Source organism: Puntigrus tetrazona, chromosome 19 (assembly GCF_018831695.1).
Source record: "Puntigrus tetrazona isolate hp1 chromosome 19, ASM1883169v1, whole genome shotgun sequence".
NCBI classification, from domain to species: domain Eukaryota; kingdom Metazoa; phylum Chordata; class Actinopteri; order Cypriniformes; family Cyprinidae; genus Puntigrus; species Puntigrus tetrazona.
This window is the reverse complement of record NC_056717.1, coordinates 3,838,826-3,910,914: the sequence shown is the minus strand read 5'-3', so window position 1 is coordinate 3,910,914 and position 72,089 is coordinate 3,838,826. Positions and strand designations below refer to the sequence as shown.

General features: G+C 38.3%; 3 protein-coding genes and 3 pseudogenes across 4 annotated transcripts; all 6 read right to left on the bottom strand.

Moving 5' to 3' along the window:
- Nucleotides 1-2,633: 2,633 nt before the first annotated feature.
- On the bottom strand, nt 2,634-4,835 carry LOC122323816 (annotated as a pseudogene).
- A 4,277-nt stretch (nt 4,836-9,112) lies between these two features.
- Nucleotides 9,113-11,820, bottom strand: LOC122323481 (annotated as a pseudogene).
- Nucleotides 11,821-18,949: 7,129 nt separating this feature from the next.
- On the bottom strand, nt 18,950-47,687 carry LOC122323815 (serine/threonine-protein kinase pim-1-like). Its single transcript, XM_043217926.1, has 8 exons — nt 47,676-47,687; nt 34,278-34,417; nt 34,163-34,233; nt 33,842-33,985; nt 33,387-33,532; nt 32,845-33,223; nt 19,256-19,432; nt 18,950-19,132 (listed from the first exon to the last, which is right to left on the bottom strand). Exons 1-8 carry the CDS (start codon nt 47,685-47,687, stop codon nt 19,017-19,019), a joined length of 1,185 nt encoding a protein of 394 aa, XP_043073861.1. The 3' UTR covers nt 18,950-19,016.
- Nucleotides 47,688-48,304: 617 nt separating this feature from the next.
- On the bottom strand, nt 48,305-51,451 carry LOC122323814 (serine/threonine-protein kinase pim-1-like). The gene is given in 9 exon segments (XM_043217925.1): nt 48,305-48,420; nt 48,544-48,626; nt 48,628-48,718; nt 48,893-49,271; nt 49,435-49,576; nt 49,797-49,989; nt 50,167-50,349; nt 51,100-51,293; nt 51,429-51,451. Coding segments are annotated over 9 exon segments (1,404 nt in total).
- Nucleotides 51,452-55,330: 3,879 nt separating this feature from the next.
- Nucleotides 55,331-57,655, bottom strand: LOC122323813 (annotated as a pseudogene).
- A 1,250-nt stretch (nt 57,656-58,905) lies between these two features.
- lrp12 (low density lipoprotein receptor-related protein 12) lies at nt 58,906-70,674 on the bottom strand. Of its 2 annotated transcripts, XM_043217736.1 has the most exons (7): nt 69,715-70,674; nt 67,185-67,241; nt 65,458-65,593; nt 64,415-64,617; nt 62,332-63,433; nt 61,738-61,870; nt 58,906-61,336 (listed from the first exon to the last, which is right to left on the bottom strand). In XM_043217736.1, exons 1-7 carry the CDS (start codon nt 69,779-69,781, stop codon nt 60,407-60,409), a joined length of 2,628 nt encoding a protein of 875 aa, XP_043073671.1. In that variant the 5' UTR covers nt 69,782-70,674; the 3' UTR covers nt 58,906-60,406. The 2 variants fall into 2 exon arrangements, with proteins under 2 accessions (XP_043073671.1, XP_043073672.1); XM_043217737.1 differs by lacking the exon at nt 69,715-70,674 and having other exon boundaries at nt 67,181-67,238.
- Between the last annotated feature and the right edge of the window lie 1,415 nt (nt 70,675-72,089).

Here is a 72,089-nt window from a genome sequence, read left to right as displayed (position 1 = left end):
AATTGATTAAAGAGATCGTCTCTGCATTTAATAACAAATTGTTCAATCTCGTCATTATACATCCCTATCATTGTGTTCTCCAACTTTATACTGTACAGTGCCTTGATTCAACCTATGTTGTTAAAAGCGCTATATAAATAAAAATGATTGATTCATTTATTGATTGATGTACTAACGGGGAAATCTCTATATAAAATGTTAAGTGGTAATTAAGTGTAACAAATCATTTAAAAATCAAACACATCACCTCCATATTTTAAACTGAGAAGAAAATCACCTGTCAATTTTGAGCAAATGAAGAATAAATTCATACTAGCATACACATGTAGCACATCTTTTTATTCTTTTTGGAATGTTTTCCTGGACCTCTGCAGGCTTCTTGTAAATTAAACTGTATATTGTTTGTTATGTTGACAGACAAAAAGTTACATTCAGGTGCAAAGAAGATATGTATTTTTTAATAACGTAACTTAAAAATATAAATAAAAATTGTTGCTTACGTTCATATTAACCAGAACTTAACAGTTGGTTCTGAAGACATTATTATTTGTTCAATATTTTTAAAAAAAAAAAAAAAAAAATCATAAAACAATAAGAATATTTTACTTTAATTTGCTTTTGTGTTTATAAACAACAAAGAAGCAATATGAAGTTTTAAAAGATCATTGCTGTCTTCATTGGTTGTACTAAAATAAATTAACATGATTTAATGAATTAACTGAACTGGATTACTTACCAAGCAATCAACAGGCCATTATGCATTTTTCTTTATTATTATTATATTACTCGTGGGTTAATCCACAAGAGCATGTTTAAACTTAATTATTATACAATCAAATGAATAAAAAGTACAAATCCTTAAGATGTCCTTTGTTTCACATCTTTCAATGATTGCTTCATCCTCATTCACAATCTAACGGATGTTAAACTGATATACTTTAATACAGCATTGTTCAGAAATACATATAACATAATCTTTAAGGCAGATATGAGCCAGCTTGTTTTAAGTTGTTTTTCAGATGTTACTTACCTGTTATTACTTACCTGGTGAGATTATTTTTTTATTATTTTAATTAACATTCAGTGTGATGAATATACAGTAGTAAATCGAGAGGGTTAATTGGGGCTTAATAATGGTTTAAAAAAAGGTTTGCCCCCTTCACAGCTGTCATGGAGGCCAAAATTAGTTATAGACAACCAACATCACTTTTTGTGCTAAACAAGAGGTAAAGTATTCTAACATGGGGGTCTATGGGATTGACTACCATTTGGAGCCTGTGTCTAGTGGCCAGTCAGTGAATTTTAGTTTAGTGCTGGGTACTGTCACATTCTCTGGAATTTGTTATTGTTTTTGTCGTGTGCCATGTGTTCCGTCTGACCTAATTTAGTTTATTGTCTTTAGCTGTGTGTGTGATTAATTTAGTGATTTACCTGGTGTATTTAAGTCCTGTGGTTTCAGTTCTGTTTGTCCGATCTCGTCTTTATTTGCGTGTGATTTTGTCCGATCTGCCTGCCTGTCTGTATTTATATTGTTTTTCATCTCTGAGTACATTAAAACGCTTTATTTTCATTTACACTCGTTGTGTGCTCTCCTGCTTATCACACACCTGACAGGTACACACCACAAGATTATCAGGCTGATTTTAAACGATTTCCCCTCTCCGACAATCCTAGGTAATGTCTCAATTATCTTTGTGGATCTAAAGATTATCTCATCAGATTTTCCTGTGGTGTGATATGTGTTAAGAGTGACTGAATCTGCTCGGAAAAACAATGTGTCCTGGAAAACACATTTATTCTCAAGTCTCGAGAGATTTTGTGAGGACTCTGTCTTCATCACATTGCTGCACCCCACACACTATATAGTGAAAATAGTGAAATCTAGGACATTTTTCTCCTCATGTTTGCGGTCTCTCACATTTTGAAAGTCTTATAAGATTAAAAAAATCTTTTAGTATGTAACTTTAGTCACCTGTTTGAATTAAGAGAGAGAGACTGGAAGGCTGCCTCCTGGTTATATAAACTGAGAAACATACAATCTGAAAACTATAAACCATTCCTATTTTGCTTCAGTTAAAGGCAAGGCGACTTGAGTCACAGGTGGATTGTATGTTTGTCATGGTAGGTGGGCACAGTTTCAACGACCAGGCACCTCAACTCCATTCTACCTCTTTGTCCATTTTCTATTATCTGATAATGATGAACGGTGATACGTTGCCAAAATGGTCACAGACACTATGTACATGTTTTATACAGTCTATGATAACACATTTTTGTATATTGTGTGTATGTTGGATTCAGTGGTTGCAGTGTCAGAATCTTGAAGCCCGAGGCAAGAAGCTGTAGGACCAGGGTATCTTTGAAAGGGTCCCTGTCTCCTAACCTCTGTGGTACTTATGACTCTGATGTCAGGAAACTTTAGTGGACAATCTCTCATTGATAAGATCTTTGGGACCCAGTTACCCATGGCAGAAAAAATTGAGAGGCAATGTAAGCAGCAATAACAGGAACTTTTATTATTTCTGGAGTGACCCTGAAAGGATTCATCCCTGACGAGTAGTTCAGCAAGGCGCTTAAACTACTGTCTCGGCCAAGGCGCCAGGACGCAACCATGGCCTGCCAGCCGCAAGGCGCTAGGACTGGAGGGATGAAGGGGCTAACTTAAACCATTCGTGTAAGTGCATCTCATCCAGGTGAAGCCTCTGCTCTGGGTCACTCTTTAGGCAACCTCGAATAAAACGACAGCATTCTGTGAAGAAAGATGGAGAGAATTTTACACTTGCTCTCCAAGTTGCAAAACTTGGAGATACTTTTTTTAAAAGCCACTGTTTTCTCAGTTTTGCATTTGTTCTTTTGTACTGAAGCTCTCACCGTCGGAGATGCCTGGCTCTTCCCACGCATCGGCATCCATCAAACCGATGTCGCTGCTGTCTGGGAAAAGTCTGGTCATCATCCGAAACAGCAGCACCCCAGCGACCACACTGTGGCCTGCTTCCCGTCAGACTCGCCCTTCTCGATGTACTCCGGAGGGCAGTACCTTGCTGTCCCTGCAGGAAAACGTTTGTCACATGTGAAAGTCTGCTCTACCAACGGAACTTAATTTTAATGACAAATTACACTATGACTGGGTTTTCTTCTTCTGAGAAAGCTGTTAGTTGTGAGTCCCATCTAAACAGAGTGCTCATTAAAATCCCAAACTACGTTCAAGAAATAATACATACCACTATAGGTGGTGTAGGAGGTCTTTTAAGGAGGTCTCCACAGCCAAAATCGATAAGTTTGACCTCTAGGGTCTCTACGTTGACCAGGATGTTTGGCATTTTGATGTCCCGATGGAAGACACTCTTGGAACAGCAAGCAGCAGCAGCATCGGTCACCTGCCGCATGAAATGACGTGCCATCTCCCTCGCTGAAGTGGCCATCGTAATGCGCCCAAAAACTCAGCATGTCCATGCAATGCGAGGGCCGCTCTAGGACCATAATGTACTGGTCCGGTTGGTCCTCCCAGTCCAGTAGCTTTATGATGTGGGGACAGCTGGGGCCTTGATTGGCCATGAGAGTTAGGGCCACCTCCAGAGGAACTGGTCTGGGATGCTCAGGCTAGAAAAAGAATGTTTTTTTTATAACTGTACACTGATACCCTGATACAGCATCTGTCGTCTCATTGAGGACATGAATATATAAACAACAAAAACTTAATAAAAAACTTAATAAAATATTTTTATTGCTGTGAAAAACTTCTGAAAGTTCTGATGTCTACTTACAAGGCTTAAGTACGGCTCGTTCTCTGTCTTCACCGTGAACTTCACAGCCACTGGAAGGCCGTCTTCACGGCGGGTCCCTTCAAAAACGGAGCCGCATCCTCCTTCTCCCAACTTCTTGCCAATACAATATTTCCAGCAAATGCGGTCTATTAAAACATAATAATTATTCATTTTTAAAGATGAATACAGTGTACCTCAAGGTGGCATACCATACTTATTCATACTAAATTCTATATTTATTTCAATGACTTCAAATTGTTTGAGAAATATATGGAATATATGTGGTGTTTGAACAATGAAATATGAGAAAGGTATGAGAAGAAATGTTACAGCTGCAAAATGTAAAACACGCTGTCCTATAATAAACCCGTGAGAAGAACGCTTGTGTTTGAACACAACCGTAAAGTCAGACTCGGTTCTCGTTATCTTATCACAGTCCAGCTGTCTCTGCACACCTGGACTGTCCTGATCTTGAAGCTGGACGTCCTCCACTTGCTGGTCCTCAGCAGTGACAGCAGGGACAACAGCAGCACTGGAAGGAAGCTCCTGATGATCGCCGTCCTCTACAGTAGTTACAACGTCCTGTAGAGAAGTCTGATCTAAAGCGAGGAACATCAACCAGAGCTTGTTTTAATAAACACAGATGAAATATTGCAGACTTGTATAAGCAATAGCAGGGTGAATACTTTTGACATCTTCAAAATATGGTTAATATGTTTTTTTGTGCGTGTAAAAGACATTCTTGATGTACAAAGCTTCTGGAGCATGTCAGTTACCATCAGTGCACCTCCTGGATGGGACCGTGTCCTGCTCCACCTCTCCCTGCTCCACCTGCTCATCCTGAGCACTGGTGGATTTCGGGTGGGGGAAACAAGAGAAGAAAGCAGCAAACTTCCGAAACCACTTCTGTTTCTGCCTCTTCTTCTTGCTTTTCTCTCCCTTTCTCTCTTTCCCGCCTCCCTCGCCGTCAGGACGAGGATGGAGCTCCACCGAGCGGTCGGTGGGTGTCCTCTCACGTCCTCCATCCGCTTTCTTTTTACGGGATACTCGCAACAAACGAAAAAACTCCATCACAACTGTAAAAACTGTGCCAACAACGTTAACTACACTGAACTCCTTACTCGCTACAAGCGGAGCAGGTGAGTTTCGCGCTTTATATAGAAGCACGTGACGTTCTAAATTATTTTATTACGCCATAAGGATTCATGATCCGAGAATTCTGTAAGATTCCAAAAAAAAAAAAAAAAAAAAAAAAAAAAAACTGTAAGATACCCACAAACATTAAACAGTGGTGTCTAATGATGAATGATGTAAAATTATATATATTAAATGCGCGCGCGCGCGTGTGTGTCTGTGTGTATAAATGTAACGTTTTTATTAATATGTTTTCCTTTAGAATATTCTTCTGTATTTTTACAGATCTCGGTTACAGGTGTGGCCTGATGAGACTTTGTATCTCATGTTATTAACAGAAAAAAGCAAGGGATTGTCAAGGAAAACAATAAATGTACAATATTGATTTCGATATAATAAAAAAAACCGAACATGACAATTGTACATTTCTCTCTTCAAATGCAGCCATAATTCTGTGTTCATGTGGAGACGGAGCTGTAGATTTTGGGTCTGTGGAGACTCCGCTGTTCTGTTACAATAGAATGGCTCATTCATTCAAAGCAAGCATGTCGAAAAGGGTCTGCAACATGGATTGAGCACACCGTCTGAGTAATACAGCATGTTTTGATAGAGACATCTGGGAATTTTTCGCAGTTTTGTGTACAGTGCATGTGGACCAGAGGCTCGGCCGTCCCCCAGATCTAGCGTCGTCCACGGATTCAGGTCGGGGTCCAGGTTTTGTGGCCAACGGTTCAGACATTCAACGCAACATTCCACCTCTTGGCACTCATCTTTTCTTGAAAAAAAAAAAGGAAAAGAAATCCAAAAAAATAAATGAATACAAGAGGGAAAAAGTTGCAAGTATATTTGATTTTCTTCTCGTTCTAAAGAAAATGTTCTAAAAACGGATCCCGTTGGATGGTGCTGTACGAAGTGGACTGGACCGTGTTCATTCTCGTTGTGTTGTTCAATGCAGCAGACACTGGTTGAATGAGGAGCGAGGTCACAGTTTGTGGAGATGGGAAAATTGCCACACAATATGAATTTTTAATTGTTCCTTGTTTTGAGAGAATAAAATTCATTTACTAATCCCTGTGTTTGTCTGCCATCGTTCTCCAGCATAACATGCTACCAAAAAAAATTACTAAAACACCACTTAACATGCTGCAGAGCATCTAGACACCAGTGCTAAAACATACTAAAGACTTCAGTGGGACAAAAGAATCAAATCAAATCTAGAGGTAATTCAAAAGATTAAATATATAACGTTAAGCCACAGATGTACTAATGGGGGAAATCTCAATATTTTAAACTGAGAAGAAAATCACCTGTCAATTTTGAGCAAATATAGAATTATTACAATTTAAAAATATTACTATTATAAAAATTTTATTTAAAGTTATTTATTTTTTAATAATGTAAATGTTGCCTAGTTCATATTAATCAGAACTTAAATACCAGTTGGTTCTGAAGACATTATTATTTGTTCAGTATTTTTGTTTAAAAAAAAAAAAAAAAAAAAGAAAAATCATAAAATATTTTTGTCACATTCTGGTAAATGAGACAGAGACGTAGTTCAAACAAAAAGTTGAGAATTTTAATGATTCACATTCTGTGTAGGTAACAGGGTCTCGGTAAAGCGAAGTTCAAATCAGAAAGTCAAAAGTTCATTCCTTATCTGACCATATCCTACACGAGTTGTAACTCACACAGGCAGGTGAATCAGGAAGCAGAACATCAAGTGAGTAAGCTCGAGAACAGCCATAGACTGAATGGTGAGTGTCTGTTTTATGCCAGTGACAGCAGGTGCGGGTGATCAGTATTCTCATGATTGTGAACGTGTCCAGGTGACGGGATCGGTAGGCGTGGGAAGTTAGGCGTGACAATTTTACTTTAATTCGCTTGTGTGTTTAAAAACAACAAAGAAGCAATATGAAGTTTTAAAAGATCATTACTGTCTTCATTGGTTGTACTAAAATAAATGAACATGATTTAATGTTGGTGAACTGGATTACTTACCAAACAATAGACAGGCCATTATGCATTTTTCTTTATTATTATTATATTACTCGTGGGTTAATTCACAAGAGCATGTTTAAACTTAATTATTATACAATCAAATGAATAAAAAATACAGATCCTTAAGATTGCTTCATCACTCATTCACAATCTAAAGGATGTTAAACTGATATACTTTAATACAGCATTGTTCAGAAATACATATAACATAATCTTTAGGGCAGATATGAGCCAGCTTGTTATTACTTACCTGGTGAGATTATTTGTATTTTTTTATTTATTTATTTTTAACAACAACACAAAAAAGGAATACACTTATACAAATAATCTCTTCCCAGCCCAACTTATTATAAAGAAAATAGAGGGGAAAAAAGAAAGAAAGGAAAAAGGAAAGAAAGAAGAAAAAAGGAAATAATTTATAATAAAGTAAGAAAAGTCAATTTATTACAGTAAAAATTCTGTATCTATAACGCAGTTATGGTCTCAATGAAAGAAAGGAGAGGATTCCAAATTTGATTTTTGATTTTTTTGCAAATGTAAGAAAGACATCAAATCTTTCAACCAAGAGAGGTTGGGAGGGGGGCATGTGTAACAGTATACGTCTTTTGGCTATCAATGAGGCAAAGGCAATAATATCGGCATGGTGCTTCTTATATAAGCCAACAACAGGAGATATTCCAAAAATTGTTGTTATTGGACAAGGTATCACAGAAACACTAAGAGCTTTTGACATTGTATCAAAAAAAGAGGACCATTAAGAATTCAGACTAGGACAGGTGTAAAATGAATGAGTATGGTCTGCTGGAGACAACACGCATCTATTGCACCTATCATCTTCTGATAAACAGAGTTTTTAAAATTTTGCTTTAGTGAAATGGATTCTGTGAACAACTTTAAACTGAATGAGATTCGAGCGAGCACAGACAGAGTTAATTTTGGCAAAAACAGTGTCCCACAGCTCCTCATCAATTTCCTGTTCTAGCTCCATCTCCCAGGTTTGTTTGAGTGTAGAAAGAGGAGGAAGCTGTGAGAGGACCGAAGCAGGTCATAAATGGAGGAAATGCGGTTCAGAAATTTTGGTAGCAAGAATATTTCTTCAATTAAAGGATTCTTTGGCTGCTGGGGAAAGTATCCAAATATTTTTGGCAAAATCACGCGTTTGAAAATAACAAAGTAAGTTTGATTTAGAGATTTTATAATTACTCAACAAATCGTTAAATGACCCAAATGTGTGATCAAAGAACAGATCCCGAACTGTATTAAACCCTTTTCACTTAACTGTGTGAAAGTAGAATCCAAACTAGAAGGGACAAAAAGATGATTACCACAGATAGGCGCCAAGAGATTATTTTTAAATTATTTTAATTAACATTCAGTGTGATGAATATACAGTAGTAAATCGAGAGGATTAATTGGGGCTTAATAATGGTTAAAATAAAAAGTTTTACAGCTTCACAGCTGTCATGGAGGCCAAAATTAGTTATAGACAACCAACATCACTTTTTGTGCTACACAAGAGGTAAAGTATTCTAACATGGGGGTCTATGGGATTGACTACCATTTGGAGCCTGTGTCTAGTGGCCAGTCAGTGAATTTTAGTTTAGTGCTGGGTACACACTACAAGATTATCAGGCTGATTTTAAACGATTTCCCCTCTTCCGACAATCCTAGGTAATGTCTCAATTATCTTTGTGGATCTAAAGATTATCTCATCAGATTTTCCTGTGGTGTGATATGTGTTAAGAGTGACTGAATCTGCTCGGAAAAACAACGTGTCCTGGAAAACACATTTATTCTCAAGTCTCGAGAGATTTTGTGAGGACTCTGTCTTCGTCACATTGCTGCACCCCACACACTATAGTGAAAATAGTGAAATCTAGGACATTTTTCTCTCATGTTTGCGGTCTCTCACATTTTGAAAGTCTTATAAGATTAAAAAAATCACCTTTGTCACCTGTTGGAATTAAAGAGAGTGGAAGGGCACCTGTTTATATAAACTGAGAAACATATAATCAGGCACCTAAACCATTCCTATTTTGCTTCACAAAGGCAAGGCGACTTCCTCACCTCTTTTTCATGGATGATCACAGTTTAATGAACAGTGATACTTTGCCAAGATGGTCTGTGACAGACACTATGTACATGATTTGCCAAGATGGTACAGTTTAGTCTATGATAACACATTTTTGTATATTGTATGTATGTTGGATTCAGTGGTTGCAGCGTCAGAAACTTGAAGCCCGAGGCAAGAAGCTGTAGGACCAGGGTATCTGTGAAAGGGTCCCTGTCTCCTAACTTCTGTGGTACTTATGAATCTGATGTCAGGAAACTTTAGTGCACAATTTCTCATTGATAAGTTCTCAGTTACCCATGGCAGAAAAAATTGGAGAGGCAATGTAAGCAGCAATAACAGGAACTTTTATTATTTCTTGAGTGACCCTGAGAGGATTCCTTGACCCCAAGAATCTTTGTGTCCATGGCTGAGACCTCTGATGTTTCCGTGACATAGATCTGTGGGATCCGGGCACCAGTAGCAGAGACCTCTAGGGACCTTTGGGTTCCTCGATTATTAATAATATGCCTGGACGGTGCATTACTTAACTAACCTAAATAAACTCTTAACTATTTACTACACTCATCCCTGACGAGTAGTTCAGCAAGGCGCTTAAACTACTGTCTCGGGCCAAGGCGCCAGACGCAACCATGGCCTGCCAGCCCCGCAAGGCGCTAGGACTGGAGGGATGAAGGGGCTAACTTAAACCATTCGTGTAAGTGCATCTCATCCAGGTGAAGCCTCTGCTCTGGGTCACTCTTTAGGCAACCTCGAATAAAACGACAGCATTCTGTAAAGAAAGATGGAGAGAATTTTACACTTGCTCTCTAAGTTGCAAAACTTGGAGAGACTTTTTTTTAAAAGCCACTGTTTTCTCAGTTTTGCATTTGTTCTTTTGTACTAAAGTTCTCACCGTCGGAGATGCCTGGCTCTTCCCACGCATCGGCATCCATCAAACCGATGTCGCTGCTGTCTGGGAAAAGTCTGGTCATCATCCGAAACAGCAGCACCCCCAGCGACCACACTGTGGCCTGCTTCCCGTCGTACTCGCCCTTCTCGATGTACTCCGGAGGGCAGTACCTTGCTGTCCCTGCAGGAAAACGTTTGTCACATGTGAAAGTCTGCTCTACCAATGGAACTTAATTTTATTGAAAAATTACACTATGACTGGGTTTTCTTCTTCTGAGAAAGCTGTTAGTTGTGAGTCCCATCTAAACAGAGTGCTCATTAAAATCCCAAACTACGTTCAAGAAATAATACATACCACTATAGGTGGTGTAGGAGGTCTTTTTAAGGAGGTCTCCACAGCCAAAATCGATAAGTTTGACCTCTAGGGTCTCTACGTTGACCAGGATGTTTGGCATTTTGATGTCCCGATGGAAGACACTCTTGGAACAGCAAGCAGCAGCAGCATCGGTCACCTGCCGCATGAAATGACGTGCCATCTCCTCGCTGAAGTGGCCATCGTAATGCATCCAAAAACTGAGCATGTCCATGCAATGCGAGGGCCGCTCTAGGACCATAATGTACTGGTCCGGTTGGTCCTCCCAGTCCAGTAGCTTTATGATGTGGGGACAGCTGGGGCCTTGATTGGCCATGAGAGTTAGGGCCACCTCCAGAGGAACTGGTCTGGGATGCTCAGGCTAGAAAAATATATATTTTTTTATAACTGTACACTGATACCCTGATACAGCATCTGTCGTCTCATTGAGGACATAAATATATAAACAACAAAAACTTAATAAAAACTTAATAAAATATTTTTATTACTGTGAAAAACTTCTGAAAGTTCTGATGTCTACTTACAAGGCTTAAGTACGGCTCGTTCTCTGTCTTCACCGTGAACTTCACAGCCACTGGAAGGCCGTCTTCACGGCGGGTCCTTCAAAAACGGAGCCGCATCCTCCTTCTCCCAACTTCTTGCCCATAGAATATTTCCAGCAAATGCGGTCTATTAAAACATAATAATTATTCATTATTAAAGATGAATACAGTGTACCTGAAGGTGGCATACCATACTTATTCATACTAAATTCTATATTTATTTCAATGACTTCAAATTGTTTGATAAATATATGAAATATTTTGAACACAACCGTAAAGTCAGACTCTGTTCTCATTATCTTATCACAGTCCAGCTGTCTCTGCACACCTGGACTGTCCTGATCTTGAAGCTGGATGTCCTCCACTTGCTGGTCCTCAGCAGTGACAGCAGGGACAACAGCAGCACTGGAAGGAAGCTCCTGATGATCGCCGTCCTCTACAGTAGTTACGACGTCCTGTAGAGAAGTCTGATCTAAAGCGAGGAACATCAACCAGAGCTTGTTTTAATAAACACAGATGAAATATTGCAGACTTGTATTAGTAATAGCAGGGTGAATACTTTTGACATCTTCAAAATATGGTTAATATGTTTTTTTGTGTGTAAAAGACATTCTTGATGTACAAAGCTTCTGGAGCATGTCAGTTACCATCAGTGCACCTCCTGGATGGGACCGTGTCCTGCTCCACCTCTCCCTGCTCCACCTGCTCATCCTGAGCACTGGTGGATTTCGGGTGGGGGAAACAAGAGAAGAAAGCAGCAAACTTCCGAAACCACTTCTGTTTCTGCCTCTTCTTCTTGCTTTTCTCTCCCTTTCTCTCTTTCCCGCCTCCCTCGCCGTCAGGACGAGGATGGAGCTCCACCGAGCGGTCGGTGGGTGTCCTCTCACGTCCTCCATCCGCTTTCTTTTTACGGGATACTCGCAACAAACGAAAAAACTCCATCACAACTGTAAAAACTGCTCCAACAACGTTAACTACACTGAACTCCTTACTCGCTACAAGCGGAGCAGGTGAGTTTCGCGCTTTATATAGAAGCACGTGACGTTCTAAATTATTTTATTACGCCATAAGGATTCATGATCCGAGAATTCTGTAAGATTCCAAAAAAAAAAAAAAAAAAACAACTGTAAGATACCCACAAACATTAAAACAGTGGTGTCTAATGATGAATGAAAAAAAATATATACATATTATATGCGCGCGAGCGCGTGTGTGTGTATAAATGTAGCGTTTTTATTAATATGTTTTCCTTTAGAATATTCTTCTGTATTTTTACAGATCTCGGTTACAGGTGTGGCCTGATGAGACTTTGTATCTCATGTTATTAACAGAAAAAAGCAAGGGATTGTCAAGGAAAACAATAAATGTACAATATTGACGGAGCTGACAATTGACATTTCTCTTTCAAATGCAGCCATAATTCTGTGTTCATGTGGAGACGGAGCTGTAGATTTTGGGTCTGTGGAGACTCCGCTGTTCTGTTACAATAGAATGGCTCATTCATTCAAAGCAAGCATGTCGAAAAGGGTCTGCAACATGGATTGAGCACACCGTCTGAGTAATACAGCATGTTTTGATAGAGACATCTGGGAATTTTTCGCAGTTTTGTGTACAGTGCATGTGGACCAGAGGCTCGGCCGTCCCCCAGATCTAGCGTCGTCCACGGATTCAGGTCGGGGTCCAGGTTTTGTGGCCAACGGTTCAGACATTCAACGCAACATTCCACCTCTTGGCACTCATCTTTTCTTGAAAAGAAAAAAAGGAAAAGAAAAAATCAAAACAGGCAAAAAATCCAAAAAATTAATAAATACAAGAGGGAAAAAGTTAAGAAAATTTATATTTATTCAAGTTTGACTTGAAAAAAGGTTGCAAGTATATTTGATTTTCTTCTCGTTCTAAAGAAAATGTTCTAAAAACGGATCCCGTTGGATGGTGCTGTACTGAAGTGGACTGGACCGTGTTCATTCTCGTTGTGTTGTTCAATGCAGCAGACACTGGTTGAATGAGGAGCGAGGTCACAGTTTGTGGAGATGGGAAAATTGCCACACAATATGAATTTTTAATTGTTTCTTGTTTTGAGAAAATAAAATTCATTTACTAATCCCTGTGTTTGTCTGCCATCGTTCTCCAGCATAACATGCTACCAAAAAAACCACTAAAACACCACTTAACATGCAGCAGAGCATCTAGACACCAGTGCTAAAACATACTAAAGACTTCAGTGGGACAAAAGAATCAAATCAAATCTAGAGGTAATTCAAAAGATTAAATATATAACGTTAAGCCACAGATGTACTAATTGGGGAAATCTCTATATAAAATATGTTAAGTGGTAATTAAGTGTAACAAATCATGTAAAAATCAAACACATCACCTCCATATTTTTAATTTATTCTTCAGGCTTCTTGTAAATTAAACTGTATTTTTGTACGTTATGTTGACAGACAAAAAGTTACATTCAGGTGTATAAAGAAAGTAACTGAGATATGTTATTTTTAACTTAAAAATATAAAAAAAAATTGTTGCTTACATTTATATTAATCAGAACTTCAGTAGCAGTTGGTTCTGAAGACATTATTATTTATTCAGTATTTTTGCACGCAGAGAACGTCCAAATCAAATTAAAAACAATAATTTAATTAATGTTCAACTAATAAAAACTACCTATAATACAAATAAGCAAACGATAAAACTTGGCTCGCTGAATATTAGATCACTTTCCACAAAAGCACTTTATATATATGATTTGATCAAAGATCAGAACCTAGATTCACTCTGTTTGACAGAAACCTGACTAAAACCAGATGAATACATTACTCTAAATGAATCTACCCCCCAAGATTATTACTATTAAATGAGCCACGTTTAAAAGGTAAGGGGGGTGTTGCTACAATTTATAACAATATTCTTAGTACTTCTCAGAGGGCAGGCTTTAAGTATAACTCATTTGAAGATTTGGTGCTGCATATCATATTATCTATAGAATCATGTGCTAGTGATAAATCCTCTGTCATGTTTGTACTGGCTACTGTATACAGGCCACCAGGACACAGCACAGATTTCATTAAAGAATTTGCTGATTTTCTAACTGGACGTTAGTACTGGCCGCAGATAAAGTCTTAATATCCATGTTGATAATGAAAAATCTACTTTGATAATCAGATTTCTTAGACATTCTGAAGTCTGTTGGGGTTAGACAACACGTCTCTGGACCAACTCATTGTCGAAATCATACTCTAGATCTAATACTGTCACATGGAATGGATGTTAAAATGGTGGAAGTTCTGCAGCAAAGTGATGACATTTCAGATCACTATCTAGTCTTGTGTGAACTCTGTATAGTTAAACCTGTAAACTCTGCACCTTATTACAAGTATGGTAGAACCATCACTTATACCACAAAAGAAAGCTTTCTAAGTAATCTTCCTGACTTATCTCAATGCACTCTCTTTTTTCTAGCACTCTAGATACAGTTGCTGTTTTGCACTTAAAAAAGATGAAAGAAAACAATCTGACTCCATGGTGTAATGAAAACACACGCACCTAAAGAGAGCAGCCCGGAAGATGGAGCGCAGGTGTAAATTAGAAGTATTTCATATTGCCTGGCGGGAGAGTATCCTGTCATACAGAAAAGCATTAAAAACTGATTATTTTTCATCTCTTTTAGAAGAAAACAAACACAACCCCCGGTATTTATTCAATACAGTGACTAAATTAACAAAAAATAAAACGTCAACAGGTGCTAACATTCCCCATGAGTGTAGTAGTAATGACTTCATGAATTTCTTTACTTCTAAGATTGGTACCATCAGAGATAAAATTGTAACTATGCAGCTGTCAGCTACAGTTTCACATCAGTTAGTGAACTATAGATCCCCTGAGGAAAAATGACAGTCATTCTCTATTATAGGAGTAAATCATCTAAACCAACAACATGTATGTTAGACCCTATTCCATCTAAACTATTAAAAGATTTGCTTCCAGAAGTCATAGATCCTATTTTGAACATTATTAATTCATCATTGTCGTTAGGATATGTTCCCAAAACCTTCAAACTGGCTGTAATTAAGCCTCTTATTAAGAAACCACATCTTGATCCCAAAGACTTAATAAATTACAGACCAATCTCTAATCTCCCTTTTCTGTCAAAGATACTAGAAAAGGTAGTATCCTCACAACTGTATTCCCTTTTAGAAAAAAATGGTATCTGCGAGGATTTCCAATCATCTTATCATCTTATCTTCAATCAATTTATCTTAGGATGGTTTAAATCATATCTATCTGACCGCCATCAGTTTGTGGCACTAAATGAGGAGGTATCATATCTCTCACAAGTGAAACATGGAGTTCCTCAAGGTTCAGTGCTAGGACCGTTACTTTTCAACCTATACATGTTACCTCTGGGAGACATTATCAGGAGACATGGTGTTAGCTTTCACTGCTATGCTGATGATACTCAGCTCTATATTTCAGCGCAGCCTGGTGATACACAACAAATTTAACAGAATGCATAGTCGATATAAAAACTGGATGATGAGTAACTTCCTAATGCTAAAATCTAAAAACAGAGGTGCTAATAATTAGACCTAAAAACCCCACATATAATAATCTAGAACACAGGCTAACACTTGATGGCTGCTCTGTTAATTCTTCATCATCAGTTAGGAACCTAGGTGTGCTGCTTGACAGCAATCTTTCCTTCGAAAACCATGTTTCCAGCATCTATAAAACTGCGTTTTTACATCTTAAAATTATATCTAAATTACGACCTATGCTTTCAACCTCTAATGCAGAAATAATAATTCATGCGTTTATAACCTCGAGGTTAAATTATTGTAATGCTTTATTGGGTGGTTGTTCTGCACGCTTGATAAACAAACTTCAGCTAGTTCAAAACGCAGCAGCTAGAGTCCTTACTAGAACTAGGAAGTATGATCATATTAGACCGGTTCTGTCAACACTGCACTGGCTCCCTATCAAACATTGGATAGATTTTAAAATCTTATTAATTACCTATAAAGCCCTGAATGGTTTAGCTCCTCAATACTTGAGTGAGCTCTTATCACATTATAGTCCTGCCCGTCCGCTGCGTTCTCAAAACTCTGGCCTTTTGATAATACCTAGAATATCAAAATCGATCTACTGGCGGCAGATCCTTTTCCTATCTAGCACCTAAACTCTGGAACAATCTCCCTAACTCTGTTCGGGAAGCAGACACACTCTGCCAGTTTAAATCTAGATTAAAGACACATCTTTTTAACTTAGCCTACACATAACACACCAACACACTTTTTATTATTAAATCCGTTAAAGGATTTTTAGACTGCATTAATTATATCAGCTGGAACTGGGAACATTAAAATACGATGTACTTGTGACATCGTAAAAAGAATGGCATCTACGCTAATATTAATCCCGTTTCTTTCTTAATCTGTTTCACAGTTTGTATCCAGACTAGATGGTGGATCAGCACCCAGAGATTATGTTCATCAGAGACCAGAACACCTAGATGCGCACCGTGGACAGATTTTCTCCATTCATGGATGGGGTTTTGGTTCTTTCCTCTGGCTTGCTTTGTTGGGGACACGTAACTTCTAGTGATTATCGTCGAATTGATTAAAGAGATCGTCTCTGCATTTAATAACAAATTGTTCAATCTCGTCATTATACATCCCTATCATTGTGTTCTCCAACTTTATACTGTACAGTGCCTTGATTCAACCTATGTTGTTAAAAGCGCTATATAAATAAAAATGATTGATTCATTTATTGATTGATGTACTAACGGGGAAATCTCTATATAAAATGTTAAGTGGTAATTAAGTGTAACAAATCATTTAAAAATCAAACACATCACCTCCATATTTTAAACTGAGAAGAAAATCACCTGTCAATTTTGAGCAAATGAAGAATAAATTCATACTAGCATACACATGTAGCACATCTTTTTATTCTTTTTGGAATGTTTTCCTGGACCTCTGCAGGCTTCTTGTAAATTAAACTGTATATTGTTTGTTATGTTGACAGACAAAAAGTTACATTCAGGTGCAAAGAAGATATGTATTTTTTAATAACGTAACTTAAAAATATAAATAAAAATTGTTGCTTACGTTCATATTAACCAGAACTTAACAGTTGGTTCTGAAGACATTATTATTTGTTCAATATTTTTGTAAAAAAAAAAAAAAAAATCATAAAACAATAAGAATATTTTACTTTAATTTGCTTTTGTGTTTATAAACAACAAAGAAGCAATATGAAGTTTTAAAAGATCATTGCTGTCTTCATTGGTTGTACTAAAATAAATTAACATGATTTAATGAATTAATTGAACTGGATTACTTACCAAGCAATCAACAGGCCATTATGCATTTTTCTTTATTATTATTATATTACTCGTGGGTTAATCCACAAGAGCATGTTTAAACTTAATTATTATACAATCAAATGAATAAAAGTACAAATCCTTAAGATGTCCTTTGTTTCACATCTTTCAATGATTGCTTCATCACTCATTCACAATCTAACGGATGTTAAACTGATATACTTTAATACAGCATTGTTCAGAAATACATATAACATAATCTTTAAGGCAGATATGAGCCAGCTTGTTTTAAGTTGTTTTTCAGATGTTACTTACCTGTTATTACTTACCTGGTGAGATTATTTTTTATTATTTTAATTAACATTCAGTGTGATGAATATACAGTAGTAAATCGAGAGGGTTAATTGGGGCTTAATAATGGTTTAAAAAAAGGTTTGCCCCCTTCACAGCTGTCATGGAGGCCAAAATTAGTTATAGACAACCAACATCACTTTTTGTGCTAAACAAGAGGTAAAGTATTCTAACATGGGGGTCTATGGGATTGACTACCATTTGGAGCCTGTGTCTAGTGGCCAGTCAGTGAATTTTAGTTTAGTGCTGGGTACTGTCACATTCTCTGGAATTTGTTATTGTTTTTGTCGTGTGCCATGTGTTCCGTCTGACCTAATTTAGTTTATTGTCTTTAGCTGTGTGTGATTAATTTAGTGATTTACCTGGTGTATTTAAGTCCTGTGGTTTCAGTTCTGTTTGTCCGATCTCGTCTTTATTTGCGTGTGATTTTGTCCGATCTGCCTGCCTGTCTGTATTTATATTGTTTTTCATCTCTGAGTACATTAAAACGCTTTATTTTCATTTACACTCGTTGTGTGCTCTCCTGCTTATCACACACCTGACAGGTACACACCACAAGATTATCAGGCTGATTTTAAACGATTCCCCCTCTTCCGACAATCCTAGGTAATGTCTCAATTATCTTTGTGGATCTAAAGATTATCTCATCAGATTTTCCTGTGGTGTGATATGTGTTAAGAGTGACTGAATCTGCTCGGAAAAACAATGTGTCCTGGAAAACACATTTATTCTCAAGTCTCGAGAGATTTTGTGAGGACTCTGTCTTCATCACATTGCTGCACCCCACACACTATATAGTGAAAATAGTGAAATCTAGGACATTTTTCTCCTCATGTTTGCGGTCTCTCACATTTTGAAAGTCTTATAAGATTAAAAAATCTTTTAGTATGTAACTTTAGTCACCTGTTTGAATTAAGAGAGAGAGACTGGAAGGCTGCCTCCTGGTTATATAAACTGAGAAACATACAATCTGAAAACTATAAACCATTCCTATTTTGCTTCAGTTAAAGGCAAGGCGACTTGAGTCACAGGTGGATTGTATGTTTGTCATGGTAGGTGGGCACAGTTTCAACGACCAGGCACCTCAACTCCATTCTACCTCTTTGTCCATTTTCTATTATCTGATAATGATGAACGGTGATACGTTGCCAAAATGGTCACAGACACTATGTACATGTTTTATACAGTCTATGATAACACATTTTTGTATATTGTGTGTATGTTGGATTCAGTGGTTGCAGTGTCAGAATCTTGAAGCCCGAGGCAAGAAGCTGTAGGACCAGGGTATCTTTGAAAGGGTCCCTGTCTCCTAACCTCTGTGGTACTTATGACTCTGATGTCAGGAAACTTTATTGGACAATCTCTCATTGATAAGATCTTTGGGACCCAGTTACCCATGGCAGAAAAAATTGGAGAGGCAATGTAAGCAGCAATAACAGGAACTTTTATTATTTCTGGAGTGACCCTGAAAGGATTCATCCCTGACGAGTAGTTCAGCAAGGCGCTTAAACTACTGTCTCGGGCCAAGGCGCCAGACGCAACCATGGCCTGCCAGCCCCGCAAGGCGCTAGGACTGGAGGGATGAAGGGGCTAACTTAAACCATTCGTGTAAGTGCATCTCATCCAGGTGAAGCCTCTGCTCTGGGTCACTCTTTAGGCAACCTCGAATAAAACGACAGCATTCTGTGAAGAAAGATGGAGAGAATTTTACACTTGCTCTCTAAGTTGCAAAACTTGGAGATACTTTTTTTTAAAAGCCACTGTTTTCTCAGTTTTGCATTTGTTCTTTTGTACTGAAGCTCTCACCGTCGGAGATGCCTGGCTCTTCCCACGCATCGGCATCCATCAAACCGATGTCGCTGCTGTCTGGGAAAAGTCTGGTCATCATCCGAAACAGCAGCACCCCCAGCGACCACACTGTGGCCTGCTTCCCGTCGTACTCGCCCTTCTCGATGTACTCCGGAGGGCAGTACCTTGCTGTCCCTGCAGGAAAACGTTTGTCACATGTGAAAGTCTGCTCTACCAACGGAACTTAATTTTAATGACAAATTACACTATGACTGGGTTTTCTTCTTCTGAGAAAGCTGTTAGTTGTGAGTCCCATCTAAACAGAGTGCTCATTAAAATCCCAAACTACGTTCAAGAAATAATACATACCACTATAGGTGGTGTAGGAGGTCTTTTAAGGAGGTCTCCACAGCCAAAATCGATAAGTTTGACCTCTAGGGTCTCTACGTTGACCAGGATGTTTGGCATTTTGATGTCCCGATGGAAGACACTCTTGGAACAGCAAGCAGCAGCAGCATCGGTCACCTGCTGCATGAAATGACGTGCCATCTCCTCGCTGAAGTGGCCATCGTAATGCGCCCAAAAACTCAGCATGTCCATGCAATGCGAGGGCCGCTCTAGGACCATAATGTACTGGTCCGGTTGGTCCTCCCAGTCCAGTAGCTTTATGATGTGGGGACAGCTGGGGCCTTGATTGGCCATGAGAGTTAGGGCCACCTCCAGAGGAACTGGTCTGGGATGCTCAGGCTAGAAAAAGAATGTTTTTTTTATAACTGTACACTGATACCCTGATACAGCATCTGTCATCTCATTGAGGACATGAATATATAAACAACAAAAACTTAATAAAAAACTTAATAAAATATTTTTATTGCTGTGAAAAACTTCTGAAAGTTCTGATGTCTACTTACAAGGCTTAAAGTACGGCTCGTTCTCTGTCTTCACCGTGAACTTCACAGCCACTGGAAGGCCGTCTTCACGGCGGGTCCTTTCAAAACGGAGCCGCATCCTCCTTCTCCCAACTTCTTGCCAATACAATATTTCCAGCAAATGCGGTCTATTAAAACATAATAATTATTCATTTTTAAAGATGAATACAGTGTACCTCAAGGTGGCATACCATACTTATTCATACTAAATTCTATATTTATTTCAATGACTTCAAATTGTTTGAGAAATATATGGAATATATGTGGTGTTTGAACAATGAAATATGAGAAAGGTATGAGAAGAAATGTTACAGCTGCAAAATGTAAAACACGCTGTCCTATAATAAACCCGTGAGAAGAACGCTTGTGTTTGAACACAACCGTAAAGTCAGACTCGGTTCTCGTTATCTTATCACAGTCCAGCTGTCTCTGCACACCTGGACTGTCCTGATCTTGAAGCTGGACGTCCTCCACTTGCTGGTCCTCAGCAGTGACAGCAGGGACAACAGCAGCACTGGAAGGAAGCTCCTGATGATCGCCGTCCTCTACAGTAGTTACGACGTCCTGTAGAGAAGTCTGATCTAAAGCGAGGAACATCAACCAGAGCTTGTTTTAATAAACACAGATGAAATATTGCAGACTTGTATAAGCAATAGCAGGGTGAATACTTTTGACATCTTCAAAATATGGTTAATATGTTTTTTGTGCGTGTAAAAGACATTCTTGATGTACAAAGCTTCTGGAGCATGTCAGTTACCATCAGTGCACCTCCTGGATGGGACCGTGTCCTGCTCCACCTCTCCCTGCTCCACCTGCTCATCCTGAGCACTGGTGGATTTCTGGGTGGGGAAACAAGAGAAGAAAGCAGCAAACTTCCGAAACCACTTCTGTTTCTGCCTCTTCTTCTTGCTTTTCTCCCTTTCTCTCTTTCCCGCCTCCCTCGCCGTCAGGACGAGGATGGAGCTCCACCGAGCGGTCGGTGGGTGTCCTCTCACGTCCTCCATCCGCTTTCTTTTTACGGGATACTCGCAACAAACGAAAAAACTCCATCACAACTGTAAAAACTGTGCCAACAACGTTAACTACACTGAACTCCTTACTCGCTACAAGCGGAGCAGGTGAGTTTCGCGCTTTATATAGAAGCACGTGACGTTCTAAATTATTTTATTACGCCATAAGGATTCATGATCCGAGAATTCTGTAAGATTCAAAAAAAAAAAAAAAAAAAAAAAAACTGTAAGATACCCACAAACATTAAAACAGTGGTGTCTAATGATGAATGATGTAAAATATATATATATTAAATGCGCGCGTGTGTGTCTGTGTGTATAAATGTAACGTTTTTATTAATATGTTTTCCTTTAGAATATTCTTCTGTATTTTTACAGATCTCGGTTACAGGTGTGGCCTGATGAGACTTTGTATCTCATGTTATTAACAGAAAAAAGCAAGGGATTGTCAAGGAAAACAATAAATGTACAATATTGATTTCGATATAATAAAAAAACCGAACATGACAATTGTACATTTCTCTCTTCAAATGCAGCCATAATTCTGTGTTCATGTGGAGACGGAGCTGTAGATTTTGGGTCTGTGGAGACTCCGCTGTTCTGTTACAATAGAATGGCTCATTCATTCAAAGCAAGCATGTCGAAAAGGGTCTGCAACATGGATTGAGCACACCGTCTGAGTAATACAGCATGTTTTGATAGAGACATCTGGGAATTTTTCGCAGTTTTGTGTACAGTGCATGTGGACCAGAGGCTCGGCCGTCCCCAGATCTAGCGTCGTCCACGGATTCAGGTCGGGTCCAGGTTTTCGTGCACTGTAAAAAATGTTTTTTTGAACTTGTAAATAAAAGGTAAATTATGTAAGTACATTTTACAAACAAATCATATTTTGTCTTTTTACTTAAAAATGTCATGAATAATTCAATAAGCTACTTGAGGTTTCGTTTTCATTTATTGTGCGTGAATACATAAGTAAATTCAAATGGAACTGCCGAAATAATATTTACTTAGTGTTTCGTTATCTAATGAACTCATGCAAAAAGTGACAAACCTAATTAAAACTTACTCCACTAAACCAGACAGGCTATACATGCTTCAATTGATTCCTCAGTTCATGGCGCGCAGAGGAAAGCAACGGACAATTTTCTCGAAGACTGGTGTGATTTTTACACGGTAAGTTATGAAATATTTGTTTATTTGTCAATTTAATTCCTTTTGCAGAAAAGTATAGATCCGTTTAAGCTGTCTGCGTCCTGTTGGTTAGAGAGGTAACGCGTTAACTGTTAATAGACGAACAAACATTCGTTATTAGCAAACGCCATTTGTGTCGAAAACAGTTGTATTGTATTGTACACATTTAATCTACGGAGAACTGTAATGTACAGTGAACTTTAAAACAAACTTTGTGGGACACATCGTCATGGTATCGTCACGACCAAGGGCTTGTGTTTATTCATGTGAATAAATAATTGTGCCCTCACATGATTTTTGAATTATTAGAAAGACTTTGAAGTTATTTACGAACTCAGAATGAAACACGAGGCCGAGCCCCGAGATGGGTGGGACATTAACTTTACACGAGGCCGAGCCGAGAACTTGACATGTGATGGAGAAAGCCGCTAAAACCCATATTAATCCACATAAAGTACAATTTTTCGTCGTATTTATTAAATCGATAAGCATTTAAAAAGTATGTACAACATACAAAAGTTATACGCAGGGTGTTTTGCGGAAAAAGCAGCGGTTGGGGGGGTGGTGGGGAGAATAAAAAATTTTTCTTCAAGTAATCATAACTCAATGTTAATGTGTTCTGTTAACAACGCACACGATAAATCCGTATTTTAGGCAAGTGTCATCTCATGAAATGTTTTTAATTTGAGTATGTTTAGAGTTGGAGTATGTTTATTCAAATTTGTAAAAAAAAAAAAATCTATTTTTAACATTAATATTTCTAACATATGTTCCACAGATTGCACACAGCATTCAAGGTCACGGAAGGTAAGTTGGCAATACTTCTTAACTTCTCAACATACAACACTGATTAATGTTGCAGTATGCAAATCAATTGTTTATTGCAGGTGCCACAGCATGAGGTGGTCATGCAAAAAATGCAGCTTTGAGTCAAACAAAAGACTTCAACTTTTAAAACACTTACGACTAAAGCACGGAAATTTTGGCTGTCAGTCTTCGATCCCTTGTCTTTATGCTGATTGCCCTTGTTCATTTAAAACATTTAATGCTCTTCGAGTACATTTGTCCCGACACCACACAGAATCAGACAAACCAACAGAGGTGCTTTCATTTTGTTGTCTTCTATGCAATTCCCAGTCATTCTCTTCAGAGAAGCAATATTTTGAGCACCTTAACAACCATCTGAGAAGGTACGAGGTAGTGAGCTGTGTATTCAAAACTGCAGCTTCAACACAAGCACTTATTCAACCTTTGCTACCCATAAACACAGGAAACATAATAAACACTCACTTGAAGATTTTAAAACTGAAGTCTTGAAAAATACCCAAATCCCTCTGTTTTGAAAAATGATTCGGAGGTCTCGGAGGATGACACAGAACTGGATGAAACTTTGGTTGAAGCACAAGATAATTTGTCTGACATTATAAAAAAGAAGTTTGGTCAACTTTTTCTAAAGTTGGAAAGTAATTTCAACGTGTCAAACAGGTGCATTGATCAAATCGTAGATGAGCTTCAGTTCATATCCTCCTCTGCATCTGCTCCAGTTTTAAAAGATGTTGTTGAGTCCACTTTAAAGAGCCATAACTGTGACATAGATCCAGCAGTTATCTCAGATTTGGTCAAAAATCTGTGTGAATCAAACACTTTCAGTTCAGCTTTAGGGAAAGATGGACCTTTTTCAACAGCATATAAGAGGAGAGAATTTATGAAAACACATTTTTCAGTTGTTGAACCTGTGGAATATATACTGGACAGTAAAGACAATAGAACATTCCAGTATGTTCCGATACTCCAGTCTTTGTTGCAAGTCTTGAAGAATATCAAAGAAAAGGACCTAGTCACTCAAAAAAATACTGGATGTGCATCAAAATACCAGTCCTTTTATGATGGATCTCACTTTCATGAAAATGAATTTTTTGCAGGTGATGTTGAGAGATTAAGCCTTATTCTGTACATCGATGACTTCAAAGTGTGTAATCCCTTGGGAACTTCTCGCAAGATTCACAAAATCACTGCTGTCTATTGGGTGTTAGGAAACATTCCAGCACACGCAAGATCAAAATTGGAATCTATTAATTTAGCCATTCTCTGTAAGGCAGATGACACAAAACGATTTGGATTTCAGAAGTGTGTTAGAGCCACTGTTAACTGATCTTCAAAGCTTGGAAAAGATGGTATTTTTATTCCAAGTCTAGGAAAAATCATAAAGGGCACTGTGGTGGCCGTGGTTGCTGATAATTTGGGAGCCCATTCTGTGGGAGGATTCGTTGAAAACTTCACGGGATCTCATGTCTGCCGATTTTGCCTTGCAGACAGGCCCCAGTTTCAGACCACAGAAGTAAGATCTGGACTTTTTCAGAGGAGAGATAAAGAGCAGCACACTCTGCATGTTGAGACAGTTTTGTCAAGTCCTACTTCCACTCCTTGCTATGGTGTGAAAAAACAGTGTGCACTGTCTGAGAAACTTAATCACTTTCATGTAACATCTGGTTACCCACCAGATGCATTACATGACCTTCTTGAAGGTCTTGTTCCAGTGGAACTGGCATTGTCATTTCAAGCCTTTATCAAGAAGAAATATTTTTCTCTTGAGGAGCTTAACACTTGCTTTCAGCAGTTCCCTTATAAGTGGAGTGACCAAACAAATCGTCCACATTTGATTGCTGCTCATTTTGCCACAAAACGGTCTGTAGGAGGAAATGCGCATGAAAATTGGTGTTTGTTGCGCCTTTTGCCTCTCATGATAGGCTTGAAAGTACCTCAGGATGATGAAGTGTGGCAAATGTTAATGACCTTAAAAGACATTGTGGAACTTGTGAATGCCCCATTTCATACAGAGCAGAGCATTTGCTACCTTGACTCTCTGATTTCTGAGCACAGACACAGATTTCTGGACGTTTTTCCTCAAGAAAAGCTTCTTCCCAAACACCACTTTCTTGAGCACTATACTGAACTCGTTCAGGAATTTGGTCCTCTAGCAGCCTTGTGGACCATGAGATTCGAAGCTAAACATGGATTTTTCAAGAAAGCTGTCAGACAAACGGGCTGTTTCAGAAACATACTACTGTCCCTACACTTCTCAGGACACCATTGTGCTATGTTCTTCTGAAAGTGAGACATCATTTTGTTCTCTAGACTCCAGATCTAGCAGTTCTCAAGACACTGTTCTGTTATCTTCATCTGAGAGTTCCACTTCATTCCGTTCTGAAGGATGGCCGGCAAAGTTTATAATACCAACTTTCTCATTTGATACAGAGCTCTTGCTTTCAGAAGGAAACAGAGCCTACCAAAAGTATGGCACCCTCTTGAACAATCCAAGAGTAACGAGTAGTGTCCTTGAGACACTAGCTGAGACAATATTTCGTTACACTGCGTACCCAACAGGTGTTCAGATTATGAATGTCGTAGAGATGTTGATTGAAAAGTACCCATGCCTTAAAGAGCCAGGGTCCTTTAATGGACAGTATGGGTGGCAACAAAGGATTAAATATAAGATGGGCAATTATCGAGCCAAATTAAGAGGCAGTCAGCTTTCTTCTGTTCTTCCAGAGTTGGAGGTCAACTCTTTGAAAAGAAAGAAGACAAATGAAAAGTTTTGCCCCAAAGGCATGAAAAGACCCCGGAAGGCTGAAGTAAATTACTTGCCTCCATTTCCATTTGGGGAAACCAAGGAAACTTTAGAGAAGGAGAGAGCTGATCTTCTCAAAAGAAATTCAGAAGAAAAACAACAAAAAGGTCATTGGTGAGATGATGGAGAAAACTTTCTCTTATCGAAGATTTGAAATTATTAATCAATGCCCTGCTGTCAAAGATTTCATGGAACGATGGCCAGCTCTTTTTTGTGAATCTGAGGTAAACCTTAGTTCCTCTTTTGCTGGCTTAATGGTAGATACTCATAACCTTCGGCACTCATATTTCATTCATTAAAAACAATTAAATATTTTAATTTCATTAGTATAGCATGATGTGTGTGTGTGGTTGGGAAAAAGGGTTTTATTTGACTACTAAATCTTAAATGTGTTATATTTACTTTTCTTTGTCTTAGATCAAGAATGAGTTCAGAAGGATAACAACAATTCCCCTGGAGCCAACCTTTCTGCAAAAACTGGACCTCTACACTCCAAATTTGTTTAAAATAAAGGGTGGGGATGCAGGCATAAAAATTCGAAGTGTGCTAGATTCATTCAGCCAGGTAAATGTATATATATCACATCCGATATCCTGCTGCTTCCTGACTTTATACACTGTGTGCTAAATTATTAGGCAAGTTTATATATTCATATTCATATTATATTTATATATAATAATGCCTAATAATCTGGCACACTTAAATATAAGGAGTTTTTCCACTTTCAGCTGTCTCTGACAATTATATATCACTTATATATGATTAAATACAAAATCAATAGTAGTTATTCAGATTGATGTGATTTGGGTTGGTAAAATGTTCTTGGGGAAAAAATATGACCCAAATTTAAACTTGCCTATTAATTCAGCACATAGTGTATAGATGTATTTATAAGATGGAAGTTTACCAAAACTGTTAATGTTCACTGCTATTTACTTTTGTTTTTAACAGCAAGTTGAAGATAAGAGAGATGCTGTGATTCGCTGCCTGCTTCCCTACCTGGGAGAATCATCTGAGGAGCTCATTGAAACCTACCAGGTACATTAGTAGATGAATTTTGTTTTGACTTCAAAATATGTACAGTACTGCAAAAGTCTAAGGAACATTAGTGTTTTGTGCACATTAGTTACTATCTTTCTGCTGTAGTTTGTCAGTATATGAAATATCATTTTATGTTCCTAAACATTCATTTTGTGATTATTTCTAATAAACCAGTGAAATTTTTGACAACAGTTCTTGCTCCACAGAAGATTTTTTTCTCACCATCATTGAGTCTTGTCTATCACAATATGAAGAAAGAGACAAAACTAAGAAACCTAAATCAAGAAAAACCATGGCAATGTTTGCAAAATGCTTAAAAACACACATGCAAATGTACTTGAATCAAGCATATCAAGTAAATTTTTAAAAATCTTTTTATCATTTTATAACAGATTTAATAATAGTGAGATCAAATCTCTGTGTGGAGCACTTATCACATGACATTAAAGAGAACATGTAACTTACTGTACAGTATTGTAACCACTTTGCACTTTGCACATTTATTTGACAGGATGTCAGCAGAGAGGTGATTAAAAATAGCTTCACCAATCACGTAATGAAGATTGTTGTACTGGGCAGCACTGCAGGAGAGGGAGATGCCAACATAGCTGACATCATCATTGTGATTGAGGGAAACGAGGTACTGTTGGGATGTAAGAATCTCACAAATGCGTGCCTTCTGCTTCATTTACTCCCTTAACTTAAGCTATCCGCCAAAGCTGAGAAACACATTTGAAGTCTTGCAGAAAATCTTTCTCGGGCTGGATGCTTTAAAGTTTTCTCCAAAAGTTAGCTCTTTACATAGAAAGCTACTAATGTAAGTCTGATAGTTGGCCAGTCTGCTGGTTTGTGTGACAGTTTAAAACTTACATTTTGTATTTGCTCATTTGTTCAGGATGTGAGAATGTTCTAAAAAGGTTTGTTAATGTAAATTAGAACAAAGTTTGTACTACACTGTACTGAACTATTTTGGCATGTTTTGGCAATGTGTCGATTCATTTTTGTCCATTCCAAGAGTTGAATTCAAATAAAAGTACTCAAGGAAATTGTCTGTCAGTGTTTTATTGAAAACATCATTAGTAATAAATGTTTGAACAATATTTAAAGTAAAGTTTACTCAGGATAACTAAAAAAGATAACTTGGACACTTTATGTAAAAAAAATGCAATAAATCATAGTATATTTCTAATAATTACTAAAGTAAAATTTACAAATAAGAGTCAATACAATTTATAGGAATTCCCAAGTAAACTTAACTTATAAGTTTCTAATTGAAGCTATTAATAATTATGGATAGGCTTTTACTTGGCAAATGTTTGTAAATTTACTAGCCTTTTCTGAGTGAAAATTGTTTCCAAGCTTTTTTCAAGTAAATCCCACTCCTATTTTGGCCAACGGTTCAGACATTCAACGCAACATTCCACCTCTTGGCACTCATCTTTTCTTGAAAAGAAAAAAAAGGAAAAGAAATCCAAAAAAATAAATTAATACAAGAGGGAAAAAGTTAAGAAAATTTATATTTATTCAAGTTTGACTTTGATTTTCTTCTCGTTCTAAAGAAAATGTTCTAAAAACGGATCCCGTTGGATGGTGCTGTACGTGTTCATTCTCGTTGTGTTGTTCAATGCAGCAGACACTGGTTGAATGAGGAGCGAGGTCACAGTTTGTGGAGATGGGAAAATTGCCACACAATATGAATTTTTAATTGTTCCTTGTTTTGAGAGAATAAAATTCATTTACTAATCCCTGTGTTTGTCTGCCATCGTTCTCCAGCATAACATGCTACCAAAAAAAATTACTAAAACACCACTTAACATGCTGCAGAGCATCTAGACACCAGTGCTAAAACATACTAAAGACTTCAGTGGGACAAAAGAATCAAATCAAATCTAGAGGTAATTCAAAAGATTAAATATATAACGTTAAGCCACAGATGTACTAATGGGAAATCTCAATATTTTAAACTGAGAAGAAAATCACCTGTCAATTTTGAGCAAATATAGAATTATTACAATTTAAAAATATTACTATTATAAAATTTTATTTAAAGTTATTTATTTTTAATAATGTAAATGTTGCCTAGTTCATATTAATCAGAACTTAAATACCAGTTGGTTCTGAAGACATTATTATTTGTTCAGTATTTTTGTTTAAAAAAAAAAAAAAAAAAAAAAAAAAGAAAAATCATAAAATATTTTTGTCACATTCTGGTAAATGAGACAGAGACGTAGTTCAAACAAAAAGTTGAGAATTTTAATGATTCACATTCTGTGTAGGTAACAGGGTCTTCGGTAAGCGAAGTTCAAATCAGAAAGTCAAAAGTTCATTCCTTATCTGACCATATCCTACACGAGTTGTAACTCACACAGGCAGGTGAATCAGGAAGCAGAACATCAAGTGAGTAAGCTCGAGAACAGCCATAGACTGAATGGTGAGTGTCTGTTTTATGCCAGTGACAGCAGGTGCGGGTGATCAGTATTCTCATGATTGTGAACGTGTCCAGGTGACGGGATCGGTAGGCGTGGGAAGTTAGGGCGTGACAATTTTACTTTAATTCGCTTGTGTGTTTAAAAACAACAAAGAAGCAATATGAAGTTTTAAAAGATCATTACTGTCTTCATTGGTTGTACTAAAATAAATGAACATGATTTAATGTTGGTGAACTGGATTACTTACCAAACAATCAACAGGCCATTATGCATTTTTCTTTATTATTATTATATTACTCGTGGGTTAATTCACAAGAGCATGTTTAAACTTAATTATTATACAATCAAATGAATAAAAAATACAGATCCTTAAGATGTCCTTTGTTTCACATCTTTCAATGATTGCTTCATCACTCATTCACAATCTAAAGGATGTTAAACTGATATACTTTAATACAGCATTGTTCAGAAATACATATAACATAATCTTTAGGGCAGATATGAGCCAGCTTGTTATTACTTAGCTGGTGAGATTATTTGTATTTTTTTATTTATTTATTTTTAACAACAACACAAAAAAAGGAATACACTTATACAAATAATCTCTTCCCAGCCCAACTTATTATAAAGAAAATAGAGGGGAAAAAAAAGAAAGAAAGGAAAAAGGAAAGAAAGAAGAAAAAAAGGAAATAATTTATAATAAAGTAAGAAAAGTCAACTTATTACAGTAAAAATTCTGTATCTATAACGCAGTTATGGTCTCAATGAAAGAAAGGAGAGGATTCCAAATTTGATTTTTGATTTTTTTGCAAATGTAAGAAAGACATCAAATCTTTCAACCAAGAGAGGTTGGGAGGGGGGCATGTGTAACAGTATACGTCTTTTGGCTATCAATGAGGCAAAGGCAATAATATCGGCATGGTGCTTCTTATATAAGCCAACAACAGGAGATATTCCAAAAATTGTTGTTATTGGACAAGGTATCACAGAAACACTAAGAGCTTTTGACATTGTATCAAAAAAAGAGGACCATTAAGAATTCAGACTAGGACAGGTGTAAAATGAATGAGTATGGTCTGCTGGGGACAACACGCATCTATTGCACCTATCATCTTCTGATAAACAGAGTTTTTAAAATTTTGCTTTAGTGAAATGGATTCTGTGAACAACTTTAAACTGAATGAGATTCGAGCGAGCACAGACAGAGTTAATTTTGGCAAAAACAGTGTCCCACAGCTCCTCATCAATTTCCTGTTCTAGCTCCATCTCCCAGGTTTGTTTGAGTGTAGAAAGAGGAGGAAGCTGTGAGAACCGAAGCAGGTCATAAATGGAGGAAATGCGGTTCAGAAATTTTGGTAGCAAGAATATTTCTTCAATTAAAGGATTCTTTGGCTGCTGGGGGAAAGTATCCAAATATTTTTTGGCAAAATCACGCGTTTGAAAATAACAAAGTAAGTTTGATTTAGAGATTTTATAATTACTCAACAAATCGTTAAATGACCCAAATGTGTGATCAAAGAACAGATGCCGGAACTGTATTAAACCCTTTTCACTTAACTGTGTGAAAGTAGAATCCAAACTAGAAGGGACAAAAAGATGATTACCACAGATAGGCGCCAAGAGATTATTTTTAAATTATTTTATTTAACATTCAGTGTGATGAATATACAGTAGTAAATCGAGAGGATTAATTGGGGCTTAATAATGGTTAAAATAAAAAGTTTTACAGCTTCACAGCTGTCATGGAGGCCAAAATTAGTTATAGACAACCAACATCACTTTTTGTGCTAAACAAGAGGTAAAGTATTCTAACATGGGGGTCTATGGGATTGACTAACATTTGGAGCCTGTGTCTAGTGGCCAGTCAGTGAATTTTAGTTTAGTGCTGGGTACACACTACAAGATTATCAGGCTGATTTTAAACGATTTCCCCCTCTTCCGACAATCCTAGGTAATGTCTCAATTATCTTTGTGGATCTAAAGATTATCTCATCAGATTTTCCTGTGGAATAAACACATTTATTCTCAAGTCTCGAGAGATTTTGTGAGGACTCTGTCTTCGTCACATTGCTGCACCCCACACACTATAGGAGCAAAATTGTCTTTTTGTCATGCTAGGTGGGCACAGTTTCAACGACCAGGCACCTCAGCTCCACCTACATCCTACCTCTTTTTCGATGATCCGAGAGTAATGAACAGTGATACGTTGCCAAGATGGTCACAGACACTATGTACATGTTTTATACAGTCTATGAAAACACATTTTTGTATATTGTATGTATGTTGGATTCAGTGGTTGCAGTGTCAGAAACTTGAAGCCCGAGGCAAGAAGCTGTAGGACCAGGGTATCTTTGAAAGGGTCCCTGTCTCCTAACCTCTGTGGTACTTACGAAGCTTTAGTGGACAATCTCTCATTGATAAGTTCTCAGTAACCCAAGGCAGAAAAAATTGGAGAGGCAATGTAAGCAGCAATAACAGGAACTTTTATTATTTCTTGAGTGACCCTGAGAGGATTCCTTGACCCCAAGAATCTTTGTGTCCATGACTGAGACCTCTGATGTTTCCGTGACATAGATCTGTGGGATCCGGGCACCAGTAGCAGAGACCTCTAGAGACCTTTGGGTTCCTCGATTATTAATAATATGCCTGGACGGTGCATTACTTAACTAACCTAAATAAACTCTTAACTATTTACTACACTCATCCCTGACGAGTAGTTCAGCAAGGCGCTTAAACTACTGTCTCGGGCCAAGGCGCCAGACGCAACCATGGCCTGCCAGCCCCGCAAGGCGCTAGGACTGGAGGGATGAAGGGGCTAACTTAAACCATTCGTGCAAGAGCATCTCATCCAGGTGAAGCCTCTGCTCTGGGTCACTTTTTAGGCAACCTCGAATAAAACGACAGCATTCTGTGAAGAAAGATGGAGAGAATTTTACACGTTTACAAGTTGCAAAACTTGGAGAGACTTTTTTTAAAAGCCACTGTTTTCTCAGTTTTGCATTTGTTCTTTTGTACTGAAGTTTCACACCGTCGGAGATGCCTGGCTCTTCCCACGCATCGGCATCCATCAAACCGATGTCGCTGCTGTCTGGGAAAAGTCTGGTCATCATCCGAAACAGCAGCACCCCCAGCGACCACACTGTGGCCTGCTTCCCGTCAGACTCGCCTTCTTCTCGTATACTCGGAGGGCAGTACCTTGCTGTCCCTGCAGGAAAACGTTTGTCACATGTGAAAGTCTGCTCTACCAACGGAACTTAATTTTAATGACAAATTACACTATGACTGGGTTTTCTTCTTCTGAGAAAGCTGTTAGTTGTGAGTCCCATCTAAACAGAGTGCTCATTAAAATCCCAAACTACGTTCAAGAAATAATACATACCACTATAGGTGGTGTAGGAGGTCTTTTTAAGGAGGTCTCCACAGCCAAAATCGATAAGTTTGACCTCTAGGGTCTCTACGTTGACCAGGATGTTTGGCATTTTGATGTCCCGATGGAAGACACTCTTGGAACAGCAAGCAGCAGCAGCATCGGTCACCTGCCGCATGAAATGACGTGCCATCTCCTCGCTGAAGTGGCCATCGTAATGCGCCCAAAAACTCAGCATGTCCATGCAATGCGAGGGCCGCTCTAGGACCATAATGTACTGGTCCGGTTGGTCCTCCCAGTCCAGTAGCTTTATGATGTGGGGACAGCTGGGGCCTTGATTGGCCATGAGAGTTAGGGCCACCTCCAGAGGAACTGGTCTGGGATGCTCAGGCTAGAAAAATTATGTTTTTTGTATGACTGTACACTGATACCCTGATACAGCATCTGTCGTCTCATTGAGGACATGAATATATAAACAACAAAAACTTAATAAAAACTTAATAAAATATTTTTATTACTGTGAAAAACTTCTGAAAGTTCTGATGTCTACTTACAAGGCTTAAGTACGGCTCGTTCTCTGTCTTCACCGTGAACTTCACAGCCACTGGAAGGCCGTCTTCACGGCGGGTCCCTTCAAAAACGGAGCCGCATCCTCCTTCTCCCAACTTCTTGCCAATACAATATTTCCAGCAAATGCGGTCTATTAAAACATAATAATTATTCATTTTTAAAGATGAATACAGTGTACCTCAAGGTGGCATACCATACTTATTCATACTAAATTCTATATTTATTTCAATGACTTCAAATTGTTTGAGAAATATATGGAATATATGTGGTGTTTGAACAATGAAATATGAGAAAGGTATGAGAAGAAATGTTACAGCTGCAAAATGTAAAACACGCTGTCCTATAATAAACCCGTGAGAAGAACGCTTGTGTTTGAACACAACCGTAAAGTCAGACTCGGTTCTCGTTATCTTATCACAGTCCAGCTGTCTCTGCACACCTGGACTGTCCTGATCTTGAAGCTGGACGTCCTCCACTTGCTGGTCCTCAGCAGTGACAGCAGGGACAACAGCAGCACTGGAAGGAAGCTCCTGATGATCGCCGTCCTCTACAGTAGTTACGACGTCCTGAAGAGAAGTCTGATCTAAAGCGAGGAACATCAACCAGAGCTTGTTTTAATAAACACAGATGAAATATTGCAGACTTGTATTAGCAATAGCAGGGTGAATACTTTTGACATCTTCAAAATATGGTTAATATGTTTTTTTGTGTGTGTAAATGACATTCTTGATGTACAAAGCTTCTGGAGCATGTCAGTTACCATCAGTGCACCTCCTGGATGGGACCGTGTCCTGCTCCACCTCTCCCTGCTCCACCTGCTCATCCTGAGCACTGGTGGATTTCGGGTGGGGAAACAAGAGAAGAAAGCAGCAAACTTCCGAAACCACTTCTGTTTCTGCCTCTTCTTCTTGCTTTTCTCTCCCTTTCTCTCTTTCCCGCCTCCCTCGCCGTCAGGACGAGGATGGAGCTCCACCGAGCGGTCGGTGGGTGTCCTCTCACGTCCTCCATCCGCTTTCTTTTACGGGATACTCGCAACAAACGAAAAAAACTCCATCACAACTGTAAAAACTGCTCCAACAACGTTAACTACACTGAACTCCTTACTCGCTACAAGCGGAGCAGGTGAGTTTCGCGCTTTATATAGAAGCACGTGACGTTCTAAATTATTTTATTACGCCATAAGGATTCATGATCCGAGAATTCTGTAAGATTCAAAAAAAAAAAAAAAAAACAACAACTGTAAGATACCCACAAACATTAAAACAGTGGTGTATAATGATGAATAAAAAAAAATATACATATTAAATGCGCGCGCGTGTGTCTGTGTGTATAAATGTAACGTTTTTATTAATATGTTTTCCTTTAGAATATTCTTCTGTATTTTTACAGATCTCGGTTACAGGTGTGGCCTGATGAGACTTTGTATCTCATGTTATTAACAGAAAAAAGCAAGGGATTGTCAAGGAAAACAATAAATGTACAATATTGATTTCGATATAATAAAAAAACCGAACATGACAATTGTACATTTCTCTCTTCAAATGCAGCCATAATTCTGTGTTCATGTGGAGACGGAGCTGTAGATTTTGGGTTTGTGGAGACTCCGCTGTTCTGTTACAATAGAATGGCTCATTCATTCAAAGCAAGCATGTCGAAAAGGGTCTGCAACATGGATTGAGCACACCGTCTGAGTAATACAGCATGTTTTGATAGAGACATCTGGGAATTTTTCGCAGTTTTGTGTACAGTGCATGTGGACCAGAGGCTCGGCCGTCCCCAGATCTAGCGTCGTCCACGGATTCAGGTCGGGGTCCAGGTTTTCGTGCACTGTAAAAATGTTTTTTGAACTTGTAAATAAAAGGTAAATTATGTAAGTACATTTTACAAACAAATCATATTTTGTCTTTTTACTTAAAAATGTCATGAATAATTCAATAAGCTACTTGAGGTTTCGTTTTCATTTATTGTGCGTGAATACATAAGTAAATTCAAATGGAACTGCCGAAATAATATTTACTTAGTGTTTCGTTATCTAATGAACTCATGCAAAAAGTGACAAACCTAATTAAAACTTACTCCACTAAACCAGACAGGCTATACATGCTTCAATTGATTCCTCAGTTCATGGCGCGCAGAGGAAAGCAACGGACAATTTTCTCGAAGACTGGTGTGATTTTTACACGGTAAGTTATGAAATATTTGTTTATTTGTCAATTTAATTCCTTTTGCAGAAAAGTATAGATCCGTTTAAGCTGTCTGCGTCCTGTTGGTTAGAGAGGTAACGCGTTAACTGTTAATAGACGAACAAACATTCGTTATTAGCAAACGCCATTTGTGTCGAAAACAGTTGTATTGTATTGTACACATTTAATCTACGGAGAACTGTAATGTACAGTGAACTTTAAAACAAACTTTGTGGGACACATCGTCATGGTATCGTCACGACCAAGGGCTTGTGTTTATTCATGTGAATAAATAATTGTGCCTCGCATGCTTTTTTTGAATTATTAGAAAGACTTTGAAGTTATTTACGAACTCAGAATGAAACACGAGGCCGAGGCCCCGAGATGGGTGGGACATTAACTTTACACGAGGCCGAGCGAGAACTTGACATGTGATGGAGAAAGCCGCTAAAACCCATATTAATCCACATAAAGTACAATTTTTTCGTCGTATTTATTAAATCGATAAGCATTTAAAAGTATATAAAACATACAAAAGTTATACGCAGGGTGTTTTGCGGAAAAAGCAGCGGTTGGGGGAGGGTAATGTTTTTTTTCTTCAAGTAATCATAACCCAATGTTAATGTGTTCTGTTAACAACGCACACGATAAATCCGTATTTTAGGCAAGTGTCATCTCATGAAATGTTTTTAATTTGAGTATGTTTAGAGTTGGAGTATGTTTATTCAAATTTGTAAAAAAAAAAATCTATTTTTAACATTAATATTTCTAACATATGTTCCACAGATTGCACACAGCATTCAAGGTCACGGAAGGTAAGTTGGCAATACTTCTTAACTTCTCAACATACAACACTGATTAATGTTGCAGTATGCAAATCAATTGTTTATTGCAGGTGCCACAGCATGAGGTGGTCATGCAAAAAATGCAGCTTTGAGTCAAACAAAAGACTTCAACTTTTAAAACACTTACGACTAAAGCACGGAAATTTTGGCTGTCAGTCTTGATCCCTTGTCTTTATGCTGATTGCCCTTGTTCATTTAAAACATTTAATGCTCTTCGAGTACATTTGTCCCGACACCACACAGAATCAGACAAACCAACAGAGGTGCTTTCATTTTGTTGTCTTCTATGCAATTCCCAGTCATTCTCTTCAGAGAAGCAATATTTTGAGCACCTTAACAACCATCTGAGAAGGTACGAGGTAGTGAGCTGTGTATTCAAAAACTGCAGCTTCAACACAAGCACTTATTCAACCTTTGCTACCCATAAACACAGGAAACATAATAAACACTCACTTGAAGATTTTAAAACTGAAGTCTTGAAAAATACCCAAATCCTCTGTTTTGAAAAATGATTCGAGGTCTCGGAGGATGACACAGAACTGGATGAAACTTTGGTTGAAGCACAAGATAATTTGTCTGACATTATAAAAAGAAGTTTGGTCAACTTTTTCTAAAGTTGGAAAGTAATTTCAACGTGTCAAACAGGTGCATTGATCAAATCGTAGATGAGCTTCAGTTCATATCCTCCTCTGCATCTGCTCCAGTTTTAATAGATGTTGTTGAGTCCACTTTAAAGAGCCATAACTGTGACATAGATCCAGCAGTTATCTCAGATTTGGTCAAAAATCTGTGTGAATCAAACACTTTCAGTTCAGCTTTAGGAAAGATGGACCTTTTTCAACAGCATATAAGAGGAGAGAATTTATGAAAACACATTTTTCAGTTGTTGAACCTGTGGAATATATACTGGACAGTAAAGACAATAGAACATTCCAGTATGTTCCGATACTCCAGTCTTTGTTGCAAGTCTTGAAGAATATCAAAGAAAAGGACCTAGTCACTCAAAAAAATACTGGATGTGCATCAAAATACCAGTCCTTTTATGATGGATCTCACTTTCATGAAAATGAATTTTTTGCAGGTGATGTTGAGAGATTAAGCCTTATTCTGTACATCGATGACTTCAAAGTGTGTAATCCCTTGGGAACTTCTCGCAAGATTCACAAAATCACTGCTGTCTATTGGGTGTTAGGAAACATTCCAGCACACGCAAGATCAAATCTATTAATTTAGCCATTCTCTGTAAGGCAGATGACACAAAACGATTTGGATTTCAGAAAGTGTTAGAGCCACTGTTAACTGATCTTCAAAGCTTGGAAAAAGATGGTATTTTTATTCCAAGTCTAGGAAAAATCATAAAGGGCACTGTGGTGGCCGTGGTTGCTGATAATTTGGGAGCCCATTCTGTGGGAGGATTCGTTGAAAACTTCACGGGATCTCATGTCTGCCGATTTTGCCTTGCAGACAGGCCCCAGTTTCAGACCACAGAAGTAAGATCTGGACTTTTTCAGAGGAGAGATAAAGAGCAGCACACTCTGCATGTTGAGACAGTTTTGTCAAGTCCTACTTCCACTCCTTGCTATGGTGTGAAAAAACAGTGTGCACTGTCTGAGAAACTTAATCACTTTCATGTAACATCTGGTTACCCACCAGATGCATTACATGACCTTCTTGAAGGTCTTGTTCCAGTGGAACTGGCATTGTCATTTCAAGCCTTTATCAAGAAGAAATATTTTCTCTTGAGGAGCTTAACACTTGCTTTCAGCAGTTCCCTTATAAGTGGAGTGACCAAACAAATCGTCCACATTTGATTGCTGCTCATTTTGCCACAAAACGGTCTGTAGGAGGAAATGCGCATGAAAATTGGTGTTTGTTGCGCCTTTTGCCTCTCATGATAGGCTTGAAAGTACCTCAGGATGATGAAGTGTGGCAAATGTTAATGACCTTAAAAGACATTGTGGAACTTGTGAATGCCCCAGTTCATACAGAGCAGAGCATTTGCTACCTTGACTCTCTGATTTCTGAGCACAGACACAGATTTCTGGACGTTTTTCCTCAAGAAAAGCTTCTTCCCAAACACCACTTTCTTGAGCACTATACTGAACTCGTTCAGGAATTTGGTCCTCTAGCAGCCTTGTGGACCATGAGATTCGAAGCTAAACATGGATTTTTCAAGAAAGCTGTCAGACAAACGGGCTGTTTCAGAAACATACTACTGTCCCTACACTTCTCAGGACACCATTGTGCTATGTTCTTCTGAAAGTGAGACATCATTTTGTTCTCTAGACTCCAGATCTAGCAGTTCTCAAGACACTGTTCTGTTATCTTCATCTGAGAGTTCCACTTCATTCCGTTCTGAAGGATGGCCGGCAAAGTTTATAATACCAACTTTCTCATTTGATACAGAGCTCTTGCTTTCAGAAGGAAACAGAGCCTACCAAAAGTATGGCACCCTCTTGAACAATCCAAGAGTAACGAGTAGTGTCCTTGAGACACTAGCTGAGACAATATTTCGTTACACTGCGTACCAACAGGTGTTCAGATTATGAATGTCGTAGAGATGTTGATTGAAAAGTACCCATGCCTTAAAGAGCCAGGGTCCTTTAATGGACAGTATGGGTGGCAACAAAGGATTAAATATAAGATGGGCAATTATGAGCCAAATTAAGAGGCAGTCAGCTTTCTTCTGTTCTTGTTGCAGGTCAACTCTTTGAAAAGAAAGAAGACAAATGAAAAGTTTTGCCCCAAAGGCATGAAAAGACCCCGGAAGGCTGAAGTAAATTACTTGCCTCCATTTCCATTTGGGGAAACCAAGGAAACTTTAGAGAAGGAGAGAGCTGATCTTCTCAAAAGAAATTCAGAAGAAAAACAACAAAAAGGTCATTGGTGAGATGATGGAGAAAACTTTCTCTTATCGAAGATTTGAAATTATTAATCAATGCCCTGCTGTCAAAGATTTCATGGAACGATGGCCAGCTCTTTTTTGTGAATCTGAGGTAAACCTTAGTTCCTCTTTTGCTGGCTTAATGGTAGATACTCATAACCTTCGGCACTCATATTTCATTCATTAAAAACAATTAAATATTTTAATTTCATTAGTATAGCATGATGTGTGTGTGTGGTTGGGAAAAAGGGTTTTATTTGACTACTAAATCTTAAATGTGTTATATTTACTTTTCTTTGTCTTAGATCAAGAATGAGTTCAGAAGGATAACAACAATTCCCTGGAGCCAACCTTTCTGCAAAAACTGGACCTCTACACTCCAAATTTGTTTAAAATAAAGGGTGGGGATGCAGGCATAAAAATTCGAAGTGTGCTAGATTCATTCAGCCAGGTAAATGTATATATATCACATCCGATATCCTGCTGCTTCCTGACTTTATACACTGTGTGCTAAATTATTAGGCAAGTTTATATATTCATATTCATATTATATTTATATATAATAATGCCTAATAATCTGGCACACTTAAATATAAGGAGTTTTTCACTTTCAGCTGTCTCTGACAATTATATATCACTTATATATGATTAAATACAAAATCAATAGTAGTTATTCAGATTGATGTGATTTGGGTTGGTAAAATGTTCTTGGGAAAAAATATGACCCAAATTTAAACTTGCCTATTAATTCAGCACATAGTGTGTAGATGTATTTATAAGATGGAAGTTTACCAAAACTGTTAATGTTCACTGCTATTTACTTTTGTTTTTAACAGCAAGTTGAAGATAAGAGAGATGCTGTGATTCGCTGCTCTGCTTCCCCTACCTGGGAGAATCATCTGAGGAGCTCATTGAAACCTACCAGGTACATTAGTAGATGAATTTTGTTTTGACTTCAAAATATGTACAGTACTGCAAAAGTCTAAGGAACATTAGTGTTTTGTGCACATTAGTTACTATCTTTCTGCTGTAGTTTGTCAGTATATGAAATATCATTTTATGTTCCTAAACATTCATTTTGTGATTATTTCTAATAAACCAGTGAAATTTTTGACAACAGTTCTTGCTCCACAGAAGATTTTTTCTCACCACCATTGAGTCTTGTCTATCACAATATGAAGAAAGAGACAAAACTAAGAAACCTAAATCAAGAAAAACCATGGCAATGTTTGCAAAATGCTTAAAAACACACATGCAAATGTACTTGAATCAAGCATATCAAGTAAATTTTTAAAAAATCTTTTTATCATTATAACAGATTTAATAATAGTGAGATCAAATCTCTGTGTGGAGCACTTATCACATGACATTAAAGAGAACATGTAACTTACTGTACAGTATTGTAACCACTTCGCACTTATTTATTTGACAGGATGTCAGCAGAGATGTGATTAAAAATAGCTTCACCAATCACGTAATGAAGATTGTTGTACTGGGCAGCACTGCAGGAGAGGGAGATGCCAACATAGCTGACATCATCATTGTCATTGAGGGAAACGAGGTACTGTTGGGATGTAAGAATCTCACAAATGCGTGCCTTCTGCTCATGGGCTTCATTTACTCCCTGAACTTAAGCTATCCGCCAAAGCTGAGAAACACATTTGAAGTCTTGCAGAAAATCTTTCTCGGGCTGGATGCTTTAAAGTTTTCTCCAAAAGTTAGCTCTTTACATAGAAAGCTACTAATGTAAGTCTGATAGTTGGCCAGTCTGCTGGTTTGTGTGACAGTTTAAAACTTACATTTTGTATTTGCTCATTTGTTCAGGATGTGAGAATGTTCTAAAAAGGTTTGTTAATGTAAATTAGAACAAAGTTTGTACTACACTGTACTGAACTATTTTGGCATGTTTTGGCAATGTGTCGATTCATTTCTGTCCATTCCAAGAGTTGAATTCAAATAAAAGTACTCAAGGAAATTGTCTGTCAGTGTTTTATTGAAAACATCATTAGTAATAAATGTTTGAACAATATTTAAAGTAAAGTTTACTAAGGATAACTAAAAAAGATAACTTGGACTCTTTATGTAAAACAAATGCAATAAATCATAGTATATTTCTAATAATTACTAAAGTAAAATTTACAAATAAGAGTCAATACAATTTATAGGAATTCCCAAGTAAACTTAACTTATAAGTTTCTAATTGAAGCTATTAATAATTATGGATAGGCTTTTACTTGGCAAATGTTTGTAAATTTACTAGCCTTTTCTGAGTGAAAATTGTTTCAAGCTTTTTTCAAGTAAATCCCACTCCTATTTTGGCCAACGGTTCAGACATTCAACGCAACATTCCACCTCTTGGCACTCATCTTTTCTTGAAAAGAAAAAAGGAAAAGAAATCCAAAAAAATAAATTAATACAAGAGTTAAGAAAAAGTTAAGAAAATTTATATTTATTCAAGTTTGACTTTGATTTTCTTCTCGTTCTAAAGAAAATGTTCTAAAAACGGATCCCGTTGGATGGTGCTGTACGTGTTCATTCTCGTTGTGTTGTTCAATGCAGCAGACACTGGTTGAATGAGGAGCGAGGTCACAGTTTGTGGAGATGGGAAAATTGCCACACAATATGAATTTTTAATTGTTCCTTGTTTTGAGAGAATAAAATTCATTTACTAATCCCTGTGTTTGTCTGCCATCGTTCTCCAGCATAACATGCTACCAAAAAAAATTACTAAAACACCACTTAACATGCTGCAGAGCATCTAGACACCAGTGCTAAAACATACTAAAGACTTCAGTGGGACAAAAGAATCAAATCAAATCTAGAGGTAATTCAAAAGTTTAAATATATAACGTTAAGCCACAGATGTACTAATTGGGGAAATCTCTATATAAAATATGTTAAGTGGTAATTAAGTGTAACAAATCGTGTAAAAATCAAACACATCACCTCCATATTTTTAATTTATTCTGCAGGCTTCTTGTAAATTAAACTGTATATTGTACGTTATGTTGACAGACAAAAAGTTACATTCAGGTGCAAAGAAAGTAACTGAGATATGTATTTTTTAACATAAAAAAAAAAAAAAAAATTGTTGCTTACATTTATATTAATCAGAACTTCAATAGCAGTTGGTTCTGAAGACATTATTATTTGTTCAGTATTTTTGCACGCAGAGAACGTCCAAACCAAATTAAAAACAATAATTTAATTAATGTTCAACAAATAAAAACTACCTATAATACAAATAAGCAAACGATAAAACTTGGCTCGCTGAATATTAGATCACGTTCCACAAAAGCACTTTATATATATGATTTGATCAAAGATCAGAACCTAGATTCACTCTGTTTGACAGAAACCTGACTAAAACCAGATGAATACATTACTCTAAATGAATCTACCCCCCAAGATTATTACTATTAAATGAGCCACGTTTAAAAGGTAAGGGGGGTGTTGCTACAATTTATAACAATATTCTTAGTACTTCTCAGAGGGCAGGCTTTAAGTATAACTCATTTGAAGATTTGGTGCTGCATATCATATTATCTATAGAATCATGTGCTAGTGATAAATCCTCTGTCATGTTTGTACTGGCTACTGTATACAGGCCACCAGGACACAGCACAGATTTCAGAGAAACAACAAAAAGTCGACGAGGCGAAAACGGTACAAATAGACTGAAGACAGGACTGAGACCGGACAAACAAAAAACTGATCAACCTAGCAAACTAAGGTTCAGAGTCAGGATGAACCAATATCAAACGACGGACTGAAAAAGGACAGAAAACACAAGGAGATTAAGTAGGGAGGGTAATTAACAGAAATGGGGTGCAGGAGTGTGAAACAATTAGGGTTAACAAGAGGGGAGGAGTTAACAGCAAAGCACATGGCGAGCTGTCAAAACAAAGGCCATGTGCTTCAGGACAACAAAACACAAGACAAACACAACAGGCCGCTGCCAACCCCTGACACAATATGATGCAAAAACTTGATGATATAACAGAAACTATGCACTCTCTTTTTTTCTAGCACTCTAGATACAGTTGCTGTTTTGCACTTAAAAAAGATGAAAGAAAACAATCTGACTCCATGGTGTAATGAAAACACACGCACCCTAAAGAGAGCAGCCCGGAAGATGGAGCGCAGGTGTAAATTAGAAGTATTTCGTATTGCCTGGCGGGAGAGTATCCTGTCATACAGAAAAGCATTAAAAACTGATCATTTTTCATCTCTTTTAGAAGAAAACAAACACAACCCCCGGTATTTATTCAATACAGTGACTAAATTAACAAAAAATAAAACGTCAACAGGTGCTAAGTGTAGTAGTAATGACTTCATGAATTTCTTTACTTCTAAGATTGGTACCATCAGAGATAAAATTGTAACTATGCAGCCGTCAGCTACAGTTTCACATCAGTTAGTGAACTATAGATCCCCTGAGGAAAAATTACACTCATTCTCTATTATAGGAGAAGAAGACTTGTACAAACTTGTTAAATCATCTAAACCAGCAACATGTATGTTAGACCCTATTCCATCTAATCTATTAAAGATTTGCTTCCAGAAGTCATAGATCCTATTTTGACCATTATTAATTCATTATTGTCATTAGGATATGTTCCCAAAACATTCAAGCTGGCTGTAATTAAGCCTCTTATTAAGAAACCACATCTTGATCCCAAAGACTTAATAAATTACAGACCAATCTCTAATCTCCCTTTTCTGTCAAAGATACTAGAAAAGGTAGTATCCTCACAACTGTATTCCCTTTTAGAAAAAATGGTATCAAGTGAGGATTTCCAATCATCTTATCATCTTATCTTCAATCAATTTATCTTAGGATGGTTTAAATCATATCTATCTGACCGCCATCAGTTTGTGGCACTAAATGAGGAGGTATCATATCTCTCACAAGTGAAACATGGAGTTCCTCAAGGTTCAGTGCTAGGACCGTTACTTTTCAACCTATACATGTTACCTCTGGGAGACATTTTCAGGAGACATGGTGTTAGCTTTCACTGCTATGCTGATGATACTCAGCTCTATATTTCAGCGCAGCCTGGTGATACACAACAAATTTAACAGAATGCATAGTCGATATAAAAACTGGATGATGAGTAACTTCCTAATGCTAAAATCTAAAAACAGAGGTGCTAATAATTAGACCTAAAAACCCCACATATAATAATCTAGAACACAGGCTAACACTTGATGGCTGGTCTGTTAATTCTTCATCATCAGTTAGGAACCTAGGTGTGCTGCTTGACAGCAATCTTTCCTTCGAAAACCATGTTTCCAGCATCTATAAAACTGCGTTTTTACATCTTAAAATTATATCTAAATTACGACCTATGCTTTCAACCTCTAATGCAGAAATATTAATTCATGCGTTTATAACCTCGAGGTTAAATTATTGTAATGCTTTATTGGGTGGTTGTTCTGCACGCTTGATAAACAAACTTCAGATAGTTCAAAACGCAGCAGCTAGAGTCCTTACTAGAACTAGGAAGTATGATCATATTAGACCGGTTCTGTCAACACTGCACTGGCTCCCTATCAAACATTGGATAGATTTTAAAATCTTATTAATTACCTATAAAGCCCTGAATGGTTTAGCTCCTCAATACTTGAGTGAGCTCTTATCACATTATAGTCCTGCCCGTCCGCTGCGTTCTCAAAACTCTGGCCTTTTGATAATACCTAGAATATCAAAATCGACTGCGGGCGGCAGATCCTTTTCCTATCTAGCACCTAAACTCTGGAACAATCTCCCTAACTCTGTTCGGGAAGCAGACACACTCTGCCAGTTTAAATCTAGATTAAAGACACATCTTTTTAACTTAGCCTACACATAACACACCAACACACTTTTTATTATTAAATCCGTTAAAGGATTTTTAGACTGCATTAATTATATCAGCTGGAACTGGGAACATTACCCCTAAAATACGATGTACTTGTGACATCGTAAAAAGAATGGCATCTACGCTAATATTAATCCCGTTTCTTTCTTAATCTGTTTCACAGTTTGTATCCAGACTAGATGGTGGATCAGCACCCAGAGATTATGTTCATCAGAGACCAGAACACCTAGATGCGCACCGTGGACAGATTTTCTCCATTCATGGATGGGGTTTTGGTTCTTTCCTCTGGCTTGCTTTGTTGGGGACACGTAACTTCTAGTGATTATCGTCGAATTGATTAAAGAGATCGTCTCTGCATTTAATAACAAATTGTTCAATCTCGTCATTATACATCCCTATCATTGTGTTCTCCAACTTTATACTGTACAGTGCCTTGATTCAACCTATGTTGTTAAAAGCGCTATATAAATAAAAATGATTGATTCATTTATTGATTGATGTACTAACGGGGAAATCTCTATATAAAATGTTAAGTGGTAATTAAGTGTAACAAATCATTTAAAAATCAAACACATCACCTCCATATTTTAAACTGAGAAGAAAATCACCTGTCAATTTTGAGCAAATGAAGAATAAATTCATACTAGCATACACATGTAGCACATCTTTTTATTCTTTTTGGAATGTTTTCCTGGACCTCTGCAGGCTTCTTGTAAATTAAACTGTATATTGTTTGTTATGTTGACAGACAAAAAGTTACATTCAGGTGCAAAGAAGATATGTATTTTTTAATAACGTAACTTAAAAATATAAATAAAAATTGTTGCTTACGTTCATATTAACCAGAACTTAACAGTTGGTTCTGAAGACATTATTATTTGTTCAATATTTTTGTAAAAAAAAAAAAAAAAAATCATAAAACAATAAGAATATTTTACTTTAATTTGCTTTTGTGTTTATAAACAACAAAGAAGCAATATGAAGTTTTAAAAGATCATTGCTGTCTTCATTGGTTGTACTAAAATAAATGAACATGATTTAATGAATTAATTGAACTGGATTACTTACCAAGCAATCAACAGGCCATTATGCATTTTTCTTTATTATTATTATATTACTCGTGGGTTAATCCACAAGAGCATGTTTAAACTTAATTATTATACAATCAAATGAATAAAAAGTACAAATCCTTAAGATGTCCTTTGTTTCACATCTTTCAATGATTGCTTCATCACTCATTCACAATCTAAAGGATGTTAAACTGATATACTTTAATACAGCATTGTTCAGAAATACATATAACATAATCTTTAAGGCAGATATGAGCCAGCTTGTTTTAAGTTGTTTTTCAGATGTTACTTACCTGTTATTACTTACCTGGTGAGATTATTTTTTATTATTTTAATTAACATTCAGTGTGATGAATATACAGTAGTAAATCGAGAGGGTTAATTGGGGCTTAATAATGGTTTAAAAAAAGGTTTGCCCCCTTCACAGCTGTCATGGAGGCCAAAATTAGTTATAGACAACCAACATCACTTTTTGTGCTAAACAAGAGGTAAAGTATTCTAACATGGGGTCTATGGGATTGACTACCATTTGGAGCCTGTGTCTAGTGGCCAGTCAGTGAATTTTAGTTTAGTGCTGGGTACTGTCACATTCTCTGGAATTTGTTATTGTTTTTGTCGTGTGCCATGTGTTCCGTCTGACCTAATTTAGTTTATTGTCTTTAGCTGTGTGTGATTAATTTAGTGATTTACCTGGTGTATTTAAGTCCTGTGGTTTCAGTTCTGTTTGTCCGATCTCGTCTTTATTTGCGTGTGATTTTGTCCGATCTGCCTGCCTGTCTGTATTTATATTGTTTTTCATCTCTGAGTACATTAAAACGCTTTATTTTCATTTACACTCGTTGTGTGCTCTCCTGCTTATCACACACCTGACAGGTACACACCACAAGATTATCAGGCTGATTTTAAACGATTTCCCCCTCTTCCGACAATCCTAGGTAATGTCTCAATTATCTTTGTGGATCTAAAGATTATCTCATCAGATTTTCCTGTGGTGTGATATGTGTTAAGAGTGACTGAATCTGCTCGGAAAAACAACGTGTCCTGGAAAACACATTTATTCTCAAGTCTCGAGAGATTTTGTGAGGACTCTGTCTTCATCACATTGCTGCACCCCACACACTATAGGAGCAAAATAGTGAAATCTAGGACATTTTTCTCCTCATGTTTGCGGTCTCTCACATTTTGAAAGTCTTATAAGATTAAAAAAATCTTTTAGTATGTACCTTTAGTCACCTGTTGGAATTAAGAGAGAGATTGGAAGGTTGCCACCTGTTTATATAAACTGAGAAACATATAATCTGAAAACTATAAACCATTCCTATTTTGCTTCAGTTAAAGGCAAGGCGACTTGAGTCACAGGTGGATTGTCTGTTTGTCATGGTAGGTGGGCACAGTTTCAACAACCAGGCACCTCAGCTACATCCTACCTCTTTGTCCATTTTCGATTATCTGATAATGATGAACGGTGATACGTTGCCAAGATGGTCACAGACACTATGTACATGTTTTATACAGTCTATGATAACACATTTTTGTATATTGTATGTATGTTGGATTCAGTGGTTGCAGCGTCAGAAACTTGAAGCCCGAGGCAAGAAGCTGTAGGACCAGGGTATCTGTGAAAGGGTCCCTGTCTCCTAACTTCTGTGGTACTTATGAATCTGATGTCAGGAAACTTTAGTGCACAATTTCTCATTGATAAGTTCTCAGTTACCCATGGCAGAAAAAATTGGAGAGGCAATGTAAGCAGCAATAACAGGAACTTTTATTATTTCTTGAGTGACCCTGAGAGGATTCCTTGACCCCAAAATCTTTGTGTCCATGGCTGAGACCTCTGATGTTTCCGTGACATAGATCTGGGGCCTCTAGGGACCTCTAGGACCTTTGGGTTCCTCGATTATTAATAATATGCCTGGACGGTGCATTACTTAACTAACCTAAATAAACTCTTAACTATTTACTACACTCATCCCTGACGAGTAGTTCAGCAAGGCGCTTAAACTACTGTCTCGGCCAAGGCGCCAGACGCAACCATGGCCTGCCAGCCCGCAAGGCGCTAGGACTGGAGGGATGAAGGGGCTAACTTAAACCATTCGTGTAAGTGCATCTCATCCAGGTGAAGCCTCTGCTCTGGGTCACTCTTTAGGCAACCTCGAATAAAACGACAGCATTCTGTAAAGAAAGATGGAGAGAATTTTACACTTGCTCTCTAAGTTGCAAAACTTGGAGAGACTTTTTTTTAAAAGCCACTGTTTTCTCAGTTTTGCATTTGTTCTTTTGTACTGAAGCTCTCACCGTCGGAGATGCCTGGCTCTTCCCACGCATCGGCATCCATCAAACCAATGTCGCTGCTGTCTGGGAAAAGTCTGGTCATCATCGAAACAGCAGCACCCCAGCGACCACACTGTGGCCTGCTTCCCGTCGTACTCGCCCTTCTCGATGTACTCCGGAGGGCAGTACCTTGCTGTCCCTGCAGGAAAACGTTTGTCACATGTGAAAGTCTGCTCTACCAATGGAACTTAATTTTATTGAAAAATTACACTATGACTGGGTTTTCTTCTTCTGAGAAAGCTGTTAGTTGTGAGTCCCATCTAAACAGAGTGCTCATTAAAATCCCAAACTACGTTCAAGAAATAATACATACCACTATAGGTGGTGTAGGAGGTCTTTTTAAGGAGGTCTCCACAGCCAAAATCGATAAGTTTGACCTCTAGGGTCTCTACGTTGACCAGGATGTTTGGCATTTTGATGTCCCGATGGAAGACACTCTTGGAACAGCAAGCAGCAGCAGCATCGGTCACCTGCCGCATGAAATGACGTGCCATCTCCTCGCTGAAGTGGCCATCGTAATGCGCCCAAAAACTGAGCATGTCCATGCAATGCGAGGGCCGCTCTAGGACCATAATGTACTGGTCCGGTTGGTCCTCCCAGTCCAGTAGCTTTATGATGTGGGGACAGCTGGGGCCTTGATTGGCCATGAGAGTTAGGGCCACCTCCAGAGGAACTGGTCTGGGATGCTCAGGCTAGAAAAATATATTTTTTTTTATAACTGTACACTGATACCCTGATACAGCATCTGTCGTCTCATTGAGGACATAAATATATAAACAACAAAAACTTAATAAAAACTTAATAAAATATTTTTATTACTGTGAAAAACTTCTGAAAGTTCTGATGTCTACTTACAAGGCTTAAGTACGGCTCGTTCTCTGTCTTCACCGTGAACTTCACAGCCACTGGAAGGCCGTCTTCACGGCGGGTCCCTTCAAAAACGGAGCCGCATCCTCCTTCTCCCAACTTCTTGCCAATAGAATATTTCCAGCAAATGCGGTCTATTAAAACATAATAATTATTCATTATTAAAGATGAATACAGTGTACCTGAAGGTGGCATACCATACTTATTCATACTAAATTCTATATTTATTTCAATTTCAAATTGTTTGAGAAATATATGGAAAATGGTGTTTGATGAAATATATGAGAAGAAATGTTTTGTAAAACACTATACCGTGAGAAGAACGCTTGTGTTTGAACACAACCGTAAAGTCAGACTCGGTTCTCGTTATCTTATCACAGTCCAGCTGTCTCTGCACACCTGGACTGTCCTGATCTTGAAGCTGGACGTCCTCCACTTGCTGGTCCTCAGCAGTGACAGCAGGGACAACAGCAGCACTGAAAGGAAGCTCCTGATGATCACCGTCCTCTACAGTAGTTACGACGTCCTGTAGAGAAGTCTGATCTAAAGCGAGGAACATCAACCAGAGCTTGTTTTAATAAACACAGATGAAATATTGCAGACTTGTATTAGTAATGGCAGGGTGAATACTTTTGACATCTTCAAAATATGGTTAATATGTTTTTTTGTGTGTGTAAAAGACATTCTTGATGTACAAAGCTTCTGGAGCATGTCAGTTACCATCAGTGCACCTCCTGGATGGGACCGTGTCCTGCTCCACCTCTCCCTGCTCCACCTGCTCATCCTGAGCACTGGTGGATTTCGGGTGGGGGAAACAAGAGAAGAAAGCAGCAAACTTCCGAAACCACTTCTGTTTCTGCCTCTTCTTCTTGCTTTTCTCTCCCTTTCTCTCTTTCCGCCTCCCTCGCCGTCAGGACGAGGATGGAGCTCCACCGAGCGGTCGGTGGGTGTCCTCTCACGTCCTCCATCCGCTTTCTTTTTACGGGATACTCGCAACAAACGAAAAACTCCATCACAACTGTAAAAACTGCTCCAACAACGTTAACTACACTGAACTCCTTACTCGCTACAAGCGGAGCAGGTGAGTTTCGCGCTTTATATAGAAGCACGTGACGTTCTAAATTATTTTATTACGCCATAAGGATTCATGTTCCGAGAATTCTGTAAGATTCCAAAAAAAAAAAAAAAAAAAAAAAAAACTGTAAGATACCCACAAACATTAAAACAGTGGTGTCTAATGATGAATGAAAAAAAATATATACATATTATATGCGCGCGCTTGTGTGTGTGTGTGTGTATAAATGTAGCGTTTTTATTAATATGTTTTCCTTTAGAATATTCTTCTGTATTTTTACAGATCTCGGTTACAGGTGTGGCCTGATGAGACTTTGTATCTCATGTTATTAACAGAAAAAAGCAAGGGATTGTCAAGGAAAACAATAAATGTACAATATTGATTTCGATATAATAAAAAAAACCGAACATGACAATTGTACATTTCTCTCTTCAAATGCAGCCATAATTCTGTGTTCATGTGGAGACGGAGCTGTAGATTTTGGGTTTGTGGAGACTCCGCTGTTCTGTTACAATAGAATGGCTCATTCATTCAAAGCAAGCATGTCGAAAAGGGTCTGCAACATGGATTGAGCACACCGTCTGAGTAATACAGCATGTTTTGATAGAGACATCTGGGAATTTTTCGCAGTTTTGTGTACAGTGCATGTGGACCAGAGGCTCGGCCGTCCCCCAGATCTAGCGTCGTCCACGGATTCAGGTCGGGGTCCAGGTTTTGTGGCCAACGGTTCAGACATTCAACGCAACATTCCACCTCTTGGCACTCATCTTTTCTTGAAAAGAAAAAAAAGGAAAAGAAATCCAAAAAAATAAATGAATACAAGAGGGAAAAAGTTGCAAGTATATTTGATTTTCTTCTCGTTCTAAAGAAAATGTTCTAAAACGGATCCCGTTGGATGGTGCTGTACGAAGTGGACTGGACCGTGTTCATTCTCGTTGTGTTGTTCAATGCAGCAGACACTGGTTGAATGAGGAGCGAGGTCACAGTTTGTGGAGATGGGAAAATTGCCACACAATATGAATTTTTAATTGTTCCTTGTTTTGAGAGAATAAAATTCATTTACTAATCCCTGTGTTTGTCTGCCATCGTTCTCCAGCATAACATGCTACCAAAAAAAATTACTAAAACACCACTTAACATGCTGCAGAGCATCTAGACACCAGTGCTAAAACATACTAAAGACTTCAGTGGGACAAAAGAATCAAATCAAATCTAGAGGTAATTCAAAAGATTAAATATATAACGTTAAGCCACAGATGTACTAATGGGGAAATCTCAATATTTTAAACTGAGAAGAAAATCACCTGTCAATTTTGAGCAAATATAGAATTATTACAATTTAAAAATATTACTATTATAAAAATTTTATTTAAAGTTATTTATTTTTAATAATGTAAATGTTGCCTAGTTCATATTAATCAGAACTTAAATACCAGTTGGTTCTGAAGACATTATTATTTGTTCAGTATTTTTGTTAAAAAAAAAAAAAAAAAAAAAAAAGAAAAATCATAAAAATATTTTTGTCACATTCTGGTAAATGAGACAGAGACGTAGTTCAAACAAAAAGTTGAGAATTTTAATGATTCACATTCTGTGTAGGTAACAGGGTCTTCGGTAAGCGAAGTTCAAATCAGAAAGTCAAAAGTTCATTCCTTATCTGACCATATCCTACACGAGTTGTAACTCACACAGGCAGGTGAATCAGGAAGCAGAACATCAAGTGAGTAAGCTCGAGAACAGCCATAGACTGAATGGTGAGTGTCTGTTTTATGCCAGTGACAGCAGGTGCGGGTGATCAGTATTCTCATGATTGTGAACGTGTCCAGGTGACGGGATCGGTAGGCGTGGGAAGTTAGGGCGTGACAATTTTACTTTAATTCGCTTGTGTGTTTAAAAACAACAAAGAAGCAATATGAAGTTTTAAAAGATCATTACTGTCTTCATTGGTTGTACTAAAATAAATGAACATGATTTAATGTTGGTGAACTGGATTACTTACCAAACAATCAACAGGCCATTATGCATTTTTCTTTATTATTATTATATTACTCGTGGGTTAATTCACAAGAGCATGTTTAAACTTAATTATTATACAATCAAATGAATAAAAAATACAGATCCTTAAGATTGCTTCATCACTCATTCACAATCTAAAGGATGTTAAACTGATATACTTTAATACAGCATTGTTCAGAAATACATATAACATAATCTTTAGGGCAGATATGAGCCAGCTTGTTATTACTTAGCTGGTGAGATTATTTGTATTTTTTTATTTATTTATTTTTAACAACAACACAAAAAAGGAATACACTTATACAAATAATCTCTTCCCAGCCCAACTTATTATAAAGAAAATAGAGGGAAAAAAAAGAAAGAAAGGAAAAAGGAAAGAAAAAGAAAAAAAGGAAATAATTTATAATAAAGTAAGAAAAGTCAATTTATTACAGTAAAAATTCTGTATCTATAACGCAGTTATGGTCTCAATGAAAGAAAGGAGAGGATTCCAAATTTGATTTTTGATTTTTTTGCAAATGTAAGAAAGACATCAAATCTTTCAACCAAGAGAGGTTGGGAGGGGGGCATGTGTAACAGTATACGTCTTTTGGCTATCAATGAGGCAAAGGCAATAATATCGGCATGGTGCTTCTTATATAAGCCAACAACAGGAGATATTCCAAAAATTGTTGTTATTGGACAAGGTATCACAGAAACACTAAGAGCTTTTGACATTGTATCAAAAAAAGAGGACCATTAAGAATTCAGACTAGGACAGGTGTAAAATGAATGAGTATGGTCTGCTGGAGACAACACGCATCTATTGCACCTATCATCTTCTGATAAACAGAGTTTTTAAAATTTTGCTTTAGTGAAATGGATTCTGTGAACAACTTTAAACTGAATGAGATTCGAGCGAGCACAGACAGAGTTAATTTTGGCAAAAACAGTGTCCCACAGCTCCTCATCAATTTCCTGTTCTAGCTCCATCTCCCAGGTTTGTTTGAGTGTAGAAAGAGGAGGAAGCTGTGAGGACCGAAGCAGGTCATAAATGGAGGAAATGCGGTTCAGAAATTTTGGTAGCAAGAATATTTCTTCAATTAAAGGATTCTTTGGCTGCTGGGGGAAAGTATCCAAATATTTTTTGGCAAAATCACGCGTTTGAAAATAACAAAGTAAGTTTGATTTAGAGATTTTATAATTACTCAACAAATCGTTAAATGACCCAAATGTGTGATCAAAGAACAGATCCGGAACTGTATTAAACCCTTTTCACTTAACTGTGTGAAAGTAGAATCCAAACTAGAAGGGACAAAAAGATGATTACCACAGATAGGCGCCAAGAGATTATTTTTAAATTATTTTAATTAACATTCAGTGTGATGAATATACAGTAGTAAATCGAGAGGATTAATTGGGGCTTAATAATGGTTAAAATAAAAAGTTTTACAGCTTCACAGCTGTCATGGAGGCCAAAATTAGTTATAGACAACCAACATCACTTTTTGTGCTAAACAAGAGGTAAAGTATTCTAACATGGGGGTCTATGGGATTGACTACCATTTGGAGCCTGTGTCTAGTGGCCAGTCAGTGAATTTTAGTTTAGTGCTGGGTACACACTACAAGATTATCAGGCTGATTTTAAACGATTTCCCCCTCTTCCGACAATCCTAGGTAATGTCTCAATTATCTTTGTGGATCTAAAGATTATCTCATCAGATTTTCCTGTGGTGTGATATGTGTTAAGAGTGACAGAATCTGCTCGGAAAAACAACGTGTCCTGGAAAACACATTTATTCTCAAGTCTCGAGAGATTTTGTGAGGACTCTGTCTTCGTCACATTGCTGCACCCCACACACTATAGGAGCAAAATAGTGAAATCTAGGACATTTTTCTCCTCATGTTTGCGGTCTCTCACATTTTGAAAGTCTTATAAGATTAAAAAAATCTTTTAGTATGTACCTTTAGTCACCTGTTGGAATTAAGAGAGAGATTGGAAGGTTGCCACCTGTTTATATAAACTGAGAAACATATAATCTGAAAACTATAAACCATTCCTATTTTGCTTCAGTTAAAGGCAAGGCGACTTGAGTCACAGGTGGATTGTCTGTTTGTCATGGTAGGTGGGCACAGTTTCAACAACCAGGCACCTCAGCTACATCCTACCTCTTTGTCCATTTTCGATTATCTGATAATGATGAACGGTGATACGTTGCCAAGATGGTCACAGACACTATGTACATGTTTTATACAGTCTATGATAACACATTTTTGTATATTGTATGTATGTTGGATTCAGTGGTTGCAGCGTCAGAAACTTGAAGCCCGAGGCAAGAAGCTGTAGGACCAGGGTATCTGTGAAAGGGTCCCTGTCTCCTAACTTCTGTGGTACTTATGAATCTGATGTCAGGAAACTTTAGTGCACAATTTCTCATTGATAAGTTCTCAGTTACCCATGGCAGAAAAAATTGGAGAGGCAATGTAAGCAGCAATAACAGGAACTTTTATTATTTCTTGAGTGACCCTGAGAGGATTCCTTGACCCCAAGAATCTTTGTGTCCATGGCTGAGACCTCTGATGTTTCCGTGACATAGATCTGTAGATCTGGGGCCTCTAGCAGAGGGACCTCTAGGGACCTTTGGGTTCCTCGATTATTAATAATATGCCTGGACGGTGCATTACTTAACTAACCTAAACAAACTCTTAACTATTTACTACACTCATCCCTGACGAGTAGTTCAGCAAGGCGCTTAAACTACTGTCTCGGGCCAAGGCGCCAGGCGCAACCATGGCCTGCCAGCCCGCAAGGCGCTAGGACTGGAGGGATGAAGGGGCTAACTTAAACCATTCGTGTAAGTGCATCTCATCCAGGTGAAGCCTCTGCTCTGGGTCACTCTTTAGGCAACCTCGAATAAAACGACAGCATTCTGTAAAGAAAGATGGAGAGAATTTTACACTTGCTCTCTAAGTTGCAAAACTTGGAGAGACTTTTTTTAAAAGCCACTGTTTTCTCAGTTTTGCATTTGTTCTTTTGTACTAAAGTTCTCACCGTCGGAGATGCCTGGCTCTTCCCACGCATCGGCATCCATCAAACCGATGTCGCTGCTGTCTGGGAAAAGTCTGGTCATCATCCGAAACAGCAGCACCCCAGCGACCACACTGTGGCCTGCTTCCCGTCGTACTCGCCCTTCTCGATGTACTCCGGAGGGCAGTACCTTGCTGTCCCTGCAGGAAAACGTTTGTCACATGTGAAAGTCTGCTCTACCAACGGAACTTAATTTTAATGACAAATTACACTATGACTGGGTTTTCTTCTTCTGAGAAAGCTGTTAGTTGTGAGTCCCATCTAAACAGAGTGCTCATTAAAATCCCAAACTACGTTCAAGAAATAATACATACCACTATAGGTGGTGTAGGAGGAGGTCTTTTAAGGAGGTCTCCACAGCCAAAATCGATAAGTTTGACCTCTAGGGTCTCTACGTTGACCAGGATGTTTGGCATTTTGATGTCCCGATGGAAGACACTCTTGGAACAGCAAGCAGCAGCAGCATCGGTCACCTGCCGCATGAAATGACGTGCCATCTCCTCGCTGAAGTGGCCATCGTAATGCGCCCAAAAACTCAGCATGTCCATGCAATGCGAGGGCCGCTCTAGGACCATAATGTACTGGTCCGGTTGGTCCTCCCAGTCCAGTAGCTTTATGATGTGGGGACAGCTGGGGCCTTGATTGGCCATGAGAGTTAAGGCCACCTCCAGAGGAACTGGTCTGGGATGCTCAGGCTAGAAAAATTATGTTTTTTGTATAACTGTACACTGATACCCTGATACAGCATCTGTCATCTCATTGAGGACATGAATATATAAACAACAAAAACTTAATAAAAAACTTAATAAAATATTTTTATTACTGTGAAAAACTTCTGAAAGTTCTGATGTCTACTTACAAGGCTTAAGTACGGCTCGTTCTCTGTCTTCACCGTGAACTTCACAGCCACTGGAAGGCCGTCTTCACGGCGGGTCCCTTCAAAAACGGAGCCGCATCCTCCTTCTCCCAACTTCTTGCCAATTGAGTATTTCCAGCAAATGCGGTCTATTAAAACATAATAATTATGCATTTTTAAAGATGAATACAGTGTACCTCAAAATGGCATACCATACTTATTCATACTAAATTCTATATTGATTTCAATGACTTCAAATTGTTTGAGAAATATATGAAATATATGTGGTGTTTCAAAAATGAAATTATGAGAAAGGTATGAGAAAAATGTTACAGCTGCAAAATGTAAAACACGCTGTCCTATAATAAACCCGTGAGAAGAACGCTTGTGTTTGAACACAACCGTAAAGTCAGACTCGGTTCTCGTTATCTTATCACAGTCCAGCTGTCTCTGCACACCTGGACTGTCCTGATCTTGAAGCTGGACGTCCTCCACTTGCTGGTCCTCAGCAGTGACAGCAGGGACAACAGCAGCACTGGAAGGAAGCTCCTGATGATCGCCGTCCTCTACAGTAGTTACGACGTCCTGAAGAGAAGTCTGATCTAAAGCGAGGAACATCAACCAGAGCTTGTTTTAATAAACACAGATGAAATATTGCAGACTTGTATTAGCAATAGCAGGGTGAATACTTTTGACATCTTCAAAATATGGTTAATATGTTTTTTTGTGTGTGTAAAAGACATTCTTGATGTACAAAGCTTCTGGAGCATGTCAGTTACCATCAGTGCACCTCCTGGATGGGACCGTGTCCTGCTCCACCTCTCCCTGCTCCACCTGCTCATCCTGAGCACTGGTGGATTTCGGTGGGGAAACAAGAGAAGAAAGCAGCAAACTTCCGAAACCACTTCTGTTTCTGCCTCTTCTTCTTGCTTTTCTCTCCCTTTCTCTCTTTCCCGCCTCCCTCGCCGTCAGGACGAGGATGGAGCTCCACCGAGCGGTCGGTGGGTGTCCTCTCACGTCCTCCATCCGCTTTCTTTTTACGGGATACTCGCAACAAACGAAAAAACTCCATCACAACTGTAAAAACTGCTCCAACAACGTTAACTACACTGAACTCCTTACTCGCTACAAGCGGAGCAGGTGAGTTTCGCGCTTTATATAGAAGCACGTGACGTTCTAAATTATTTTATTACGCCATAAGGATTCATGATCCGAGAATTCTGTAAGATTCCAAAAAAAAAAAAAAAAAAAAAAAAAACTGTAAGATACCCACAAACATTAAAACAGTGGTGTCTATTGATGAATTATATAAAAAGAATGTATATTAAATGTGTGTGTGTAATTAATACTTTTGTTCATAAATATGTTTTACCTGATTTATTTATTGATATATATATATATATATATATATATATATATATATATATATATATATATATATATATATATATATAACAGCCTATACAGTGTTTGAGTAAGTAGTTACATGTAGCGGAATAACAATTTAATAACAAAATAAATTTCATTGTAATTATTTGCATTTTCAAAAGAAACTATAACAAAGGTGTTACGTCTGAATATTTTCACACACACAAAGATTTATTTATCAAATTGCATTGACTGCTCTTATGCTTAACATTTTTAAAACAAAACCAGCCTCATATAAACTCTATAAAATATGTATTTAACTTCAGAATGATCTCAAAGTAAGTGTGATTTAGTACTAGCCTACTGTAAAGTAGTGCTGGCTTACATATTTGAAAATAATTAACAGCTGAAAGCAGTAGACATTTAGAAAATCAAATGCAATATGTTACTTTAATAACGTCGTTGAAATAGTTCCACTACTGTAAAAATAAAATCTCATGCATCTTCCCCACTGCTGCAGCTTTGTAATATATCAAACTAGCATTAACACTTTTGATCCGTGTTTTTTTTTAATTGTACAATATCACCTCATTACACATTTATAGAATGTCCTTAAAATTAAAACAAAAGTAAAAAATGCTGCAAATAATTATATCGATATATGATTCATCTATCAAGCATTTTCTCGTACATTCTAATTTTATTTGTACGAGAACAATTAATATCTCCAATCTTTAAGATATGGAAAATACATGTGTACAATATGTATTCTGATGCGTACATTGTTATTCATGCGTACATGAATAAAGTGGCTGTAGATATGTTTTGGGGAAGTGTAAAATACTTATACTAGAAATGTCCACTGTGTGGCGCTACAAGCATTACAATCTAAGGCCGTTTTTACTATAGAGGTTATTCTTTTAGTAAACCCAGATATCATATATGAATTGATATAAATACGTGTTGAAAGCCTCAGTTATATTGTAGAAACTGCAAATATCTATGCAGTCAAGTTCTTTTTTTCTCATTTCTTCTCTACTTGTTTCAGCGTGAAAACCAATAAAAACAAGTCCAACACAAGTGGGATGAACTCTTTTATTCTCTTAGTGCAGTAGACATTTTTCTTTTTATCTTTATATATATATATATATCTTTTGCATGTTTGTGTATGCGTGTATATAATTATATAGATATATATATATTAACACCGCATCATGAAATGGAAAAAAATAAGCACAAGACAGCTGGACATGCTTTTCAAGTAAAACGCTATCGAAATGAAAACCAATAATAAATATACACACTCACACAAGAATTCTCAGTACCAAAACAGTAAGGTTACCAAAAAGGTTAACGGTAACAAAAAAATAAATACAACAAACAAAAGTGGCTGTTATACAATGCAATATCCTTTAAAAATAGTAGCTCCCTCTCAGATTATAATCTGTTATAAATAAATGTCCCTCGCTCATAAAATCGCAGGTAATGCACCAAGTACCACCGCAGCAGGGACACAAACTCATACTGAAATGAACAAACGTACCAAATTATCTTTGATCTCCCACTTTTTGCAAGCAGAATCATTTTTACCCAAAACGAAAACTCTCATGTACTCGGCTGTTCCAAACCTGCGTGATTTTATCATAAAAATATAAAATTGCTTTTATTTAGGAGTATTTTTTTTTATTACCCCCAAACAAGCTTTGAGCTACTTTGCAGTATGTCCCAGCTGCTCTTTTCCACACAGTGAAACTACACTACAAAACGGTTAACACAAGAGAGCCCTGAAATAAGCCCACATGACTTCTGCATAACTATCGTTAATCACCAAAAACGTCATATCTAACACGATGTACCGTAATATGCCGTGTGCAAAAAGGATTTGAGAACTACGGTGAATGTGAAATTTTCGAAACGGAATTTAAAAATCCTCAAAACGAAGCTTATATGGATCACGTAATATTTTTGTGAAGCTTTATTTTTGATGCTTGAGAGCCCTGTTCACTTCCACTGTACAGAAAATAGCTGCTAGGACACCTTTCACAACAACTGTACAAAAGAAACCACGTCTGGAACAACGTTAGGGTAGTAGACGTTTCATTTTTGGGTCAACTGTTCCTTTAATAAAAACAAAAGTCTGACATCAAAAGTACAAATAAATTAAAGGTTAGGTAACAAATCTCTCAGAGCGCTCGTATGTGTTCAGTCTTTTGTTGGCCCACACTGTCCAGGATAGACGCGTCTGTTTGTGCTGCTTTCCCATACAGAGAACTGCAGAGCGGCTCACTCTCGACTCCACGTGAGCTTAATTGGACTCTTCAGAAAAATAGACTTTGACCTGGTAAACATCTCAACGAATACTAATATTGCACAGTGGAAGGGACCGTGGGATCGGGGAGCTCTCGTACTCTGTATGGTCTTTACAGACTTCTCTTTAAAAGTACCTGATTTCTGAAGCTCTTCATTTTGTCTGAAGACATTCACACCTCCGCTCCACTAGGGGGCGATAACAGAAATAGCAAGCTGCGAGCAGGGGGCATTTTAGAGTCATATGGGTCATGTACCGAGTCTGGGAGTCTTAACAGAGCAGCAGTGACTCGTCATCGCTTGTTTCTGTTTTGGCTGTCGCCTCCAGACAAGCGTCTGGGATCCGCGCTGTATGGACAATTCCACAGTGTTCACAGGGGCCGTCCCTACCCACCAGCCGGCCTCTGAGGGAGACTGCGGTGGGGGTCAGGTGGGGCCCGAAGGCCTGCTCCAGGCCTTGTTCCAGCAGGGGCCTGGAGCTCTCATCACTGTCCAGGGAGCCGCCATCCGAGACGGGAATGAGGAGCTCCACGTCGTCCTCATCCTCGCCTCTAATGCCGACCCCAGTGCAACCCACACTTCCTTGCTCCAGTTGCCGCAGAGGGCTGTGATTCTGCCCGATGCCACTTGACCCGCCGTCTCCAGAGCGGCCCAGAGAGAAACGAATCCAGCGTAGGCTGCGGGTGACCCGGCTTAGAGCGCTGCCGAAGGGGCTTCTCGAGGAAGTAGTAGTTGCAGTAGTAGTACACGAAGATCCAGTTACTCCAGAACTTTCTGAGATGCTCTCAGAGATGCTGCTCTCCCTGCTGATGAGTGGTGCAGAGCTGGCAGACACAGAGACGATGGCCTCCACGGCTGTGGTAGGGGGAGTTTTCTGTGGCAGTGGGGCCATCAGGCCTCCAACAGCTCCTGGGACATCTCTGCGGGAATGCTGCTCGCTCTCAGTGTCTGTATCGTCGGAGTCCAAGGGCAAGAGTCCACGGTGAGAGCCAAGCCGTTCAGGCTCACGAGCTGAGGTGCTGCCATCAGGACCCTCTTCTGTGTCTGCAGACACCAGTGCGAGAGAACCAGAGCGCCGTGAACGGGTGAAGTTGAACAGGCGTCTCCAGATGTTGCCATGGCGCCCTGTGGTGGGGAGTCGGATTGAGGTGAATCCCAGCTGAGAGCGAACTGCCAGTCTTAGGTTTTCTAAAACAGATGCCTGAAAGAACAACGGGGAGTGTTATGCAAGGTCATCCAAAACATGAAGTGCATCCATCATGCTTCATATTCTGAAAAACTTCTCAAGGTCAGCAACTTGATGCAAGTACTAAGCCTACCGTAGAAAAGGCTTGACTCATACGTGGTTTGAATTTAGCCAATATGCCTAATAAAGTTTAGACAATGGCGACTGATGAACTAATGACTCTGAGGGAAAACTACTCGCTATGCAAGATCTCTCTTTAAAACCCAAGACAAACCCCTGAAACTTCAAATCAAAAAGTGCAAACTTCTTGGACATGTATAAACATTTCAGTTCTTGCCTAAACACAAATAAGTGAAAGTGTCTGTTTTCACAATGGATGATCGGCCCTTAACTACACAACTATGTAGTCTTCTTACCTGGTTTCCAGAGCAGACCGGAAAATCTTCCACCGGGGGAATCAGTCCTTGAGCAATCAGCTGCCCATATGATGGAGGAGCTTCTCTTCTCAGTAACTCAGCTTCCACTCTAGAGAGCTGAGTCTCAAATGACCTGGAAGAACAACCAATCCATTAATTGGTAGTTGATGAGAGTACAGTCACAGAAGCATGAACTGATAAAACTAAAATTAGGGCTAGGGCTGATTTTTGAATTGCAAAGCCTGCACATGATATATGACATTTTGTAATAGTACTTGTACCATTATATCCTTCCCAGATGAGAATCAAAAACCAAAGCAAAACTATAGATTCAATCCTGAAGCACAATAGAAAATGTAATAGATTTAAGGGTAATAATGGGAATTGCACTGGTTTTATTGTGAACTAGAATGGTGTCTACTGGTATTTAATTGGCTTTATTGAATATTTAGCTGAATTTGAAATGCAATTAATAGGATTAATAAATAGCCACGTCATGGAATATTTGAATCAACTGTCAGCCCTAAAATAAATGAATATTTTTCCTTAAACCTTTTCTGTTTTAGCTATATCTGGTGAAGTGGCTTCACTTACCTACGCTCAAACATCCTGAGTGAGTAGAGTTTGCATGTGCAGCCCAGAGCAATGACCAGCAGCAGGCCACAGATCAGACTCCCGATTACAGCGGCAGTGATGACTCTCGTAGGCACGATTACCGGGCAGCTCTCCTCGTCGCTTCCGTCCCCGCAGTCGTCTTGCGCGTCACACACCCAGCTTTCAAAAACACAGCGGTTGTTCTTGCAGTGGAAGTTTCCAGGTTGGCAGAAAAAGCAGTTCTTCTCGTCGGAGCCATTCGGGCAGCGGTTCTGGTAGTTGCAGCGGTCTGAGCGTGGGTAGCAGGCACCATTTCGCGAGCATGGGAACTCGTCCTCCTGGCAATTGCTGCAGTTGAGCTCGTCCCTGCCATTGGGACAGTGCCAGTAGCCGTCACAGCGCTGTTGTTCATTGTAGCAACCCCAGTTCCCTCCGCAAGGGATCTCCCACGGCAGGCAGAAACCGTCTACTTGGTATGTAACGTTAAAGCCTCGGGCCGCATTGATTTTGTCAGCGTAAAAGTGTATCCGAAGCTGTCCTGAAGATGAAACCACCGCTACAGGGGCTCGAGAGTCGAACGCAGTCAACACTCGCAACAGACGCCTAGGGTTCTCCTCCAGTCCATCATAGACTTTAACATAATCTCCATAGCCTGTGCCGTCCAGCTTGAAGTCCATAAAGCGCAGGATAACCTTTCGATGATCACCGGTGTCGATCAGCCAGGTGCAGTTGCTTCCAGGAGGATAGAAGTCAGGATAGTTGGGCGAGCTAAAAGTACCGTAGAAATTGCGCAGCCATTCACCACAAGTGGGCACGTCACAGTCGATTTCATCACCCAAGTCCTGACAGTCAATACTGCCGTCACATTTGAGCGACTCCGGCAGACAGGTGTAAACACGGGTGTAGCGTGAGAGACAAGGGAACTGGTTGAAGGCGCAAGGCTGGAAGGAGAAGAACGCGGAGGGATTGGGCTGTACGCACAACTCCTCGTCCGAGTTATCACCGCATTCATCCATGGTGTTGCACTTCCATGACTCTGGGATACACTTTCCATTAGCGCAGTGGAACTGGTCGGGCTTGCAGCTGGCTTCTTCCGATTTCCCTACAAATTACACACACACAAATTACTCATTTAAAATAGACATAGGCTTTAGCAGTATGTTTTTGGAAGGTTTTCAAAGGTTTTTGCAAGATTTATAATGGACACTTATGAACAAATGGACACTCGAGTTGTATTAGTGGCACTTTACTTAATTTTCCAAAAAACAGAGTCCTAAAACTGCTTAACTAGACTATGAAAATAACTTTTACCTAAGTGGTTTACCTTCTAAATCTGAAGTCTTGATTTCTGAGAAATGTATGAAAATGTAATTAATTTGTATAAAAAGTGGGAAAAAAAATCTGCATCATTTAAATTTATTCAATTTTTAGAAAAAACTTGATATGTTCAATTTACATCTCAAGTAAATGATTTAATTCTTGACAAAATCTTGATTTAAGAATGTTCAGATATTTGTAAAGGAAAACAAAAATACTAACAACGATGTTTCTTTTTTTGCCACGCTTGCAACATTGTAATGATGTAAAAGACTTTTTGCTCCGATGGAACACCTTTTAACATCCTAGTTTGTTTAACGGCAAATTATGACTTTAAAGCCGGCAGGAACCCTGAGAGGACCGTAACATTCAACAGCAAAAAAAAAAAAAAAAAAAAAAAAAAAAAAAAAAAAAAAACTGTATTTTTATAGTTTTATATTTATATTCAGCACAAAATAGCCAAACTCCCAAGTGCCTATAAACATCTGGGCACTAAACATGACTCGCTTCCTTTATTAAATCCAAGTCTGTGAGATTTAATCCCATTTTATATTTGGCCAGTTTTTCCAAAACCGAAAACTGTGATGCTTGCCATAGAAAGAAACCATTTCAAGCATGACGTAAAGGTGTTCCTAAAAAGCATGTTGTTTTTCAGTAACCAAATACAACTTGAGAGTGAGAGAATTTACGAGTGTGGCATGGCATCTACGTAACTGCATCCTCTCTAATACAGCTGTATCTAAAGGGATATAAATAGCAGGTCTACCTGTTATGTAAGAGAGCCTGAAGCCTTTTCCAGTCATGCTGTCATCAGAGTGAAACTTGATCCACACGTGATCCTGAGAGGAGATGTATGGGGCCGGAATAGACGAGCCACAGGCCCGGTACCCATCCAGGTTCTTATAGGTTCCAATGGAGATCCAGTCCAAACCACATCGGTGCGAGCTCTGAATTTCAAAGTCCTGAAAACTAAAAGTACAACCAATTTTAAGTACAGGAACATAGGGTATGTGCATGACAGTACGAAAGACAGCATCCCTGTCATCGGAGTTAATTCAAATTAGGCACACCATTGCGTGACATGCCTCGAACATCAATAGAACAAGACTTGAATGCATATTGTTATCATGAAGTCCCAACTAAGCAATGGTGCCGGGAAAAGCTCCACCAAACTAAACACCTATAAAAAGAAAGGTATACTTGTGGAACACGTGTCTCGTTGAAAACTGAACCAATCATCTTTTTTAAGAGTTTCCATTTGCAGAATTAGTGAGTTGCTGTGTTTACCACAAAAAAAAAAAAAAATCACATCCCGTGGAAAACAAAAAAAAACTAACCCATTTGGTCTATTTTTGTGCCAGTAACCATGGACACCATTCTAGGATAAAGATGCAAACAAACACTCTGATTGAAGCAAACAGGCAGCACAAGAACAGAGCAGATGCGGGAAATAAAAATAGAAATTAAAAAAAAGCTTTCAAAGGGAGTTTGAGGTGGCAGCAGCTTAAAAAACCCACAGCATTATTCCTTTAAACCAAGACAGAACTCGAAATACAATCTGAACCTCTTGATAATTCAAGAGATGCTGCTCTGCTTTAAGATTTCAGTTAAAGAAATGACAAACAATCAGACGCAGTTGTGTGCATTTGTACAGAGAATCAGACTCCATCACTGCAGGAATGTTTAGTCAGTAAAACCACAACAGTTCAGCCTGTAATTTAGGCAAACCGAAGAATCTCTTTACTCTTGATCACCTCTTGACTGCACCAGTGGAATGGCAAATGCTGCAGTATTGTGGTGAGGTGTTACCTGATGGTGATGATCTCTCCGGGGTTGGCCCTGATGTTCCAGCTGCAGTTGATGTGAGAAGGGTATTCAAAGGGCCAGCCAGGGCTGGTTATCACTCCACTGGACGCCCTTATCTGCTCCGCTGCATCACCACAGGCTGGAGAAGACCACAAAAACAACGATTAAGACCCTGAACGACCGTTCTGCGCATAATAGGTGATTGGAGGCAGGGTAGGAGATTTCAGAGAGGCTAGCAATAGCAAGCTAGACCTGAAAGCACAAGATCCCACCCTCCTGGGAAATCTCTCTCCAAAGCCATGCCTCCTCCAAAACACATGATCGCGCTCTGCCAGATGAGAGGCTAACCAGTGACACGATGAAGGATGGCTAACAATCATATGTAATTTATGAATGAATAGATTTCATTACTGGAATGTTTCATTAAGTGTCAAATTAATTACAAAAGGCGATAGGTCCAATTGCAAACGCTACCGAGTTTATATCTGAACTAGAAACATTTTTCCCAGTACTTCTGTGATTATTTGTAACACAGAAATCATGTAGATGAAAAGAAACTGTAAATCCGATTTATTCAAATACGTGACAGCTGCTGTATTTGTATAGAAGAATACATGCAGATAAATTTAAAACAATAATTCAGTTATATTTTTAATTATCCATTTTCTACACTAGGTTTAATATGCAAATGAAACACATTTTAAAACTCGCTATACATACATCCACATATCCTCCATATATGCTTCTATATGTCTTTGACAATCAGCAGAGGGGAGGAAAATATTTGTAACCTATATAATTGTATAATTGTATAATTGCAACACTTTGATTTGCTAAAGGAGGCCTCTATTCACCAACTTTATTATGGATGCATATACTTTATTTGACGACTTTTGGACTGTTGAAAAATGCCAGCCTACTCCCATTCTAAAGCTTGGAAGAGCCAATATTATTTTTAATATAACTCTGATTGCATCAGTCTCAAAAGTCATATACGCCCAGGACGCTTTGAAGCGCGTAAAACACTGTCCATTTTTTCTTTTTTGGGTGAATCAACACCTTTAGGAATCCAACTATCGATTCTTGATCCCCAACCCTACTTCCAGCCCTTTTTTAACAATTATATATCACTTTTAAATGATTAAATTGTAGTCATTAATACTGATGTGGATTGGAATTGGTAAAATATACTTGGAAAAAAATAAGACCAGAATGTAAACTTGCATAATTTAACATGCACTGTGTTTGTTCACTTCGTTGTTTACTTCGAGAACGGGAAAAAATATTTTTTAAATGCTTAAAGGTCACAAATCTATGGAAACTGGCTAGTGTGCGGACACTGGTCAGAGAAGTATTAACACCTAAATGGTGAATTATCATCATTTCTGATGTGCACTAATAATACTTTCAGAACCCACCCCCTCAAAGCAATACTAGAAATACAACAGGCCTGCTAATGAAATGGGGTGGATGAAAGAGTACCAAGTAATCTTTCATTTAACAGTTAGGCAAGAGGTAACATGTGCAGGCTAATCTGGGCTAAACATCACGAACATTTATACGTTTCACATTCCTTTGATCTGCAGAGGCGCATGCAGCTCCCTAAAGAGCTGTGTTTGAGGACTTCAGAAACTCTGGTTAACAGTCATCCGCGCAGGGTCTACTTTGCGCCGAAGATTAACACGATCTATAGCTTGGGTCTGTAAACCAAACCTGAAGTCGGGACTCACCGTTTGACATGCCTGATACATAAACGTTCTCGCTGTGCTGCGATGAAACTGCATTTCCTGTAAAAAAAAAATAATAAAAAACATTTTTTAATGAAAGAAGATACATATGACGCTACTCTGCTGCCGAAAACAACGTGGAGATGGAAGCATAAAGGGGGCAAAGAGATGATCCATTAAACGTAATCTGGGTTGAAATTTCATCCACAGTTGGACGCAAGTAGGAACAATGTGGAGTATTTATCAAACCGATATTAAAATAGCACATTTGTGTGTGACTGACTGACCCGCATTGTTGTGAAATTTGGTTCAAACGCCTACAACAATTCAGAGGACCCGATGCTTCTCTTCAAAACCAGAATGGAAAAGGAATGTTGAACCTACATTGTAATTAAACCAAAAGAAAAGCTGATTGCCATGCATTTTAACGCCTTTAAGAATTTAAGCCATGAACATCAGACCTGCAAAACCCACGGCTAATAGCTTTAACTTGTTCTGACTGATCGAAGCCAAAGTTCATCAAAACCTTTTCAACTGATGGACTTAAAGATGACGTTAAAAACAAATCTCAAAAAAACGTACCATCAACAAAGCGACTGGATTAAAAACTTGGCTTAAAGAGTTAGTTCAACCTCGTCTCGTTCCAAACCCCTAAAACCTTTGTTCATCTTCAGAACACAAATGAAGATGTTTTTGATGAAACTGGAGAGCTATCTGACCCTCGATAGACAACAACACAACTGAAATTATCCCCGACCAGAGACGTAGTAAATGCATTGTTGCGTATGCGTTAGATATTCTCTAAAATGGTTTTTAAGTTGCTTTAGAGTTTCTTTAGCAGTGGAGAAAATGGACGAAACGAATAGGGAGAAGAAATGTGCTGCGCACAATACATGACAGCGCGATAATAAGTGATCGTGTTTGTGACCGATCTCACTAGAGACACGCGTCTCTTATTTCCATCTTGGACAACCAACCAATCACAGTCTTCAAAAGACTGCGTCATAGCAGTCGGCCTTCTCACTAAGATAAATGTTTTTTTGCTCAGCGATGCTCTCAGAATGGTCCTCAATCGCTTTGAAGCTAAAACTCCTAGCTACAAATTTTTAAGCTAAAACGGGTGGGCTCTGGGAGGATTCTTAGAATCTTTTTTCGAGCCCAAGCCTCCAATCTTGTATGAACATGGGCCAAAATAAGCTAACAAATTGAGTGTTTGTATCTACAGCGTAAAAAGGTCTGGCTACGTGAGACTACCTTCATCCAAAATCCAACATCACTACAATCTAATCAGAAGCAACCATCTAATAGACCTGAGGGCGTCAACGACTAAATCTCTGACTACGTCCCAGTGGTATAGTGGCATAGTGCATGTATTCAGTATTCATGCTATTCGCAATACTACTATTCAGCATGCACAGCCACAGAAACCCCCAACGTCAGCCCCGAAGGGCAAATATCGTCTGGGCTTGCTGATCATCGGTTGGGGTTTCCCTCACTTCTGTCGGTTTGCTTACAGCAGCTGACTGCATGACGGGAGCCCAGCAAAAGGGAAGCGGCCACACGCGAAAACAGGCACGCGAACCCGGCCATTGCCGCACAACAAATGTACAACAACTGATGGATACGGCGGATATTTCAGCTCGCCTGCATCAATGGGTCAGCTGTGATGTCGCCAGCAACAGATGTGACAACTGGAACAGATGGACCGGTCTCTACAATACTTCAAAAGCATCTAACAAGAAATAATTTATGATACAATCATCGTTGATATGGCGCTTTCTGTATCTGATTTCGTTGTTGCTGTGAATTGCGCCGACGCAAACGTGACCCAGGTATTGTTATCCAGCTGGGCAGCATGCGGTTTCTGTCCAAAAATGTTTTTTTTTTTTTTTTTGAGATGAGTAAAGCAGGACGCACTTAAACTGAAATCTATGCAGTTTCTTTTTTTCCAGAAAATGTGCATTTATAGCTGACATTCAGTAACATTTCCAGTCAAAGGGGGGAAAAAAACATCCTTATTGTTGAGCAATCAACTGTTTTGCAGCAGATTATATGATATCGCTTGGAAAAGAGAACTAAATTAAAAGTGAAAGGGGACAGAAAAAAACAACAACAACCAAAATTCCCAAAAACACTTACAACAGAAAATTGCCCATCGGGTCAGATAAAAAGGGGTGGGGTGGGGGGATAAATGAGAGAAGGAAGGCTAAAGGATTAATTTGTTTTGTTTTGAGTGAAGGTGATGGGATTCAATCAGAGATAGACAGACGTGCGTAAACAATAGAAGTCTTTGTTCCCTTCGTTCACCCGGACCTGATCACAAACACACAGGCCGTGTTATTTCATTCACTTTACGTTTAAAGAGTTTCGCTGCAATTCCGCGGCTCTAATCAAATCAACCCCCATTTAGCCATTAAGAGTAACCACAATGCATGTGAATGAATACCAGCACCTTTTAAACACCAGTGAAACAACATTATCACGAAACGCTAACGTACAAGAAGATTTTACGTGGCGTAATAAAGCGTCTTACCCATGAAAATGAAGAGTAGATGTGTCCACGGCAAACTGATCTTCTTTGAGCTCGAAGTGTAGGCCATACTAGCTATAAACGATCAAATGCGCTACTCTGTAGCTTCGGTGTCGTTATTTATACACAATATCCGTGTTTGTTCTATAGGCGAATATTACCAGAATCACTAAGTTAGCTGTTCAACATTTCTTTTCGTTTCCTGCTCCCATCTTAATAAAACACTGATGTTAGTCAAACGAACGTCTTGGACAAACGACAGTAAGATATAAACAATAAAACAACCAATGCGGCTGGATGAAAACCTAAATTCTCCTCAATAACAAAGGAAAGTGATTGAGATCTCAATCAGCCTTCTCAACAAAGGAGTCGCTGTGATGCTAACAGGCTAATGCTAATGTCAACCTACACCGCTAATCTAACCTACAGATATCAAACTCATCGATTCATCTAATGAACCTCTGAGTGCAGACGCGCGTTTATCTAATTATTAAACCAGCTAAATCATTCCCGACGTCCATCACTGATAGGTTTATAAAACGGCTAAAGGCACCGGTAATTGACTAGCCGGCGATGCTAGCGCTTTTGTTGTTAGCTCACGAGCTCCTGTAAAACACACACAAACAATGTCCTTAAAAGCCTGAGACGAGATCAACACTAATCTATCGATGATCCGACGCGAAAGCGCTAATTCCGAGAGTTTAAAGGTGTTAAACAGCCCTAATCCAGACGAATATAGCCACACGCTGATCTACAGCATGATGGCACGAACTAAAATATGTCCGAATCAAATGCCGCAAATACAACTAGACATCGGGCTTAATCGATAGCATGATCGCCTGCTCCCCCGACTGTAATCCACAAGCCGAATTTTGGCCTTTCCGATCGGTTGTATGTGTTGTTACAGCCGGGTATTTACCACCAGAAACCACCCCTTCCCCCTCTAAACATCCCTCTCTCTTTCTCTCCTCCCTTTCTCTCTCTTTCTCTTTCTCTCTCTCTCGCTCACTCTCACACACTCACAGAGAGAGAGAGAGAGAGAGAGAGAGAGAGAGAGAGAGAGAGAGAGAGAGAGAGAGAGAGAGAGAGAGAGAAGGAAGCAAGGTTGCATTTATTTGTTACATTATTGTCAAATACAACAAAATAGCAAAATTGTAATCATAATAATATTCCTGTTATAAACATAAATTAAACACTGTTAAAATATATGTGACTAAAATATTTATTGCATCACTTGTAAATTTAAACTTCAATTCTACACTTTAATGCATCACTTATATATATAATAAAATAAACACACACCTTAATATTTTATCAAAGGCAAACTTTAATTGTCTGCCCTCTCTGAAAAAACATATACACATTTTTTAAGCTAGGTGGTATTTTAGCTGCATTTAAATGGTAAAAAATGTTTTATTAAATTACAAAATAAATCAACCCCTTACCTTAAAAAATGTAATGAACGCAAAAATTAATAAATATAAATTAAATTAAACCAGTCATTTGTTTCCGTGCTCTTGTATCCATGAAACATGTTTGTGATGTAATCATGTTGTGATAATTATTAAACATGTTTTAACGTGTATTTCTGTTAATCATCTTTTTTAAATAATGTCTAAGGTTCAGAGGAGCCAGGGCTACTGTGAAAAGAGCCCGGGGACAATACCGCAACTAATGTATTACAACACATACACCCTTTCTGTTGAACAAAGGCCGTGACCGCGGGGTCCCGCTGTCATTATAGTCCGAGGGGTCACTGCATTCAGACGGCCCGCTATTGTTGAGCTCAGACATCAGGGGTTGAAAAACCAACATCTGTCTCTATTCAGACGGCCCACGTGCCCTCGGTGAGTGACAGATGTCGTGTCGTCCACGCATGCCCACCACGGGGTTAAATCCGTTAGGAAGCAAACAGATGGTTTGGGATTTTATGTTCTCTGTGTCCAAAAGCTGCTGGACTTCTTTTTTTATGTAATTTTCTTGTTGCACAAATCAATTGCTCTTAAAGTACATCACAGTGTAATGTTCACTTTGAACAACGCTGTCATTCGGGGTAGTATATATATATATATATATATATATATATATATATATATATATATATATATATATATATATATATATAAAATATAGATTTATGCAGTTCAACAAAAATCAAAGCAAATGGCTTTCTGCAGTGTTAACACTAAATGCATTATTTGGTTTATTTCACTCTTTGTTGTTTGTTTACATTTATTTGAATTTGAATTTAAATTTGAATTTGAATTTGAATTTGAATTTGAATTTGAATTTGAATTTGAGAAGTGTTAGTAATACACAATGCTTTCAAATGTAGCTATATACAGGTACATCTCAAAAAAAAAAAAAAAAATTCTAGT

Coding starts and splice junctions, on each gene's coding strand:
- LOC122323815 (XM_043217926.1), bottom strand. Junction 19,433..32,844: donor CTCCTACACCACCTATAGTG/GTATGTATTATT, acceptor GTTTTCCTGCAG/GGACAGCAAGGTACTGCCCT. Junction 19,133..19,255: donor AGAGCCAGGCATCTCCGACG/GTGAGAGCTTCA, acceptor CTTTCTTCACAG/AATGCTGTCGTTTTATTCGA.
- lrp12 (XM_043217736.1), bottom strand. CDS start 69,781: ATGGCCTACACTTCGAGCTCAAAGAAGATCAGTTTGCCGTGGACACAT. Junction 65,594..67,184: donor TGTATCAGGCATGTCAAACG/GTGAGTCCCGAC, acceptor GGTCTTCTCCAG/CCTGTGGTGATGCAGCGGAG. Junction 64,618..65,457: donor GGAGAGATCATCACCATCAG/GTAACACCTCAC, acceptor TTGTACTTTTAG/TTTTCAGGACTTTGAAATTC.